Below are 71,678 nucleotides of genomic sequence, written 5' to 3'. Positions count from 1 at the left end.
TTCCTATTATTCCGACGTACGGTGGTATGTTCCAGAAGCCATGTTCAAATCGGTTAAACTGTCTCAACTGCTGACCTTCCAACATTTCGGCTTCAATATCTTGATATGTGCTCTAGAGCTCTTTGCCCTGAACTGAAATTCAGACCTGATAACCCGTGATTCAGTTTATGGTTACAGTGTGCCTGGTCAGGTGGAAAGAAAGCATTGTAACTCCCTGACATTGCTTTGCTTCAGCCTTCTGAGCACCTTATTTGATCTATGAGACAGAGGTATGTATAACAAAGCCATTTGCAAAAGATGAAGATCTCCATCTTTCATAAATCGCTACAGGAAAATGTTGTTCATACGAACAACCAGATTACACAGATTTATTTGTGATTATGGAAATACTCACTTGCCATAACAATATCATTGGCATCCCCAATACCATAGCTCTACTCTCCTGAGCTACGTCTGAGTGTCATAACTGCAGTAACAATACTTATGAATGACAATTCATAGGATTTATGGGGGATTTAAGTGGAAACATTATGTCTATAGTGCCCAATTTTTTAAAAAAGTAAGAAAAACATGCACAAAGGCCAAAGTATATAAATATTTATCCAATTGATTTCTAAATGTTGTTTTGTATTGACTAAGGCAAAATAAAATGTTCATTTCTGCACACTTAGCAACCTGTCACTCTTCCTTTCATAAGTGCACCAAGCAATTTTTCAGCACTTGTTTTAAAAATATCACTGCTTGTGTAACTGGTACTTCGTGTCTGAAATACCAGTTGTGAGGTTTTTGAAAGGGAGCAAAAGGCAGGAGACAAACAGAAAAAAAAAATATTAATCAACTAAACAAACAGCAGCAGGTGGTGAAGTGAAATTCTCACTGAATTACATAAACTTCACCCATGGCCTAAAAGGTGCTTTGTAACAATATGACTACTGTTTGCATTATGCTGTTTTAGCTCCCGGTCTCTCATATTACCTCATTAGGCACACAAGGAGCAGTTCCAGACATATTTCAGACCCAAGGACATTTATTGGATACGTACAAACCTTCCTCGCAGCTTGCTAGCAGCAAGAGTGGCTGGAGCATTTTGTCTGGTGGAATGGAATTCCAATATTGAAGCAAGTTCAGTGCTGCTGCTCAGTCAAACCCGGTAACACACTCAGGAGGTCTCTGTAAAATTAAAAACAACACACAGCTAGCTTTTCTAGCAGTAGACAGTACAATTGATTCGCCCCCAAATGCTGAGACAAAGAAATCTAAATTCTTGTTGGTTATGAATGTGTGTTGTCAGTTGTCATTCACTTGTCACTATAGGCTTAACCTGAAACCAGACAGTGTAAACAGTGCTTTGACATTGATTTTAATGGTTTTCTCATTCAATTTTGTGCCACATTATCTGAAGGTGCAGCCTTTTTAATATTTTATCAGCGTAATTATGCAGGGCCAGTCTTAAGTATTGAGTGTGATGTTTCATTTTATGCCTTGAACCAAATCCAATATGATGATTATTCTACCACAAGAAAATGTAAAAACTGTGAACATTGAGGAAAAAAACAAATATTATTTATTTGCCCTAAATGTGAGGGTTTGTCAGACATACAAATGTCTGATTTCTACTGGCAAACACATTATGATGACACAGACTAAACCCCAAAGTCAAGGTAACAAAGAAACTAGAAATTCTGTCTGTATGCCAAGCTATTTTGTAAACATGGCTCTCTCTTTAACCCTCTGGATGCTGTTGACATATGTAATTGCACTGTTGTGATCAAATCAAATCCAAAACCCAATATTTGCTTTAGTCTAAACACCAACTATTGTAAATATATCATTTTAAAGCCTAAGTGAGTTTTGTGAATTGTAAAAAACCTGTCAGCAGCACAGATTGTCTGAAAATAACTTACCATATCTCTTTGTTTGTGAACATAATAAAACAGCAATCAAAAAGTTCTTGTTAAAATGCCCATCATCTTCTCTGCACACAATATTAGTCGTTTGTATTCTGAAGACTATTGTGAAAAGGTTGAATATTTATAAAAATTACACTTATAACAATCTTAATGTCAAAACATAACAGGGCATGCATTTTAAATCTGTAATAAAAATTACAATAGAAAAACTGCCCAGTGAAAAGCATTGATATTTTGATAAAAGAAGCATTAATCATCTTTTGTTGGAGCTACACTTATGAACATGTGTTCTCACCAAAGGGTCTGTATCTTAGCAACCTGAGAACTTAGGTAAAAGATAATGACAGAATGCTAAGGCCCGTGGACCTACTGGCTGAACACTTATATACATGCTCATTTCAGTTTTCAGGACAATACTACTATTTGAATTACACTCCTCTTGCCATTCAGGCTACACAGTGAAACTTAGATATGCTTTCCTCTAATTAGCGAGGACAGTGCATCGGTATAAACCATAAGTGCAACACATGTTTAAACATCGAGAGAAATTAGGGCCATGGTCGTAATTTTGAGTAGCGCCTCTGATTCTGCATTTGCCAAACCTTGCATGTTCTAAAAGAGACAGTGGGGGATTAAGAGGTTGTAAGGGGGAAAAACAATAGTAAGATGCAACTGGCAAGAGGTTTGCTGGAAGAGAGTGCCATTCTGCTTGTCTCAGTTTGCAGACGCTTACACGAACTGCAGTATTGATTTGAAGACCTCTGCTGATCAAGGTCATGACTCCTCTCACAGACTGAAACACAGATGGATGAAGTTTCCCTGACACACCCTAATTCTGCATTGTCGAATAGAATAATGGATTTAGCATAAAACCAGAGTGCCTGAGATCTGTAAATATAAAACAAGCTTGAGAAGAGGTTAATGTGAGTACTATCATATATGACATAATACTATATCATATCATAAAAAATGATAACGATGAACAATTCCTGTTCCAAAAAAGCAAAAAACAAAGGGAATGTCAGTTCTACAAGGAAAATAAGATCTAGCAGACAGCATTCTGCCTGCAAAATGACATATTTCTATTCCTGGAGTCTTCCTGGAGCTTTGCCATCAGCTATTGACTCTTTCAATAGGATGTTAATATACATCTTCTAAAAACACATATTCTAAATACAAAATGCGGTATATTTAGCTTCACAAATCTTTTGGTGCTTATAGTGTCTCGTTATTTGTCATTATTTTAATTGGATGTGATCACTGCACACAGATCATTCTTATTATGATTATACATTTAATATAGTATTTTTTTATCCTGTGCTGAATAAGGTTGTAGTCCATGCATATTTTAACACATTAAAATCAAAAGTTAAATATGTTGCTATTATTTACTGCTTATTATCAACTTTCATTGGACACTTTGTTTTGCCTGTTGGCCATTGACCGTAACAATTCTGGTATTTAATCTAGAACATATACTTGTCATTACTGTGAGCCTATCCTTCCGAAGAAGTATCTTTTTAAAGGTCAACACACAGAAGTAATCATAGATAGCAGCAGTAACACTACAGTTATGCCCCTGCCCCCTGCTTAAAAAAATATATAAGGCCAGACAGGATTATAAGAGTCGGAGGACTTAGAGGTGCTTTTTCCAGGTGGACAAAATAAAATGATTTGACCCTCCAAAACAATAAAGAGTTAGCATGCCTGTTAGTGTATTGGTAGCAAAGTGAAACACAATGCCTTTTTCAAACCACATTTACAGTACTGTGCCAAGGTCTGGGTACAAAATGTAAGAAAGACACAAAAGCTCTCAAAAAAGTACAGAGAAGGACAACAAGACTGGTTCCAGCTATCAGACATGCAGATTATAATATATAAATGAAGTGGGATTGTCAGTCCTTGAAATGATGTCCTAGTTGTATTGTTTCTGTCTTCCTGTCTGTCAGTGTGGGTGTGTCTTTTGTTTTGGTTTTTTTCTGCATGCATGTGCTTTTGTTTTGTTTTCAGCCCATAGCCCCAACTCCTGTCCCGCCCATCTGCCCTGCTGCCACACCCACCACCTGAAGCCCATCCTGCACACCTGTTTTGATGAGAAAGCATCCTGCACACCTGCTTTCTCATCATCAGTCTATGTATATATACCCCTCTATCTGCTCTGTTTCTCTGCCAGTTTGTCACAGCGTATCAGTCTGTTTCGGTCCCGCCTGTTTCGGTCTGTTACTGTTTTGTTGCTACAGTTATGGATTGACATCAGATAAACACCTGATTTGTCGTCCTGGTCTGCGCCTGGGTCCTTCCACCTGAAAGCCTGACAGGGATACATGATCTATTGCAAGCTGGGTCAGCAGGAGGACGTAAATGATAATTGGTTAAAGGCCTATTTAACAATCATACTAGGAAGTATTTTTCATGTATTAGAGTGTTATTAATGCGCAGAATCATTTACCAAGATTCACTGTGGAAGCGGGCAGTCTTGTGGTATTCAAGACAAAGTTTGACAGTGCCTGACACACTCTAAATTCTTCCGTTCTTTAACAAACATAGCAATTCAGATTTGCATTTGAGTGTCTTGTTTATCTGATTCTGACAGGGTGAAAGTGATTTGCTTTCTAATGAGCCTTTCTTCACATTTGACAAGATCATTATGAGGTTAAAAAGTAAGAGAAGAGGAAAGGGAATTCTTCATAAATCCAAAGATTTAGGCAGATATCGTGTGCAATCAGTGAGTCACTGATTTGCACCAATCACAGCTGTGGATTCAGTCATGAGTTACCACTATGTGACCGCAGTGTCTACATTGTGCCGATGTTTATCAGCGTGATTCAGCCTTTCATTTAAGGTTGTGACAACATCCTGTGTATCTTCCATTCATCTGTAGGTTATGATTTCACTTCCAACCACAATAAGCCTAATGAATGATGTGATCAGGTTGCTCACGAGGACGTTTCCAGTGAAATTAGTTACAGCACACATGTATGCTGGACAGTGTACAGTGTAACAAGTACAAAACGGGCAGCACATGAACTGTGTTCTCCCTCCGGCCGCCGTTACATCTTAAAAAATTCAGACCTTGGCTTTTCTCTTGAGCAGCATGGCTACATTGTGAATTATCAAGGACATTTGCAGACGAAAGTAGTAATATTAATACTAAATACACTGTCAAAAAATTATAAGTAACATTATTTTAGAACTTGTGTTAATCATTTAACTTGAAGTCTGTGGATCTACAGTTCTGGCCATTCCCCTCCATAGTCTTAACCACAGCTATCAGCCTGGATGGATTTCAAAGCCTCAGTGCTCACTAACACTCAAAGGAATTAAACCCATACAGACCTTGCATCTAAAGCAATGCTTGACAGACCACATTGAGGCATCAACTAAGTGTAGCCATCGTATTATGCTGCAGAGAGAAAACCTTTGATTCGCTGAAACAAGCAAGTGATTGACAGTACTTGCTCGCTCCATCCATCATGCGGCTCATGAAGCCTCAGTGTAGCAAGCATCACCGCTTGCATAAGTAGCGTGGTAAATCCGGCTCTTCCTCAGTTTCTCTGAATCGGCCCTGTCCTTCACTGGACAAATTTGACTTACCGGAGGCTTCAGGAGGCACAATAAGTCTGCGCAATTAGTCATAGACAGAAGAGCAATGAACTGCAACACACAAGGGGGGCTAAATAATTTGGGAGCTGCGATAATTACATTTGGAATCAGAGGCGCCCAGTTGCTCCGCTTTTGTGTTGCATTTCAAGTGCATGCATGCATCAGTGAAGCCCTCCGTTGTGGTTCAGGGGAAATACACAACAGCCCGGTTACAGCTTCATTCTCTAGGACTGACACTTAAAGGAAATTCATACTAATGGTGAAGTGTTCTCAGCCGGCTCTTCACCACTGTGTTCTTATTCTGGCAGCATCAGGCTGGAGTGAGCACAAGAACATAGAGTACAACAGCCTTCCCACACATTACCATTTTTCTGGATTGCTCCCTTTGTCACTGACAATCCCGCAGTATCTGATTTAGACACTCTTTTCGCCTATATTCATTTTTATTCTAAAATATATCTAACAAATACATATATGTAAAATATACATATATTTATTTAAATATAAATCCATATAGACTCTCATATGGTGTTTCCTTGCTGTGTCTTTCCAGCATTCAGACATCTTCACCACATCTTCACCACAGAGGGACAGCACCTCTTCAGAGGGTCTAGCAAAGGACATGTTGTGACAGGGGACTTTTACCTCTGTGAACATCATCAGCCTTTTCAAGCAGCTAGACATGCATGATCACAGAGGAGGACATTGAGGGAGGGGTATTTTTATTGTTTGTGTTCAGAAAATAAAAATCAACCAAGACTTTCCAAATCCCTTTATGAGTCAGCAAAGTGCAAGGAAGTTGTTGTGGTGAAGAATGTATATATTCTGAAGGTCCTCGTGTTCCACAGAGTCCGCATCCTGTTTTCAGAACCTGTCGAGCTTCTTCCTTTTCTTCTTATTTTGTTCTCTTTTTTCTTGTTTTGCTTTGTCTGTGGAAAAACCTGGAACCCCCTTGAAGCTGACCCCATCGATTGTTTTATTTCAGTTTGGTCTGAGGTTGTGACCAGTCACAGGTTGTAGGATGACACAGAGCAGCTCACACATAAACAGGTAAACAGAAAGTTAATGACAATGGTAACTCCCCCCTGATTACATTCCCCAAGAACTGTCGACTCCACGACACAAAAGAGTATCAACTGAATCTCTGTTGTGTTTTGTTCATAAAGAATAAATACTTTTCTTCTAAACAACAGTCTTGTTATACTTAATTGAATCTATTAAATATTAATATCCACATATCTAGATATCTAGGTTTACTGTGCCCCTCCATGTCAAGGATAAAGCACTGGTTAGTTAACTGTGTGTGTGTGTGTATATATATATATATATATATATATATATATATATATATATATATATGCAGAATTTATGATTGTTTTTTAGGATCACAAAGCAACATATCCAAAACCAAGAATATTTTGTACCAAAACATGTCTGTTTCTTTTTTTCTTTCTCCTTTATCTCCAGGGCAGTTAATTTTCTGACTATTGTAAAGTGGAGAGAGAGCTAGGTAGAGATCACATAACCAGACACAAGATACTAAAAATTCAAAGTAACGACGATTAAACATCACACACGCACGAAAAAAAAACGTGATAAATGAGGATTAACCGTGTCACGCTTCTGTTTCCTTCCGGATGAAATCTGCTTTCAGTATCCCGTTAATGTTTGCCGGCGATACTCGCCTGCTGCTAAGCCTGTTATTAGTATTCCTCAACGTGTTATGCCTCACTTCAACAATCAGATTCCTTGATGATCAAGTTGAAAATTAGATATATAGTGACTGCGGGTGGCGTGACCAGGCTTGCTTTTTAACTGCTGTAATTATCACAGGTCTCTTCGCCCACCCCATAGCTTTGGTTGACCCAGCAAAGATACTTATCCACATATATGCATACAACTGCATCCTTACAGGGGTGCAGTAATATGTGCCTGTCTCTTACAGTTTGCTCTTCTCCATTGGACGCAAGTTTGAACATAGAAGGGTGAACATCAAATAAATGAGTTTATAGATTGTAAACCAATCCATGTTTTGTGATGCTACGGCCACCATGTTTGTGCACCATTTCTCATGCACTCATGGGGGGCACTGTTTACATATTTATAAGGTGGTCTCATTGTCCCCCCCACCCCCAAACAAGATTCAATGTCTTGTATGAATGCCCCTTTCCCAGCAGTTTGCTCACAACAAATACAAAATTCAAGCTACCGGCAATGGGCTGAAATCAATGGCCATCTATTCTGTGTGTGATGAGAAAGAAAAGGGCTGGAATAATACTCGTTGTTAAGCGCACCTGCTCGTGTTGTAAAAAGCGCTGCTCGAAGTGGCTCAGATATCAGTGAATAACAGCATTCATCTGGGGCATCGGATATGTTTGCAAGAGGGCGAACTCACAATGCAGACCTAGAGAGGAGAAAATGAAATGGGCAAGGACCTGACTGGAAAACACAGTGCTCTTTGCTGAAAAGTTGAGCTGCTCTCTTGCACCGTAGACTAACAAAAAAAAAAGCAATTAACGTTAAATAGTTTTAATTAAAAAGCAAATGTGTCACTGCGTGCCCCTCATTTTATGATTTTAATCAGAAGCCTGTCAGGAGATTACTCGTATTATAACCAGAAAATCCATCCTAAATCACAGCATAAGATGCATTCGAATAATGCAAAAGACGAAGAAAAGAGCAGGTATAAGACTAGATTGCTTATTTCTTTGTTTCATCCTTTTCAAATGGATGGGAAACAAGGGGTTGTTTTGCTACAGAGTTGTATTGGTCAGATCTTTCATGGTATATTTTCATTATTATTCTTTATCAGTTCTCCAAACTGGAAAAAAGTATTTTCGTGAGAATGTTAATAGCCTTCTTAAATCATACTAACACAGGTCAATACACTTAAAAAAAATACTGCACTTAAGTGGGCTGTAACATGTGACAGAATTGTCTTAAAAATTCAGGTAATTATAACTTTTCTGAGGTGGCACCACTAGAACCCCCTTCACCTCACACAGGTTTTCTTTAGAAATCTGTACAGTTTAACAAAAATGAGCAAATAACAGTCATTTACCGTAGAAAATTAGTTATAGCACCATTGCACTGAATAAAAGTGGTTTATTGTTTCAGTCAAAGGCTACTTCTGTTCTTGGTCAATTTTGTCTTTTTGTGTTATGTAATTTGTCTAGATTAATATAACTTCAGTTATATTTCATGTTGTTTTGGTGTATTGGGTAATATTTTATTAAATGTTCTTTTATAAAACTGACAAATCCAATATGAATTCAGTTTCAATGAGCAAGAGATTGGTTTCAGCAAATAAGTTCAGAGAAGAGATCTAAATAAAACAGGGGAAATAGCTGCAAAAAAACACAAATCTATAACAAATGAATGTCAAATCTTTCAATAATTTGCAGCAGTAGTGCCTTCAAGATCAGGTCATTATATTATATAGTATTTGTATCTTAAATCACACAAATTCATGTATCAAGAGACAAGACACGAGTGAGGCACATCTTGCAAAAACATTCTTAACAGTTCTAGAAATTTGCCACGGGTATATCTAATCAGGAACAGACAGTAGACAGGCAGTAACTAGACAAGTAAGGTTTTCAAGGCCAGTTGCTTGACTGTATGAATCAGGCATCATGCTACAACTGCCATATGTCACAGAATACACCATGCTGGGATCTCCATTAGGCAGAGATGCACCAAAAATAACTGCATCTCTGTTTCACTAAACATAAATAGGTAGGATTCTAGAAACACATAGGATTCATCATCCTGAAAGCTTCCTGAGATTAAAGTTTGAGGAAAATGCTTCAGGATTATTCTGGAATGAATTCATATTGACTCTACCTCTGGAGTAGGAGCTTCCAGTTCCAGTGCTGGTGTTAAAGAAGCTTGTAGGTTTCACCCTTCAGTCAGTGGTCAGTTGATGCTGGGTGCAGTTACTACAAGTAGACAAATAACAGATGATACAGAACAAGAACTCACCTGCCCTTTGGCCCTCAGGTGGTATCCTTGCCCATCTCTGCTCTGAAGGATGTGGACATGTTCCTCTGAGAGGGGGATGTGAACACCCAGCTCATCTCATGTACTGGGCATGCTCACTGCACTGACATGCTCGTTCCTGATATAGAGGGGACGCGGTTCCCCATGGAGCATTCAAGACAGAGCAAACTGCCTCTTAGAGCTGACATTTGTAGGTGGTGTTCATCAGAATTGACTGAAGGCAGCTTACAGGTCTCATAAGTGATGGCAGAAGCTCCCGCCTCTCCCGAGATGACACGGCTTAGAGGGATGACACAAAACACCTCAATTCCTTGAACCCAGCAAGGTATCATGCAGCAGTCAGAGTCTAAGCAAATGTAAGTGTAAGTTAGGAGAGCTTGCACAGCCTTCAACACCTACAACAGACAAGATATTGTGTTTGTATGTATACAATATGTTGCACCTTTTTGAACATTTTCAACAATTCAGTCATAACCTATTGTCCCTTCTTAAAAAAACAGTTTACCATATTGGATATATTCAGGCATTCGGTTATGAGCTGACTGGTAATGTACAAAGCAGAATACAATTAAGACATGCACACAGTTCAGCACGGTGACAATGCTGGGTGTTAAACGTGAGAACACGCCATTCTTCAAGGCCATTTTGAAAGGCCAGGCTTTTAAGAGGAATTTAAAGGCTGACAGGTAACATGAGCAGGTAGGGAATTACGCAGTGCAGATGCCACTGAGGCCATACCACAGGCCATATCGCTCTTAGTGCAGAGTGTAGCAGGAGCCAGAGGATTGGGGGTAGAGTAATGAATGAGCGGGCACTGAATGTGAGAGGCAGGGCCTAGAATTCAATTCTGGCCTTTATGGGGAGTCAGTAAAAGTTGAAAAGAACAGGTAATGTGATATTTTTTCGGAGGTGCAGGTGAGGAGTCTGGCAGAAACCGCATTCAGAGCAACATGTACCTGAAAAAGGAGATTGGCTAAAACTCCTGCCAACAGAGCATTGCAGTGTAAATCCTGCCAACAGAGCAAATGTGTAAACTAATTTCTCTGCACCTGAAAGAAAAATGCCCTGATACATATAATGTTGCAATACTATCTGCAATATTGTCTGCATGAATAAGATAATCAAGGCTGAAACTGTTGATAATTTAGCCAAAGAAAAGGATATACTTATCGAATAATAACAAAACTAACACAGGGCCCTGTGGAACACCTTGATATAAGCTGAACCACCGATATAAAGTCCCACAGATTCCGTAGATGATTCCATTTCATTCAATATGTCATAACTGTCTGTACTGAATGCTTCTCTCAGTACCTGGGCCACCATTAGCCATTAGGAAGTTATATTTTTACTTTACAGGAGCAATGGATATCTCACTTTACACAAGAGACATCTGCTGTCCCCAGGCAAACATACAGTATAAACATTCAGAGTGAAAGCTCTCAATACAATGTTTCAATAGAACATGCACAACACCCCCCCCCCCTCCCCCCAACCACACTGATGTGCCTTTTCCAGTTTTAAGATTGTTTAAATTGCTCTAATAAATGAATAACATACCCCCTACAAAGCCCACTGTTGGAAGAATACCTATTCCCATGTTAGAATTAGCGAAAACCACTTCTGTGCTGTACTTATTTTTATCAAATCATTAGAAAAAAATAAGGAGAAAAAAACATCTGTTAATTAATCTTGGCTGGTAGGTTATTGTTCCTGTTTTATCAATTATTTCCATTATTCTGCATACTGTTTTTTGCAACCGTGTAAGTTCTTCTGGCAAGAAATTTTATTGAAAAAAAATGCACCTCATTAATCATATGTTTATTTTTACCTAAATATAAACATGTCATGCCTCAAAAAAAATTTTTAAAATTGGTTTTGACAACTTAATGTGGTGAACCATTTTCTTCATTAGAACCAAAGGCCCTTCCACAGCATATTGAATGTAAACGAACCCCTTTTGGAAGGAACATGCAGTACATCTGTCAACCATGGCAACCTGTGGGAGTTTGTCAAAGTCCAAAGCTCGGTGCGTTTCTAGAATCTTCTTCGCTGCATCGCAGCTCTTCCACCTTGACAGTTTGTCAAGCCCGTGGAGTCCTGTGGGAGCCGGGAACCTCGATCGGGACCCAGGTTCGCCTGAAGTTTCAGGCGCGGCTCTCTTCTCCCGGTGCGGGAAACGGCAGCCGAAACGAGCCCTTTGGGGAGTCACCGGATCCCGCTGCTCAGACTGCGTCTGCCGTTTCCATGGGACCGCCGGAAAGGAGAATCGAGCCATTATGTGGCTGGCACAACAGTCCCACCGCGAGACACAAAGAGAACAGCGCTGGGGTGTCGCTGTTCAGGAAAACAGACATCCCTCTTCAAGCCCACCTTCACTACACTGAGCTATTGCAACAGATTGGTATTAAAAATACTGGACTATTCTGAGTTTATATAATACTGTAATTTAATGAATTCCCTCTGTGGAACAGATTAAACCTTTTTGTTTCAGTTGAGGCCAGAATATTCTTCAGCTGCAGTTTTTGATGTCCCATCTCATTGGAGACTTCAGTAACATATTCCTGCTGCTCCTATCACATTGCTATCACATGGTTGCCTATAGGCACAATCAGAGCTACAGCATTGAGGTTTTCTATTGCTGGTTTGCTTTGTAAGCATCTGTATCACTTGACTGCAGGCTCCTGCACAGTGGATGTCCTTATCTCTGGTAAGTGACGGCAGAGGAGGGAGCTCCCCCAAGCAAGTCTGGGGTGACTCATTCGTGACATCACACCTTGCGTCTGCTTTCTTATCGCTGCCGGCTCTCTCTGATTACTCTGTCACCATCATCAAACTAATTGCACAAAGGCAGCGCAAAGGTCTTCATCTTGCAACCCTGAACATTCATAATGAAAACCACCTACATGGGTTGTGGTAGACACACAGAGACTCCTCTTTCAAAGCACTCTGCAAAACAAAATGTCCAAACGAAAACAACTCTGACAGATTTTTTCCAACCACCCACAACACAGTGCCCTACATATTTATTCATACCCTTGACTAAATAACAATAGACAATATATAGTCCCATAAGCTTATACTGAACTTACAATAAGCAGCAAGCTATTTAAGCAGAAAAAAATTATCAAATATGAACTTTTTTCCTTTTCGGGCACATTATTTGTTCGTATTTATTCAGGAGGTTAGTCAGGAACAAATATGGAGGACATTGTATGTGTGTGTATAAATACCACAATGCCTAGCATCCAGCACATACAGGAAATACAGAAAAAAATCCTTGTTTTATGCCATGAAACCATCATTGTATTATTCATTGGCATCTGTTCAACATGACACAGCCGCTCATTTAAAATCACGGTGAATAGAAATGGATTCAAAAGGTAAGGTATTACAGATAATGAAAAAGTTCAAGCCGACATTGCCCTGCATGCACGATAAGTCTCACTGTTCAGGGTAATGTCAACACGAGCTGTGTCTAGTCTGTTCAACAGGAAATCCTTAGACACTGCAGAGCAACCACTGACTGAAGTATTTCCTTCCTGGTCATTAACCCAAACCTTTCAGTGTCGTTTCTCCAAAAGAGTTACTGAAGGTTGGCCAAACTCTGACAGACTGTTTGCACACAGCTGTACGAGTACAAAAACGATACCTCTGTATTTTTAGATTAATAATATCGTTTCACTATGTTTTGCACAGTGGCCAAATCTTGATTTTGCTAAAGACAGTTTGACCAAGTATATAAATGAACAGAAGGAAAAGCACACCTCTCAATTAATTTGAGCACAATTTAATATCTGGTATAACAGAATGAACTAGTCTTTTTTTAGATTTGTAGTCTTAGTTTCATTTGAGAGGCGCATCGGTGTGCCACAAGAGGAACGTTTTAAGGGAACGTTTCTGATCAAAGTTAACGATCAAAACAACTAAAGCAAATCCCATCAGATGAAAACCTCTTAAAACCACTGACGCAAATGATGTATCGGATGCTCTGATTAAGGAATGTTTACGCTCCACACATAATATGAAAGGGCAACAGAGGGTGAAAGCCTCACTTGCTGCTCACTGACTCGGGATCAGCAAGAAGTAATCTGAGATGCAATATTCTTCTTCTCCAAAAGGTTCAGCTACATTCATTGTATGTTATTGGATAAGACCACTTTGACATAAGACTGTAGGATATGTAAATACCATGACAGATTTTGTCCGAAAGCACTATGATTTTTTAAGATCTCATGAGTGGTATGAAAATGGATATTAACAACTGAAATTACCTGTCTATTTGGAGTAAAAAGGAATATGAATCCTAAAAGGAAAGGTAAATAAAGCTAAATGAAGTTTATTTTTGGCATGGTGATATACTGTATCAGGTAAGGGTTAGAGTTAGGGTCTGAGCATACTGTAAGTTGACAATCAACATCTAACAGTATATGTTTAATAACATTTTTCTGCATTGGTTTCCCTTCTCATAAAATCACTTGGAATGAGCAGAATGAAGCTTTTGTGCTCTAAAATTCTGTCGACTGATTAAAAAGCTGGTCCTCTTCCTCATCTCTAAAAACACCTTGTTTTGAGTGGAGACTGAGTGGGTATGTAGGCTGAGTCTGTGTTCGAAATGGGCCGTGTCAGCTTCCAACAACAACCAAGAGCCCACAGCAGCGGAACAAATCTGTATCATTCCTCCAGGCATAGGCGTGAATAGGTCAGGGTTTCCTCATCTCACCTCTCTGAGGCACCCTGCAATTCTCCAGGTGCTTGCGGTTTGCTTGGGTAATGTCAGTGGAGTAACACCCGGTCTGCAACTGGTGCCCACTTGACTGTGGTGCACTGTGGGACCTGTAGTGCAAAGAAGAGCCATTGGCTGCATTCAGGTGTATCAGACAACTCCATTTGTCTCACATCAGCGCTACTGCAAGAGTGCAGAGGTTGCCATGGTGAGACAAGCCTAATGTGCAACTGGTGTTTGCAAAACAGTGTTGCATGAAGGGGGAAACTGATAAAAAATTAAATAAATATTATACTTTGCTTATTAAATGATCCCAGTCTCATATGTGTCATGTTTCACAATTATGGTATGTCACAATTCTTAGTTCTTCGTGCTTTCTTTTTGTATATGATTAAAAACAACTGCCAACCAGTAAGCAAATAGGGAGGAAAAAAAAAACAAGCAATAACCTCATCCTCGCACTGAAAGGAACCCACTTCACCAAGTCTAAAGGTCCTGGAAGGAGAACAAATGAATTGTTTTTATACGGCACCTTTCACCCCTTTCAGTGATCTCTAAGGCACTTTACAATAAAAGGCAGTAACTCACTTCCACCACCACCAGTGTGTAGCGTTCACCTGGGTGACGCATAACAGCCATTTGGCACTAAAGCGCTCACCACCCATCAGCTGAGGTGGAGGGGCAGGGATTTTTGTTAGCCAATTAAAATGGGTCGTTGATTTGATGCCCAGGATACAGAGGGCTGTCCTGGGATATCGGCCAGGGCACCGTGGAGCCCTCTCAGGTGCGCTGCCTGAGAAATTAAACCGTTCTTGTCTGTCTAAACACAGCTGGTTGGCTCTGGCTATGAAATACAAAGCAGCAGAAAGAAAGCAGGGGCAGAGGAGGTCTGATGGGAAATGCCCGAAACAAATTAACAGATTTTGCTTGGAGGCTCCTGTCCGTGTTAAGGCTATGTGCAAATGCAACTCTCTGAAAGCATTAGAGCACTGCACAGACTTCATTTCTTCTTTATTCAGTTACATTCTAGTCCTGCACCTACAACCAACAAAAAGATGTGTGTGTGTGATTATTATGCTTAATGTCCAAATGAGACTGCACACTGTTAAGCACCTGTTGCCATTGCTAGCATACAAGCAGTAAAACCACAATGCTTATGGATGATAGAGGGATAGCATTTTAACACCACATTCAGTTAAATCATCTTCTGCCTGTCAGGTCACAGATCAATTAATTAAAGGAAACTAGCTGTATCCTAGCATTTAACTGGAGCAATAAGCTGACATATAAAGGAGGCCTCTTTATGATTTTAAGTAGTCATTATCTCTTACTGTGGCAGCTGGAATGACTTGTCTCTATCTGAAGACTGGCTTCCCAGCATCCTTCTGTTTGCCCATTCAGTGAAAGAGACCGAGCCTGGAGCTCCATCATAACATGATATCTACCTGGTCACAGTGCATTTCATTTAACTTGGAGAAAAGGCAAGCTGAAGATGCAGGCTTAAGTTTTTGGATGCCACACCGAATCATATTCACAAACTTAGAGGATACTCATTTCACATCTGGAGTTTCTAGATGAAATCTAACTGAAATGCAGTCTTTACTTAACTTTTTACTCATATAAATATAAAAAATAAATATTACCAAATGTTTTTTTTTTTTTCAGTTCAACAGACTTGTCCCATAGGGAAGACATATCAAAGAAATCAAATCATATCGCTTTTCAACACTGCTATGTATCACTTCTAATCTAGAGCAGTATGCACAGAAAGCAGTGATAGCATGTTCTTTTTATTATTTTTTGAAGGAAGGCAGAGCACATTACCTCTTTCTACTTTCATTTACTTCCACATGATCTCTTCCTACATCCTGTTATATCCATTTTTCACTTCTTGGACAAATAATCAATGAAAGAAGCTATTGAGTAGGTTTATTTACTCCCATATTTAAATCTGTTTTGTTTGCAGGTCAGAAGCAACCAGCATGTAAATATGATTTTAGCCCTAACTGAATAGATATGAATAAGCATTTAATGTAGTAATGCGATATATATACTTATGGCAACTTTTGATTTTAATATTCTACATTAATTAGCCAAACAGTAATTGATTTAATATCATTGTTAGACTAATACACAGATGGAATTTAGACACCATGGTTACAAGGGTTGCCAGAATTGCTGAGGCGGAAAAAAAAAAAAAAAAGATAAATTGTCAGCTATATCTTGATATCTTCTGGATTCGGTGGGATAATGGAATAGTTATTGGCAAATTTCAGCAATTTCATTTCTTTCCACAACCTTGCAGAATGAGAATTTGTATGCTTCCCCTCAAATAAAAAAAATAATAAACAAAACAATCTTCTGAGTAAACCATCAGGTCAGTCTGTCAGTGCAGCGACAAGCAGTTGCTGGAAATATATGTCTTTTCAATTTGCTGTTATGGAACTAAAACTGATTTTTAAGAGCACTGTGTTCTTCGGTACCATACCTTTCTGAAGTACTATGTTCAGGAGGTACTCAAACCCTAGCAACAGATCAGTTTGTCCTCAACAACAACATTCCCTGAGTCATAATTCTGGCAGCTGGTAAGGCACAGGCCTCACTTTGAAAGAAAATATTTTCAAAAGTATTACTTTTAAATACACATTGGTAGTTTAGAGTGGAAATGTTTCTTTGACATCATAATTGATAGGGCTTGGTAGGGTTTATTACCTGTAATTGATGTATCATCATAGAAGAAATCTGACCGAGGCTCAAGTTCAAATGTTGTAGTGGATACTCGATGTGATTACATGTATTCAGTTTCAGAAAACCCTAATACTATCTATTTCACCTCCATTTAAATCAACTTTGTGGTGTTGCAACCGTAGTGAATATGCATCAAAATGTGTCCAGTGTAGGCTATAAACAGTTTGTATTAAAGTTTTACATTCTTGCATTTCGCTGATAAAATACAAGAAATAAGTTGAAACAAATGATTTATTAGTAAGTGTGAGAGAAGCTGTGATGCTAGACAGTACAAAAAAGGAAATTGTGATGTAAAACGTAATAAAGGAGAAAAAAATACTGTAGGCCTGTAGGACACAAAGTACAAGGGTGAGATTTGGTAGTGCTTTACATGAAGTACCAAAAATGGCACCTTTGTACAGTAAATGCTACATAATGCCTTCATAACATAACTATTCCAATCTTTTGTCTGTTATCATAAGGTGCTATGAATATTTATAAATGCTTGCTTACAGCATTATAAGGCCAGTTACCAGCATTACGCATGACGTTCAGCGGTTCATTTAAGCAAAGTACAAAATTGCTTCTGTACAAATACAAACATTTACGCGCATCTGGGGTATGATTTGGTAAGAACGGTCCAGAAAGTTCGTTATTAAACATCACGTTGCACAACACTTCGATTCCATCAGTTGGCAAGGTGTTCGTTTCTGATTTCCTCCACGCAGTTGAGATGGTTCGCTAGCTCGTGGATCACGACAGCCCTTCCAATCTGATCATTTCGCCTCCTTTCCATGATCAAGTCCTCCAGACTCTGAAATTCCAGGACGTGGTTCTTTTTCTCAGACAGTTGTATTTTCAACCTGTAAGGCTGCTTTCCGATTCTTATCTCGCCCCCGATTTTGAACTCGCGCTTTCCAAATTTACACCAAGCGGCAAAACATTCCGAGTTTCTCCAACTCAGCTCCCGCTCTTTCACTCCGACTTGTTCCAGGGCACTCTGCACCACCACGTCAGGGTTCAGCGGTTTTAATTTATACAGATCGTTCACAATCCTACCCCTTCTACCTTGACTGGCATCGGTCAAAAAGCTGTTCTTTACCTCGGCTCTGTGCAGATGAACAACCTGAAAGTCTCCCACGTACACAGCCCAGTGGGGATATTGGCCGGTTGCCACGAACTCCACCAAGTCACCTGGCTTGCACTTATTCAACAGATTCTCGGGAGAATACGTACCCATGTCAACCGCCTTGGAGCTTTTCTCATAAATGCATTCGTCTCGTCTGAACACTGCGCACTCGATCTCGTTGCGCTTGTCGTAGTGCTGCTCCTCCTGGTTTTGGTCCTTGTCTATTCCCCCGTTATCATCGAGCTCGTCATCGTCGGTTGAGAAAATATAAGACACCCCGATGCGTGGACCGTCCTCCTCGGTGTCAAAGCCGTTCGGATCCGCGGTTGGAACTTCCTCGTAACTTAAATGAGTCAATTTTTCAACCTGATTCCCCATGCTTCTTCCCCAGTCGCCTTTTCAAATAAGACGAGAGCAAGGGGACGATACCCCACCTGTTAAAGACAGAAATAACAGAAAATGCAACACGTTGTACCAGGGTAAAACTAATTTCACTGTGCGTCAGGGTTCCAATCCATCTTCACGCACGGGTATTTACATATTTATAAAGTAGCAGGTATATCCAAGGAACACAACAGTCTGTACGCGTTACTGTACAACATAAGTCAGTGTTACAAGTGAAGCGTCGTATCCACTTTTAATAGCCTTCCTGGGTGATGCAGTTTTAGTATGTTCCAACCAGGTGCTATACTCCCAGTATATTTTCAGGAAATAGTTGAAGGTCTAGATAGCTCTTTGAACTCACCCACAATATCACATCGCTGAATCCGAATCGACGAGAGATCAGTAATGAGAAGAAAGGACTCTACTTCTGTCAAATCCTGGCTCCTTGTTTGTGTTACTCCAGGAGTCAGGTATGTTGTGCCTTGTACAATACACGAGCGGTCCTGCTGTGCAATTGCGGATCCCAAGGCAGATCTGAACGCAACTTACCACAGCAACAATTTCACACAGCTTGTCATTTAAAGACGCAGAGCACACTTTATTGCCCCACATGTTCGAGACTGGTCTCGTGGCGATCCTACCCTGTCAGGATGTACTGCACTGTGGAAAAAACATATTAAACATTATCGATTTCATCTGACAGATACCTGTGTCACTTCCACGTACACATTTGTTGCGGTACCACCTGCTAAATTAGATGCAGACAAGGCAAATCTGTATCATACGTCAAATTTGCAGATGTAATTAAACTCCTGGTCCCGTGGCACCATACGTCTATATTTACACGATTCCACTTTACTTATTTCAGAAAGAGATTTTGAGCTTAACTAAATGTAGCTAGCAGTCGCAGCACGTTATCATCCCCATTTCGGCTCTTCAACAGGACTTGTCTTAGGCTAGTAAAGCTTTATTGATAATGATGACTTCAAGTATGTTTTCGTGCTTTCTTCGAATCCACTTGTTTTGATGCCTTTTTGTATTGTAGCCTACCCATATGAAAATTGTTCACAGGTGCTTCATTTAGCATAATACGGTGTATATCTACATCAGTCAGATTTAAATTCAGCGAGTCAAGAGTGGTACTACGAGGAAATAAAACCGAGGGAAAGTATCTAGAAGGACTTCCCAAGCGCTTCGTTAATCAGCCTTTCAAGGGCCATTGGCTTGAGTGCTTGAGACTGTTCAGCTAAACATTTCCCCAGGGCTTCTTCCTCTGGGAACTCAAAATTGATTTCAAGATGCGGATAGACACACACGTTCAATGATACCTGTGAGGTGCCTTTTAATGTGTAGGCCTACATCCTGTAAAGCCCCGTCACTAATTGCGGCAGTGCTCTTTTATTACATAATTTATTTGTTTAGCAGATGCCTGAGCAGATTGCAATGCTCCCATTTTACATTTATACCGCATTTAGCGAAGAAATACAGGTTCCTTTATCCGGGACACAATAGCAGTACCTGCCCCATGCGGGAAATGAACCACTTTATTTTATGGTTGCAAGCCCAACTCTTTAACTACTATGTCAATCTACTATAAATGTAATCAGTTGTTACTGGATATTTTCAAGTCAGGAACAGGTAGTTATTTGATCTATTTTTATATCAGGTGATTGACAAGCGGTGACTAACCAATCAGAGGTCACGAAATATGAACACACATATGAAACGTCTTCCGAGTCATTTGGCATCAAGGCATTTGAACCCCTTTAACTAATTAGACTGTTGTGCGTCTAAATAAAAATAAATAAATAAATAAATGAAGAATAATATAATACTATAAAAATGTAGTCTCAGTACATTTCATTTTCCTGGTTTTGCATCTGCATCTGCGTTCTGATAAGACCTGAGTGCCAAGTAAGAAAAAGCTAACGCTGTCTGCCAGAGTTTCATAACACGTTAAGAGCAACATCCATTGCTCAGCCACCTGTTTGCGTGCTGTGACACCTCAGCCTCCAGCCTCCAGAAAATGCTCGTAATAGAATACACGTAAAAGCTTCAAGAGAGAAGCAGCATATAAATCATTGTGGGTTTCTGAAAGAGGAAACGACTCCTGGGAGAGAAAGCATCCTGGAAATGCATGTTAATCGAAACACCACACATTACATATTTCAATCAGCAAGTAAGAATCTACTGCATGTGAATTGCAAGCAAGCACATACAGCAGGACTGGGTTTGTGGCAGTTCAGCACACCGCGGTCCGTGTTGTATTGAGCTGCACTAGCACGTCTACGTGGCTGTATACAGCGCTCGGCGCTAAGTACATTGCCCAGAGGAGACTGCTTTCGTTTTTAATGACCTTCTGAAACTGTTGGCTCAGGTGTCACTCCGTGCATGCTGCTGCACCTTGGAGATTTGAAACGATCCTCCTGAGTCATGTCCTACCTAGGCATCACAGCTAGCGTCATCGTTCTCATCTGGAACAGGTCTGTATTAGTATCCGTTTCTCCAGTGGCAGCGGCACTCTCAACAATAGTAAAAATCAAAGGGTCATCCTCAGCAATAGCTCTCACGAATTCATCAGGCTCCATGAATGTCAAGCCTAGCCCAGAAAAAGCCAAGTCTGTCATAGATGGCTGCCAGTGATAACATATTGTTCAGGGTACTTTTTGATTCTTACCTATGCCCTTTAGCCACATCAGAATTCAAAGCAACTAATAGTGAGCCCCTCAGGACTTGTCTCTCTCTGTGGATTTCAGCAGTGAAACGCACTTCTCCCAGTATCTCTAGCATGCGTCTCTTTGTTACGCCGGGAAAGTCAACCCATGCAAAGCTGACAGCTAGGGAAGTAAAAAAAAAAGGGGGGGGGCTGAAATGGCCATCTCAAGATATGAGATTTTCTGCTGCAGGCGAGGATATAATGAAGGTCTCAGACTGCTGGAAGGTCCTACAGGACTACGCTTTGGCTGCGATGTGTGCAGGCAAAGGGGTATCAGCAGTCATCAGCTTCGCTATCAGGACACGAGGGGCCACTACCACCAGGACTCCACGGTCCAGTCACAGCAAACTGTCATGCACTCTCGCTCTCTCTCTCTCTCACACACACACACACACACACACACACACACACACACACACACACACACACACACACAGTAGAATCTCAAACTCTAGCCCTGGACACTCATAACGGACCTATTTTCTTTTCTGGGTTACCTTACACCTATTTGCTTGAAACCTCAAGATGAAACACACCTGTTCATCGTATATCAAACCCTCTGTGCCAGTTTCCTTTTGCATAATTACTTGTTCTGTGATAACTCAGGTGAAAGTGTAATGTTTTTTAGCTACATGTGGCTCAAATAGACCAAATATAACTTGAATCCTTTTAAAGACACAGAGTCCCTAAGTAAGGGGAAAAAAAGCTCTTCAGTGTTAGCTCCCAGGAGGGTCAAGCAGTCCTTTCAGTCCTCATTTCAAATTCTATGCATACTTGTGTGCTGCAGTGCAGTCCAAGAGGGCAAGTCAGGCCAAAGAGGGCAGTGCCACCTTGTGTGCTCTGAGCTACATCTGGTCACCCGATGGGGCGATCTTCAATGGACCATCAAAGGACAACACTTCAACAACAAGCCACTGCACCTTCAATCCCACGCTGCACTGGCAGTTAGAGATAATCTGGCTCGTTCCTGGGGATTCGCGTGGCCTGCCTGTGTCTCATCATCCTGACATTCCCCGCAATGGTGCAATGGAGGATCAGCTCAGCAGACAGCCAGTCGCAAATGAGCAGCACGGCTCAAAACTCTCTCAGGGTGAAGAACAAAAAGCAGGGCAGCCTGAATAGGAGGGGACACTCCTCAGCTAACCCACTTATCTATCAACTGACCAATCAGAACGCGAATCACCACAGCGAAGTCTGAATCGCAATTACCACCATGCCCTCCTCAGATGGCAGCGGAACACTCAGCAATCAGGAGAATAAATTCCACTTAACCACTGATATCATTACATCAGAGATGGCCCCCAGACCCCGTGCTGTTGGAAAGGGGAGAGGAAACAAACGGCAAACAAAACAACGCATTTAGTGTTGACCTTGCAGCGGTGCACCACTGTGCAGCCCGTGTAGGAGCCCTTCTGATTTCACACAGCGATCTCCGCGCGCTTCACCACGGAAAAAGTTCCGCAAAGGTAAACAAGGAACCACGACTTCAAAGAACTTTAAACACGGTGCATCACCACTCCTGAACCTGGCTTCTTTCACAGCTCGAGGGAATTATTAACAGGAGCCCTTGAACAGCAAGGTCTCCCAAGTGCTGCCGCAGGGCCGGTTTGTGAGTTCAAGAAAATATGTTGCCTCTGAGTCCGTGAGATTTCAAAACTTTCAGCTGTTGAATTGCAATTCATAATTTTCTGCATATCTAAGGAGCGACAAAAGGGAAGAAAACCCTTGAGAGCGACAGATTACGAGCATCAGGACTGTGTGAGGGCAAAACTAATTCATTTCCGAAATGAAGTGCCTCGTTGTCTGCGTTAGTTCATTTCTCTGCCTGCGTGTTGAATCCCCAAAGCACACGGTAGGCTTGCGGTTCGCAATACAAAGGAATGCCATTAGAATGCATCTCATTCCCGCTTCCCCCCTCCCACCGGGACTGAGGAGGAAGGGAGAGGGGAGGGGCGCAGGTCTCGAGCGGCACCGAAAGGTGAGGCATGGTGCACCCTGCACGCCGACGGCGGATTAGATCCAGAGATTAGGGTGGCCCTGGAAAAAAGCAGAGCGGCAAGGAAAACTGGCCCGCTCCGACACCCAAAACGGCAGCAAATGCAGGCGTGCTATTCAGCCTTGGCCCTGCCGGCGGCGGTTATTGATCAGGCCTCCCGGCTCGCGCCCCCCGTTCCTTCCCCGCAACCTTGGCTCAGGCGGAATTATAGACGGACACCAGTATTCGAACGCCGTGACCCACTTTGGAACTTCGCTGCTCCTGGTGTCGTGACGCGTTCTGTGGTTCTGTGGAGTAATTACTGCAGCTGGAAGAGACAGTGGATCAAGAGTGTCTGGGCCCTGCTGGAGATACAGCAAGGAGCTCACGCAATCCCTGCAGAGCTTCTGGGGGTGGAAAAAAGCACGATTTCAAAACCTTTGGGGGAATTTCTGTGTGTTTATTTATATTCTTTTATACTTTTTACATTAATTTATAATAACACATATCATTTTGGAAAGTGTGAAGAGGAATGTCACCTTTTTTTGTACCCATTTAGTTACAAGAGCATTGTTCACAGTCCCATCAAACAAGCAACAACATAGATTCCTAAAATGCAGGTTGACATTATAAAACTATTGGTAATTAGTTCTCCAACACTGTGATGGATCAATGTAAGGGGGAGGGGTGGTGGGCAGGGCTCAGGGGAAGGACTGGTATTAGGAACTTCTTTTTGGACTGAGGGATGAGGGAGGATGGAGGGGTGGTCAAGGTGGTTTGAAGTTCCAGGGTAATGAGGTGTGAAAGGTGTAACTGTACACACACATACACATTCACGCACGCACACACACACACGCACGCACGCACGCACACGCACACACGCAGAACAGTTTCTAACACTCATCATGCTGCACCAGGACCTCCTGCTTACCATAATAACCGAAAACATGAGAGTCAGAAACGAGAAACACAGCCAGCTCCTTCAAAGGCAAAAAGAGAACTGAGGAAAAAAGCCCGAATCAACTTCAAACCTGTAAATTGCCATCTCTAGACCAGCACTAAACTCTAAAATATGTGTGATAAATATATACAGTATATATATATATATATATATATATATACATATACATATGCTTTGTTGATTCTTATATATATGGTTGCGTCCAGATGTTTTCAGTATGCCAGAATGCTGCAAACACACAATCCCACCTGTTGCTTCACTGTCTCACTAAAGTGAGGCACACATTGCTCTGCATTCCTGGGATACAGGCAATGTGGAGCTGGCAATCTACAGGGCACCTGCTAAAAATATAGAAATAAGGCAACAAACAAGGAGAAAGAAAGGAGGAAAAAATTAAGGAAAAACATATTTTAACAAAGAGACTGGTCTTTGGTGTTCCCACAACTTGAGGAAGTACTGTTGTGTTGAGAGAAATAGTGCATTTGGCTACACCGCTCCACAGCCAACCAAACCGAGCAGACATAAGCCATAGCAAAGAGCGCCACCTACTGTTCGGGGAACGAACTGCTCTTTTTTTGAAATTATGGTGAACTCAAACCACAAGAGAAATAAAAATCAATGTACAGGAAATGCGTTTTCTTCAGCACATAAATACTTCACATGTCAAAGTTTGGAGCACTGTGCTGTACAAATTAAAATGCCATCTACATAGTGTTCACTGGCTGAGTGGATCCACATGCCCTTCAGACCTTCTGCACGGGATCATGCATTTGTTACTTACATGAGACAAAACACAGAGAATTAGAATGCATTAGAATGCATCTCAGTGGGAGATCTGAGAGGCTTCACTAAGCCACAGGCTTGGTCCTTGAAGTCAAATATTTTCCAGGCATAGTCCATGTACACATATTGGTCAGCATTAGACTATTTTTTTTTTTAAACTTTATACAATTTTATGCATAATCTCATTCAACAGAAAGCATTTCAGATTGGAAAGGTTAAAAACCTGATCGCGCTCGTCTCGATAAATGGCGCTGGCGTTACCTTGCGCTTCCTTTCGCGGCCTCCAGGGTCACCATCACCAGCGGTACAGACCTGATATCTGTACACCTCAAAGCAACACCAGGTATTTATGAAAGCGGGCAACCAGAAAGGGGAGGGGCTTGGTGTAACTGGGATTTTTTTTTTTTTTCTTCCAGGGAAGGAGGGCTGGGAGGAGAGGAAGAAGGGGCGGGGCTTTAGGCGGGCTGTTCCTTCTGGAGGGCGGAGATGTGGAGAGGTGGCGGGGCTCGGCCGCTCCACTCGCTCAGGCGGCCATCCTTGAACAGGAGGTTGCGTGCCGGGAGGGGGACGCCCGACTCCGCCGAGGGCTGGCTCAGGGGCCCAGAGACGCCACCCTCCAGGTCAGCAGGCTGGCCGCTCTCCTGCGGACACCGCAAAGACAAGACGGCGTGTCACAAGACAGGGGACAGCATTTCATTCCAGCAATCTAGTCCATCAGACACAAGCAATCCATGGAGAACACCAACAACGCTGTGGCCTCACAAAGACAGAAGGTAATGGAATAACCAGCAAGGTGTTAAAATATGAATACACAGTTCCACTGACTGAACTTAAAGACCAATGCCAACTAACTCTGGTCCAGGTGTGACAAATGCTGACAGACTGAACCTTTAATCACTTTACATGATCAATTATTAGACTAAATGAATATGTTATCTCATTACTATTTTGTGATTTTTACTACCGTATTCTCATTAGCACAGATTTTGGCATTCGATGGAAAGGGTTACCTACGGTGATGGACAGGCGGGCAAATATTCAGAAATGACTCAGGCTTTAAATTATGGCCGAGTCGGCCATTCTTTCTTGGTAAGCACTTATGTCCAGAAGAGCATGAAATAAAACATTTCCTCATAAGTCTTGAAAAATTCATTTTACTTTCTTTGTTGCGATCACACAGAATTTGGGAGTGGGAGAGCAGTATGGTCTTACCTGGAATGACTGCACAAAACTCAGAACTTTCAAGGACAGTTTTCGGCTGGAATGTAAGAGTTTCTGAAGGCTGGAATGGAAAAAAAATCTATTTTACACCACTGTATTTTCTCTCATATTTGTAAGGACGCACAGGAAAATTCAAAGACGGAATGGACCATGAAGAGTTCATCTGTGCGATAATCAGCATGAAAGACGAGAGGCAAACTGGAAAATGCTTACCTGTCCTTGCCGCAGAGCCGATGTGAGGCGATCTTCTGACACACTTTCCGGTTCAAGTCCGAACTGAAGAGGGGCATGCCGAAACACAACTCCAGTGGGACCCACTCTTCCTCCAACGAGGGCACTTTGGGGGATGGGGGTGGGGTTGGCATATAACAATGACATCACTCAGGGCCTCAAACAGGGAGGTCACAGTTACACACCCCTGCCCGCTTACAGAACTGCGATGGACTTCTGCTCTGCCTTCAGTGAATTTCTCTCAGACTTTCATTCTTTTTCTTTCTTCTTTCTTTCTTTCGTATCTCTCAGACTTCACAAAGACTTACATGCCAGCTAGAGCTCATTTCAAATGTTAATTGGTGCCCCTGTCCGTCAGTGTTCCTGGGGGACTGAGTAGGGTGGATAATTTGCATATCTGTAATGGTGAAGGTCTGCGAGCCAATCACATGAGTCATATTTGCTCGAGAAAGGTCCTCTCTGGGACTTGGGAGAAGGTGGGGGGAGGGCCACGCCTACCTTCTGCTCCCGACTTTTTGTTCGCATCACCATTGTTTTCCTCGGTGACAAGCTCGAAGGACTCTGTGCTTCCATTGGCATCGAACCCTCCGCCAAGCTCGGAGTCTCCTGGAAAAGAACAGAGGACATGTCCGGGTCATCCTGTATCTTTCCACCTGACATTGCCAGACAATCAGAACAAAACAAACATTCAAACATTTCCTAACAATCCCTAAAGGAGCAATCAGGACAGTGCGAAATCTGAGCCTGAACAGCCGTCCATGCAGGGCGCAATAGCGCTCAACACTGAACCGTCTGTAATCGCCGTTACACCTCGACGATGTCACATCTTTGTCTGATACTGCAGAAGTACGGTGATTTTGGGGGTTGTTTCAAACTTACCAGCACCCTCAGCTTCCAGACTGGAGCCGCCCCGTTTCAAAGCATAATGACATTGTAATGTAATTATGCCTGTGCTGATCAGCGATTTCTGAAGCTCACTGAATTCCTAACTACGCCACGAGAGGTAATTTACCTTGAGGTGACTCACAGCGGAGAGGACAAGACTGGCATCTCCTCCGCCTCCTATTTAAAGCACCGCTCCACCAAAAAATTACATTTTAACGTTCCTTAACTTCAGAATCTCCATGCACAGCTCTAAAGGCTGACTATACCCGCCCTCAAGCGTCGCACGATTTGTTACAGACACTTTAATTGAAGTTTGTTTTTTTAAACGAACAACAGAACATCAGAGGTTTGTTGAAACGTGCCCCAGAATGTAGGGCAGAGAGTCAACTTTAAGGTATTATCGCCTTCGGTCTTCCCTTTCATGCATCCTAACACTTTAATGACTAAAAAAGGCTGGGGAATGAATTATCATGGCTACTTTACAGACTAAAAATATACCACCATATCATTTTCATGTTCAATCAAATATCTGTAATCATACAGTTGTAGCAACTGGGACAACCCCTGTCCAAGTGAACACTGCCATGTTCTTGAAGACTGTCTATCAGCAAAGGCTAGAAGCCACGACTACCTCAGTTGTGAAACCACTGAGCCAAATGTTTGTGGGAGTAGCTTATACACGTATGTGCGACATGAGTGACATGCAAGTCAATGCTTGCTTGGCTATAGCGTACTCCGTACTTACTCCTCTGAAACCATAATCTAACCTGACCCCCAAAACTAACCCTAACCTAAACCTAAAACTCAAGGTTAAGTGTCCATGTCAATCATGCAAGATAAGCGAGGCCTCTCAGCATTATGAGAATGAGACTTTATGTGAATGAGAATCACCCACAGCCACTGCCCGGTCATCGGTTCTGAATCCATGCACACCCGGTGCCTTACTGTGAGGATAAGTGTGGTTCCTGTGGCGGGCAGGACCCTGTGAGGGTCGGCACTGACCTCTCCCGTCCGAGCACTCGCTGAGCCGCCGGCGGTGCCGGTTGGTGGGGTTCAGCATGGTGATGTAGCCGCACAGGTGCTCCAGGTCCACCTGCTCCCGCAGCGTCCTCAGGGCCTTGTGCACACACATGTTGGAGTAGGAGAACTCTGGGGGAGAGACACGGGTACGTGAAGCGACGCATTTGGGACAGCCGCTGGCTCTCTGCTATAGTGGTTAAGGAGTTTTGGAGTCTTTCAGCCAAAATGCATTACTGTACTGCTGCAGGGTAATTTCCCAGATAAGGTGCTGCTATCGTACCCTTGAACAAGGTGCTTAACGTGAATTGCTTCAGTAAACATACAAACAGTTGTATAAATGGTTAGTATCTAGCAATGCAAGTTGTGCCAGTCGCTCTGGATAAGCGTGCCAGCTAAGGGAATATGTAATGTAATGTAATGTAATGTCATGACCAGTAGCCTGGTAAATGGCATTAATACAGTAAGCCAGTAAAGTGGCGTGTAGCAGAGATGGTATCATTTGATAAGTATGTAGTATCATCTTTGAAATGAGGAGAGTGGAAACTCTTCAGTTACCTCCTTTGAGGTCCTCCTCGTCGAATGGGAAGGGGATGTGAACCGTCTCTCCGTGACCGTGCAGCCCGTGGCCCTGCGGAATGCAATGACACGGTCATGTAAATATCATAGCAGGTCCAGCACTCTGCACATACCGGACCAGTACAGAGCAGCGTTATTCACTCTGTATGATACTACACTCTCTGCGCTGGGTGATGCTAGGTAAACCAGGCTCTGCCTTCTGGTCTCCCAGCACACACACTACATACCATAATTTCAAACACCCCAGGAGAGACTTATCTTCGAGCACCCACCCTGATCCCATCCCAAAAGGTTAAATGACACGAAAATTCACTCATTGACTCTCGCATGCCATGACAGCCCTCGGCTGTTTGCTTGAAGCAAATTGAAACAGCAGCTTTAAACACATTATTCTGCAAATGGAAATGGATGGTTGTAGGTGTTTTATAATGATCTGCTGCATTCCCTGTCATTACATTGCCTCTTTCTGCGCCCTCCTTCAGCATCTAAGGACAATCACCTTTGGAGCTGAAAGCTGGTGATATGCCAAATATTTTCAAGAAAAATGTTGCCCTAATCTAATATTACTCTAATCAAAATCAAATATGTAACCACTTCAAGTACTTGGACTACTGCGCGTATTGTTAAGGGTAAAAGGTGAGGTCTCCATTCGCTGCAAATGAGTCACTTTCCTGGCCGCTCCGACAGACTGCTCTGCCTCCCCTCACCTGTATCAGCACAGCCGAGTGAGTCAGGGCGTCGTTCAGCATCGTCAGCACATTGGACGTTGGCACCACGCCAGGATCGTGACCCCACGAGGTTATGAGCAGCCGGTCATAAACCTAAAAATACATGGGCGGAATTAAATGACATTCACAAGCCCGTACCGCACTCAGCGATCCCGGGCCGACGCCTTTGAAACCGTGAAGCCCCGAGGGGGCTCTGGGCGGCGGGCTGAACTCGCCTGGAAGATGTCCGGAAGCTTCCGGAGGCGGGAGCCCTTGGACAGCAGGAGCGACGGCGGGCCCTGCCCGGTCACATGGTACAGGTAGAGCTTGAACCATATGGAGCTGACTTCTGGGATGGCGGGGCCGATGTGCTGCCAAACAACGTCATTGGACAGTGAGAGACACGGCCACAGTCCATTCGGTTCCAGTCTACCCAGCCAGCACGGCACCACAATGAAACTAACCCCTGAGAGGTGTGTAGGTGTTACTGCTGGCAGAGATACAAACACTGGAAGGAGTGAGGCCGAGGTAACACATTGCATGGAGGGTTGCTGGCAAAGATGGAGGATCACTGTAGGGGAGGGCATTGTCATTTCAGAGCCATATGGCCAGGCCACACGCTGGGTTTTGCTCTCATTTCTTAAACACCAAGATCATTTCAGACGTTACTGAACAACAGACTTGTTGAATATGACTAGATTAATCTCCATTCTTTTGGCAGAAGCGCATTTAATGGCGAAAAAGAGAACATTTCAATCTTCCTTGGTAATATCTGGTAATAAGTGCTGAAGCTAAAAAGAAATCTGACAAAAGTTATAACAAAATATGTCTCGGTGGAACAAAACATTTCATAATAAAGTCGGCTGGAGATGTTACATCGTATTCGATGCATATCAAAGAACTGGATGCTTTGAGATATCGTGGACATGGCTGCGTGTTGTGAATTAAGCTAATGAATCAGTCTGAGTGTGAACTGTGTGTACTGCTATCATCCAGGCCTGCACTCCAATAGCCCATCATTCCCCTGGGCTGGGGGGGGGCTTCAAACACAGGGGAAAAAAAAGACTCACAGAGCCACTTAGAACTACACACTTTCTGCTGCTTCTCCAGATCGCAGATACACAGCGGATTGATTTTTGTTGCCGTTTTTTATACCAGCAGTTAACAGCGTTAAAAGCAGGCGCTGTGATCCCCCCCATCCTCAGAGGTTCAAACACAGAGACCGCAGAGAGCTATAATCGTCTCTCTTTTCAGTGCCCTTTTTTTAAAAGCAGAATTACAGTTCATGAATAATTCACACACACAGTCGTGTTGTGTCCGACTGGTATCAGGTGTGAACACGGGATAAGAGAGACGTTCTGGAAAGCTCTCGAGCGAGCCTCCGTATCCGTGGTGACACGGGGGGAAAAAAAGGCACCCCTGGCGGCGCGCCTGCATTTGCGTCCCATCGACCGAACGGGGCGAGAGCAGGGGCTTTAAACGCCTCTCCCGCCGGAGTCACGCTCGGCGATCGAAGGCAATCCGACACCCGCCGCGCCGCGCGGCGCTGGGAGCGGCCACCTGACCTCCCGAGAGCGCGGCCCGGGGCTCGGGGAGGGCTCGCGCAAAGCCTTACCTGGGGCGTGCAGCTGCTGATTGGCCGGATCTCGTTGCTGAGCGGCGCCATGGAGACGAGCAGCTTGTAGTTCTTGTTGAGCACGCGGCTGCAGGTGGCAGGGTCCAGGCCCAGGAGGCTCTCACAGCGCAGCAGGTCCAGAGGAAGGCCTGGGGACGCATGCATCACACACACACACACACACACACAAATCCATTTTCAGATTACAGACTTATCTTCTTTACAGAAGTAAAAGAGAGCATCAACCCAGTTGTTGCTGGCATCCAAACAACGGCTCAGCTGCAGTTCATCTTAAGGGCAAACCATGACTGATCTCTCTCAGTGGCTTATGGGTATAGGAACACAGAGAGCAGAGCAGATTCCTCACCTATGTTTGGCTGTTGGTCGGGGTCAGAGGTCAGGTCCTTATTGTAGCGCAGAAACAGTATGGTATTCCTGAGGGTCAGTGCATGGTCAAAATACCTCTGAGCTTCCCCTTCTGCAGTGCTCTCCACCTGAAAGGGAGAAACGCAGCCAGCCATGAGGTGGGTCTGTATGCGTGTATATGTGCGTGTGTGTAAGTATTACATTAAACAGCATGACACTGATCACTCTCCCTCACTGCCTCTCTGAAATGAAACCACTGCTAATGGTGAGTGATTTCACTCCCCTCTACTCTTACCTTCTCAAGCTCCATCAAAAAACTGTCCAAAGTTTCATCCGACAGCTTCCCCACTTCAAACATGGTGACCGCATGACTCTTCAAGTTCTGGGAAACAGGACAGTCATTTTCTAACTTTGAGCAAGCAGCAACACATAATTACACGTAGTTATGCCTTATTATAGTCACTTGTATTAATGTTTCTATAAAAAATAACAGAATACAAACCAAACACATTCACACCTGGGCTGGCAAGCAGAACCACTTGGCCTTCTAATGGTGTCACAGCGCTAAGCCTTATTGGTTTACATGTTAATGATGCCAAAGTCTTAACCCTGTTGGTCAATGCATTAATGGTGTCATAGCCATAACCCCATTGGTCAATGCAGTAATGAAGTCACTGTCCTAACCCCATTGGTCAATGCAGTAATGGTGTCACAGTCCTAACCCCATTGGTCAATGCATTAATGGTGTCACAGTCCTAACGCTGCTAGTGTAAGTGTTATTGCCCTTGTCCGTGGTGCCGGCATACTCACGGGCGAGAGATTTCCCATCATGAGGAAGGCGGTGAGCGTGGAGTCGAACAGGAAGGCGATCCTCTTGGTGGGGCCGGCCGGGATGCTCAGGCTGCTCACGCTGGCCGTGTCTGCCCGGCAACAGGGACACACCGGTCACCTGACTGAAACCCACCAATAGCAAGCAGCACAGCACCTGAGGGAGGCGCAGGGGGGTTCTCACCTTGGTCCTCCAGGCTGGTGGTGTCCGTGTCAGTGGCTGAAGACCCCGCCTCCATCACCGGGCTGCCTCCCTCCCAGGACAGCAGCATCTTCTGTGGGTCCATCGTGCTTCTGTCAGAGGGAGAGGGCATAGTCAGCCCCATAGACTGCTATTAACAGTTCATTATTTTATCATATTATATGTGATGTATATATTTTAAACATTAAACATATATTTTAAACATTTAAACATTTTAGTAACTATTAAGTTCATGTTAAAAATCAAATATCCAACGTTAAACTTATTTTAAAGAATTTAAGTCACAGTACAATAAAGCATTTATCCTGTAAGTGGTGTTTTTATCATCCATTAGGTACACAGCCCCCATTGTGCATGGCTCAAAATGCAGTAAAACATGTTTGAATGCCTGGGAGCATGCGGTCACTACCAATAGCTACCTGACCATTAGACAGCAAGCGTTCACCACTAACACCCATTTCACCATTAAGGAGCAAGGGCTCACCACTAACAGCTACTTCGCCATTAGTGATCAGGTGGTGACCTACTTGACCGTGACAAAAATTTCAGTCACCCACTTGACCACTATAGAACATGAGGTCACTGCTAACACCTACTTCAGCCTGTTGACACAGGGAGCGCTCTTCCAAGTTGGGTGTAGCTTGTCTGGGCTGATCACCTGACCCTTCTTCAGGGCGAAGCCCAGGCGGCAGTACATGGAGACAGCGTTCTGGACCGAGCACAGTAGAATTAAAAAATGCAGCACCTCTCCATAGATAATCAAACCATATGTCTACTCCTTCACAACTGAAGGTCACAGCACCACAGAATCCATACCTATGTCCTCTTCATCCACTATGACTGTAAACGCATTACAACCTCCATACGTGTAATACATAATTCCTCACCTGCCTTACACTTGTGCTTGACCCCTAACTCTGACATCACCTCTTGTCTAAATTTTTTCGCAACACCGCGAGTGCTGAGAAGGTCAAAAGCACAGCTTTCATACAAATGAAGCTCAGCGATAGAGCCCTGAAGTGCAAAGTTCATCTCACTTGCTTTGAGGTAAAAAGAAGAGGAAATTGTGAACTCAAAAGGTTGTTCAAGGTAACCAAGTGCCAAAAATTTCACGTCAGGATAAAAAAAAAAAAAAAAGATATTTGCTGTGGGTCAAACCGAAAGAACTGTGCCTGCTAAAGGAGGCCAGCCTTGAGGTGACTCAGTGCCAATCCGGTCGCTCTGACGGTTTGTTGGGGTGTGCAGCCCTGTCACCAAGTCCAGAGAGCCTGAGCCAACGTGGAGCCAGAGAAAGGAGCGGTGAAGCGTGAGAGATGAGCTCTGGGACAGAGGAGTCCTCCCACGACGGTGACGGACACCTAAGGCTTAATCCATATCACGCCCAGGCAGCGCAAAATGTCAGGAACGGGCCAAGCGGAAAAACGGGACCGGCCCCTCAGAGGAAAAGAGCTCCTTCAGGCAACAAACGCAGACCAGAAACGACTCACGTCAGAGACTCGATAAGCTGTTGTGTTCTTCCTAAACAAAATGGGGTGCAGTTCATGAACAGAACCTGATACAAACACCCCACTTTCAGTGTAATAATCTTCATCACTGATTCCATTCGTTACAGCACCAGTGAGGTCTGACACAGCTATTCACATGTTCATCAATGTAGTATTTACCAAAATAATGAGGTATCTGAGAAAACAAGACACAGTCATAGTAATATGGTGTTTTGCTGACTCAGGAACATTGGATTCAAATGTTTAGTCTGACTTTAGCCAGCTACTGACCCATAGTCAAAGATACGTTTTAATTTTCTACTCAACAACACGGAATTTATAACCGCAAAAGAGCAAGATTCACTCGGACTCCTGCCTTCCTTTATAATTGCAGAATCAAGGTACATTACACTCAGGGCAAGGAGAGACAAACTTTGTACTCCGACACCATTCTGAGCCACATCAAACCGTTGCGGGAGTGTGAAATTGCCTCTCCATTTTGTCTGTGGCAATTTAAAAGACCATTTCAAAATCGCTACATGTCACGGTCAGTTAGAACAGCATCATTTTACAGCGGCCACACCGTAGAAAAAGGCAACAATTTCCACCATTGTGATCACATACCTTCACCAGGCCCAAGTCGATCTCGAGTACATTAGCTAGCTGAAATGAGAAGCAGTGACAGAGGGTTGGACACGAGTTTGAGAACGCTGAAAATAACTTTTCGTTGCCAAGGGAAAAAAACACATGAACGAGAATCCTGGAGAACAGGTACAGAACCTACCTCAGACACGTTGGTCTGCTCGTCAATAGATACAAATATTTTATAGAGAAGCGTCTCAAAATAATCTCCTTGGACCCTGTTCATCACAAAGCCTTCCAGAGGTGGGACTGGAAATGGATGAAAACAAAGAGGCTGTTACTGATAATGACGGCCGCTCGGCGGTCTCTGGCTCCTCTCGGCACATTATATGGATTTCTAATCATGCCATTATCCTCCTCAAATCAACTGCCGCGCACAGCCTCCATTACCCCCAATTTCAGTGGCCGAGGAAAAACAGAGAGATGGGGCCCTTTAAAAAACGGCGGGCTCGAACAAACACATTTACCGCGGGCCCCCCCATTTCCAATTTTAGCCTTTAGGTAACGCAACATGGGGAAAAAAATAGCCTGGCACCGTGCGTGTGTGCGCTCACGTAATCCACATAATCTTATGAAAACCCCCAATAAGGGCCGATTATCCTGGGAAGCGCAAAATAGCATTAGCATCAGGTTACACTGGGCGCATTCAACGGGACTCACCTGAGATACAGCTGTCGTCAGATATGGGCACATCTAGGTATATGTAACCCCTGTTGTACAGACCTTTTGGAGGGAAGGAATAGCAAATTTGAGTCCTTTTCCTTTATGCAAATAACCATAACAGCAATTATAATCATCGTAATTATAATCATTTGCCACCCACTCGAATCCAGAGGTGGCTTAGAAATGAGTAAATACGGTATTGTGCTCTCTCACTCAAAGACCTTTGTATCCAAGACAGCAGGATTGACATTGTTATTCTTCAGACAGTCACGCTAGCCTATTATTATGTAAATTCAGTACAAATGGCAGGCAGCAGCTAATGTATCACTCGTCGGTTTGTTTCAGACTATGAGGGCTTCATTCAGCCTGGCGTATGCTTTCATACACACTTGGATAAGAATATGTGCACCAGCCACTATGATATCTGATCGTGCCGTTGAATGCTTCATGTGAAATGGTCCGTTTAAAATTGAGTATGGAGGCGTTTTATGAAGGCATCTGTGTGCTGCAGCATCCCGCACAGGAACTGGCTGAAACACCTGGGCGCTGATGGGTTTGTACCACTTGATCCGTGACCCAGACCACTCAGGTTATCAGTTTGGACCAGTGGCGGTTCAGGCCGCTAGTCAGCTAATGGTCCGAGATACTTCCCAACTGTTCCTGGGACAACCGTGTCAGCACTCTCATGGTACTATGCAGAGATTTGTAACAATCGTTGCTGCGGTACAGGGGAGCACAAACAGCATAGCAAGAGAACTAACGCACCACTACAAAAGTGTGACCGACCACATTGTCTGCGTTCTGAAGCACTGGACCAGACCACCAGCTAGCTAGGTTGCTAAGTACCTCATCTCAATGACTAGCTACCTAGCATGCTAACAATCTCATCTGGACCACTAGGCCAAACGGTGAACCTCATATTATTACCACTGCCTCAGTACTGATGGCTGAGACGCCGATGACACCCCCGTACACTCACTGGAATGGCCCCATGGCCAAGACAGAGTGCACAGAGTCATTTTCAGCGTTTGCTCTTGTAAAACATCATATGACAAGGGACGGTATTTGAGATGATTTATGTGGTAGCATATATGATCACTAAGTGCATGTTATGGTGGCCATATTAACTGGTAACTCTAGCTGAGCACATTTTTTACAATGATTAAATTACATTGCTGCCATTTAGCAGATGCTCTTATCCAGACTGACTTACATAGTTTTGGAGTCTTACATGTTATCCACTTATACAGCTGGATATTTACTGAGGCAATTATGGGTTAAGTACCTTGCCCAAGGGTACAGCAGCAGTGGCCCAGCAGGGAATCAAACTGATAGCCTCTTGGTTACCGCTATGCTGCACTGCCGCCTTAGTATACTTATGCTTTAAGTGAAGTGGCATGTAAATGACAATAAATGACAATAATAATAATTTCACTAATGTATTTCAAGCGCCATTCGTGACTACACGTTCAGAGCCTCGGGGACAATATCATATTACGTTTAAACGCAGTTAACGGGACTCATTTCATTGGGAATCATGCAGGGTGATCAAATTGGACAAAATCCAATCTGAGAATCAATATCTGTCAAATAGGAACTCAGTTTCTGTTTTTTATTCTATTCAAAGTAGCCTAATTACACACAACATTTACACTACACACTGCGACCCAGTTGTTATTGCACCTTTTTTTGCGCACGCAAGCGCTGGACAGAAAATAAGCTTCAGTGCAGCGGCAGGGCTCACGCATCTCGGTAATAAAGGAGACAGCACCCTCAGTTCACCCCCAAAAGTGCATCTCCCATATGGGCCACTTAAGCTCCCATGTCAGAATAGAACATGAGGAACGGGGCAGCACAACTCTTCTGGGAAGCCCTTAAGTGGAGTTTATGCGCGTATCTGGCGTACCTAGCGGCCCCCGAGCGAGTACATAAGAATTACAAATGAAAAAGATAAGCTGCATTCCTTTGACAGGAATACCCAGGGAAAAAAAAAAAAAAAAAAAAAAAACTACAAAGGGAGATACCACAAACTCCAGAGAAGAGAGACGGGGAATGAATCTCCAACCCCTAGAGCTGCAAGCACTATAGTCGGGTACCCACTACTAGTAACATCAAACATGGTAACAGGAACATGCACAACGGCAGTCACAGAATTGAATGCACCTCGATTAACTGCTCACCATATTTTTGCGTGTCAACGGTGTGTCTGTCAAATACTCTGACTAATATTTCAACACTCCTCACTCAGTTTATTCAATTAATAGGAGTTGGCAACCCTCTAGCTTATGTAAAAATCCCAATCTTCAAATATTTTAAATCACCAGCAGTTCTCTCTATTTTGGTTACTACACTGTAGCAAATTTAGATGAAAACAGACTTTAGATAAACGGCACAGCAGGAATTCAGATGTCTGAAAAACACATGCCCTTTACAGCACATGATATATAAGATCCGGTAGGAAACGTATCAGCAAACCGCAGTGTAGCCAAGCTAAATATTCTTGCGCTGAAGAATGTCTCCCCTGGCCTTCTCGTTTCACTGGAGGAGAAGGATGGGAGGTGTTGAACAGGGCCGCCGGATCCGCCCACTCCCTCTCAGCGAGAAAAACACCTTGACCGTGTGACCGGGGACTGCTGACCGCTGATATTTCGGCAGAACAGGCTGCTCTGTACCCCTGCTGAAGGGTTGAGAGAGGACAGCCTTCAGCCCTTGGATATGAATTTCATTTTAACTTCCCATTACTAGAGATAAGCAGCCTCTGTCAGCACCACAGTGCTGTGGTGGAGAACGTGTGAGGAAATGGGGTATGAACGACCAGGCGAAAAAACGCGAACACATGGAAATGCTCCCACAAACCATGATCCCGACTAAAACCGTTACATTTTGAGGATTTAACCTCTGATCAAATTCAGTGTCAGAGGACAACAGACCTAGCACTCTGTTCGGTGGTTCGGGGCTGAAATGGGGTTACGATCGCCACAGAGCAGATACCACCCAGACAAAAATTAACTGTCACACCTCCTGCCATTAGATGTTTGCCGGATCTCTATTGGAGGTACTTGACAAGGAACCATACAACAATTATAGGACATCCATTTCAGATTCCCAATCACAGGCCCCTCTTTGGATTAATACTCGGTGCAGAGAACAGCACTTACCCCCCCCTTCCGTCAATGTTTCTCACAATGGCACTACATTTCAAGGATGGCCCTAATGATTCAGTATCCATGCAACCAATTGCCTGACCCTACCGAATGCACTTCGCTCTGGATAAGAGTGACTGCCAAATGAATAAATGTGAATGTAAATGCAGAACAGTAATAAAGGCATGTAAAATTACTAATAAATGAGAGAGATATTGCCGCTGCTCTGGTTGTGAGGTCCGATACCATTCCTTTAAGCTCAATCCGGTCTGCCTCGCAACAGCAGTGGCAGTCAGTGCACCTGTGCTCCCATGTCACAGGAGCCATTCCATTACATTAAATTGTTTCCCCGTTGAGGCCGATTTGGCGGGACATGAGGGATGGCCCCTGCCGCCGCCACCTTTTTTTTTGGGGGGGGGGGGGGCACAGACGACACTTACTCAGCACCACGTTGTATTCCATCGATCCGGCCAGCTGGGGACCCGCATCGATCATCTTATCAATCGCCTTCTTCTCCGCCGGAGAGCAGATCTGTAAATCAGGGACGCCGGAGCTGCGCTCAGAGACAGTGAAAAACGCACTTCCGCGGGGGGATCGATCCCAGGGGCCGCCCTCCCCCCCCCAACACGAGCGCTACACAGACCGGAGCCGCTTAGTAACGGCCATCACGGGAACCGTATCGGGCTTTGTCTTGTTCATCAAAGAAAGCAGAGCCTGACCAGTTAATTAACATAGCCCTCTGAGTGATTGCTATGGGAGAAAAAGGCGATAAATAAAAGGTAGTGACAAAGAGGGACCAAACTAGCTGTAAGTACTTGTAGTCACAAGGATCTTATTTTGCTTCATCTAATATATCAAAGAAGGCAATACCTAGCCTGTTAATTAACACATCCTTTTGACTAATCACTCTCAGAGGAAAACAGAACTACTAAAATGCAGGAACAAAAGGCCCTGGCAAAGAAGAAGAAGGACTGAGCGGCCTCAGAGGCCACAGAGGGGAAGAAAATGATTTTTGGCAAAAAGAGCCTCAGAGACAGGTGGGACGGGGTGTCAAAAGGAGGTCACTCACTCTGATGTCGTCCTCGGTGATGTACCCCGTCTGTGCCACCCACCACGGCTCCACCGAAATCTCCACCGGCTTGGCTGGCAGCAGGTCCCGCGCCGTTTTCCTGCGAAAGAATTTCTGACAGGACAGCAGGCGCTCAGGAGCGGGTACCAAAACACAGCCGAAGTGCCCGGTGCTGACTCATTTACGCATGCAAAGCTCTAGCCCTGCGTTTCCCCAACAACATCCTTTACAGTTGCCTAGAAAGCCTGCGTGTCCATACTCTTGCACCAATGGAAACCGTGCCATGGGACACAACCAATGTTACTCTTTACTTAAATGAAAACAGAGTATGGGAATTGAGTTCTTACAGGGCCTTGGTCCAAACATGGATTATTTTTGGAAGTGATTTTTCAAATAATTACAAAAATAACACTGACATTTTCAGGGTGGTTTCAGGGTGGAAAACCTGGTCAAAATTTATATTTCCATACATTCAATGCTTAAAATAAAAACTGAGGAATTTCTTACTTTGGATGACCTGCACTGGTTCATCAGGTCAATGTACTGGTTCCTCCCGATTCCAAGGAGCCTGAGACCTACAAAATAATTTTGTGATCGTTAGGTGCTGCGCCCTGCGCCCAGCACAGCTGAACACTGACAACAGCAACAGTGCCATGTGTTCGAGACAGCCTCAGTTCCAAATGGAACAGAACAGATTCTCTTACTGTGCCCTCTGAAATCTGCATCTGGATTGCGACACATTTACCAATTGGTTTCCGTTTCCCTTTCATCAGTGCGGTGGCAGTGCCATTAGCTCCCCCCCCCCCACAGCGGCGGCGCAGAGAGCTTTGGTACAGCTGCCAGCTCTCTGAGTCACACACACACAGACCCCGCTCTCAAAGCAGTGACTCATCCGGCCCCCGCGGCCCCCCAGCCCGTCACTCCCTCACACCGCCACCAGGGGGCCGTCTGGAGCCCCGCGACAGAACGCATTAATGCGAGACGGAACAGAGGCTGCTCAGGGCTGGCCGGTCCGGCGGAGCGGATGTACCAGAGGCCGCCCACCTCTCCCGCTCTGCGGCTGTGCGGTCTCTCTGGCAACGTCTGCCGGGCAACAGGAGCGCCCTTTTCCCAGACAGAACGTTAAATGATTTGCACAGCGGACGCACAAGTGTGCGTGCCAACCTGCAGCGTTTACATTTTGTCCCCGAAAGCAGTGGAACAAATACATAGAAGAACTTAAGATTCAACACCTCAAGTCTAGCTCCCCAGCAACTACACTAGGGTCAGCTACAGCCAGGACCCATAATTCCCGTCGGTTCCTACGCCGCCATCTCTAAGCCACTGAGGGGGAACCTCCACGGTGGCTTTCACATTAGCCCGAATGAAGAGACTAAAATACACCCAAGTGGGTACAGTTTGTTCAGATTATTTCTGTCAGCCCATAATTCCCTTCAGTTCCCACACGACCATCTCTTATCTACTGAGGGGGAACCTCCACGGTGCCTTTCAAATAAGGCCGAAGGAAGGGCCTAAAATACCCCAGACAGGGCACAGTGTGTTCAGATTATTCCTGTCGGCCCTGCACTTTTATTTACAGCCTGGTAGACGAGCGGTGGCACGAGACTAGAGGTCCCGTCACAGGTCTGTCCCATGTCCCGGGGGAGGGGAAACACTCACAGTCTGCGGCGGTGAAGTTGGGGAGGGAGTCGTAACTCTTCTCGCTGTTCATGATGTCCTGGAACAGAAGAGAGGGGAAGACACTACCAATCAGCATCTCCTGTGTCTGATCCACACAAACAGCAGCTATTACTCCAATAGATAAGGAACTCCAGTGAACCACAGGAGCAAACACTACAGCATGGGGCGAGATTGATTAGTGTACTGAGGGATGCGAAAAGTACTTAACACTGTCACTCAAGTTAAAGGACTGTTACTCGGGGAGAAAAGCTCTTCCACTTCAATAAATGTGTAATGTTTTGCCTGAAAAACTAATTTAAAAAGCTAGAAAGCATATCTAAAGTTTTACCCTCAGGACACTCTTGCTCTCTTCTAACTCAAAATAACAAATTCTGCATTTGTATTCAAGTTTTCTGATGCTAAGGTGGTTAATGATGTGAAAATAAACTACTCTTTACTCAATAGCTGACAATTGTGCTACCCTGTAAAATATTATATCGTTAAAGAAAAAAACACAGGTACAGTAAAAAATCTGTCATGGAATGAATTTCCTGGATTGTTCTCATTAATGGGGCTGCAATTATTATTTGAATTCTTTATTCAGTGATTCACTTCATGATTTTTAAGTCAAAATAGTTAAATTTTAAAGTTAAAACAGTGACCAATGCATTGTGACCTGCCTCAGTCTTCAACATTCTCTTCTCTTAAATTAATTCAAGTTGAATTTGTATATGCATACATATTACACACACACAATTTTGAACAGCATAAATGTCTAAAAAATCATTACACTGTGGCTATTCTCCAGACCATAGTGATCAATGAAAAAAATAATACAGACCTTGTCAACGTCCTTGTCATCTCACACACACTAAATATTGACGATATCAAAAGAGGAGTGCACCTTTTTTGCACATTGTTCTGAGTTCATAATGAATAATGAAAATACAGTGAATTATCCAGTCCTTTACAATAAACATTACACGTGGTGGTAAGCCACTTCTAACAGGCAAGCAAAGGAAGAACTACCTGAAAAAAATGAGGCCGTATGTTTGCAATTTGTGCACACATCCAGAGCTTGTCCAATCTTAGTGCTGCAGTGTTTACACCAATATTATTGCACTTTTAAAGCCAGATTGCAATCGCAATCCTTAATAAGTTCAAAAGAAATGACTCAAGAGAAATAATGCGTGCTGAACTAATTACTTTCTGCAAAGCTTCTTACTGTTATGGAAATGCTGTTCAAATAAAATTTTAATGGCTGAACCATTTACTACGGGGAAGTTATTACTTCTCCATTTTTGTCATCATTATCAGTTTCTGCAATTGAATAATTACTTCAGTGTAGCTGTAGCGGTAAAAAGACATTTCCAAATTTCACTTAATGTCTCTGACGTTACGAATGTCCATTTGATGCGCTCTTTATTAAATCTCACAGGGAGGCCTGTAACGGCAGCACACGTCCAGCGTCATCATAAAACAATCGATTCTGCAGTGCGATAAATTCACTTGATAAGCCACTCTCCCTTTCATGTCCTGCATGCATCAATTACTCAAAGCACAACATAAACCGCAAAAAGGAACAAGCGGCCAATTACGGCTTACTGACTCATCTTGCACATTCATGCAGAGAGACAGGCGTTTCACACCACAAATTGTCTTTAGTCACAGATGTTCAGTCGCCAAGAGAAGGAAGCCCGACTAGACCCAAGACCGACGTCTGATAGACCCAAAGGCTGGTATGTAATGCATGTAATGTAATGTAATGGTAGCTCTGCTGGTAGCAGGGTTTAGTGAAGGAGTGGGAGACAGAAACAATTAAAGGGTAAGTTCTGTCCAACACAGATATCAGCACAAGAGGGAAGCTGGAGACCAAAACACTCCTCACCCCAGAATATTCTCTACATTACATTACATTCCATTATTGACATTTAGCAGATGCTCTTTTCCAGAGTGACTTAGACGGGTTACAATTTGTTTACACCATTTTTACATCCATTTATACAGCTGGATAGTTGCGGAGGCAATTATGAGTTAAGTACCTTGCCCAAGGTTACAGCAGCAGTGCCCCAGTGAGGAATCGAACAAACAACCTTTTGGTTATGAGCCCTGTTCCTTACAACTATGCTACACTACCACCCCCCTCTCTACCCCTGAAGAGTGTGAGAATTGCTGGCGCCACAGTTCCGTCAAAGCCAGGATGCAATATTGCCTCGAGAAAGCACTGACTGAGGAACATTTCCCCTGCAATGTGTCACCGAATGATATAAAGTAATACTCCCTTTAAAGTGAGTATGCTCTGGCACTAAAGGATACATCTGTCAAACCCACGACGACTGGTCTGCTCCTATGTGGAGGTCCTCTCTGTAAGCACAGATGAAGCGGCAGGGCTGGCGTGTTACGTGCTCGGACAACCCAACGCCCACCATCTCAGGGCCGAACACTGCAACACTGGCCACGTCAGAATGCGGCTACGACCCGCAGAGAAACGGCTGAACAGATGCTATTAAATGTTGTCAGCGACACCGAAAATTGGGCCAACAGGAAACGAGCTGATTGTGATTTGTTTAAAAAAAATGTATATCTCCGTGTTGATGGGCCTCGCTCCTGCTCAGATGCAATTTACCTGCTGCCAGGAGACTCAGTGTCACGGCAATGATGGCTAAATTTCCTGCCTCTGAGGATATTATGGCAACTCTGACAGAGCCAGTAATGCAATTCCTGCCAAACCAGAACGGCACTTTTTTTTTGTAACCTCTGCATTGTTCTCTCCCAAACAGCACAGGACCGCCACCTGCGCTCTGCTACTGTAGCCGAGTGCTGGCTACTCTTAACCAGTTAGTACAGGTCATTAGGCATAAACACCTGACAAGTATGTTTTTTTTTTTTTTTTTTTTTTTTTACACAGCACGACTGGGGTAACCTTTAGCACACGGGCACCTCACAGTCCACCAACCATCACAGTGATTCATCGTGCCATCTGTGTAGATGACAAAGGGCAATTTCAGCAGGGATCTGCACTCTCTGAAACAGTAAATGCATGAACTGTGCTTTCCATGGTCTGCGTCTGTACTTTGTGAGTAACCTCCTTCGCGCTTCTGCAGCTTAACATGTCGCTGTTCCACCAAAACGTGGACTCTGGTTTGACAAGGAAAAGGAGTGGCCTTACAATCAAAGCTTCCTGTCCTGAGACAATGTTGGATATGCTGCAACACTAATAATAATAATGGAGATTGTATGCTCACGAGTTAGCTACCATCTCAAAATGAACCCGTGAAACGGGACCCATGCACCATGCTATTTAGCTTCAATCGACTACAAGTCTTGTGCAAATCATATCTGACATCCATCACTCTACAGTCAGCCACAATTCATTAGTTATATTACTTTCTGTTTATTCTGAGTCTGACTTCGGCGGCGCTGCTCTTCCACTCAGTTAAAAAAGTCATGCAGAGCCTATGTTTGACTTCATACGTCTGAAGGTAAAACATAATAAAATATCTGAGTATTTAAAGCGCTTCAGTGCTGTGAGTTTAGAACAGCAGAGTTCACACTGTTCACATTCGCACTGTTCACAGCAGAGCTCCTGCTGCCATGATAACGGAGCTATGGGATATCCAATTTGGCCCAGATGATGGTTAATCAAGTAATGTTTTTGCTCTGGAAAACTAGGAGAGGGGACGCCGTGCCAATGAGCTTCCAGAGTGCGTGCACACTCAGAATGAACAGCCCAAAAGAGTACGGTTAGGGACACAGTCCAGCTCAGCACTCACAAGAAATGAAACCAAAGCAAAACGGAGAAACCTGTTTTGGCATGTACCACTTGTGCTCTCCAACAGCGCCACATCACACAGGGTCACAGCCCTTTACAGATACAGCGCCCCCTACAGCTCGGAGGCCGGCAGTGCAAGCAGCTTTCCTGTCTGAGGTGGAAGAGGTGGGGGTGTACCTCCATAATGCCGATGTAGTAGGAGAAAGGGGTGACGCGCAGGCCCTTGACCATGATGTCGGACAGGTGGTAGGGGTACAGCATGAGGTGCTCCCGGCTGTACTTCAGCAGTTCCTCATAGTATTTGCGCTCGTCCTTCTTTACATGCCTCACTGCGGACAAATAGAAGGAGGGGCGAGGGTGCGTCACACAGAGTTGAGGAGTTGGGAGTTGGGAGTTTTTTCCTTTTCCATTCCCAGCTCAGCCAACTGATTTTGCCCACATGAATGCAATGTCTGCACAAATGAATACTATGACTATGCCTACAATAAATTTTAATGACTGAGCCAGGTGTTTTTGGTCCTTGGAATGAAGTAGCTATATATACATGTGTGCAAATATACATATATATGTATTTAAAATATATACAGGTCCTTGGAAAACACAAAACTATCAATTATGTCTACATCAACAATTAATCATACTATAACACTGAACTCACGTGGGCTTGTAACCTGTCTTATCTCTCCTTAGATAATACCATTGTCATGTATGCTATGAATACATTGTTTAAATGTGAACATTTATGGATGCTACCACTACCCATATATACAAACAGAAACACAGCACATTATCGAACTGCATTATTGTCAAAGGGCTTAAAGTCCTCCACTCCTGAGTCAGTGCTCAATGACAGTGATCAATCCTACTACCCTCCAGGCTAAACAAAATTATTCTTTAAGCCATTGGCAAACTGGAGGCCCTGACATTTTCCAGGAAATGAGACAACAACTTTGCCTTAAGGCTGCAAACATGCACAGTCTGGGGACTTTTTTGAAGACAAAAACATGAATATATATACAAAAATAATTCTACTGTTTTAATAATTCTACTAAACCAGCATCCAATCAAGTTCAAATGGTTTTCCAGCAAAGTTGTTATTTCTAATTGGCCTTAATAATCCTAATACTGCACCTACACAGGCTCTTATGAAATAATTCCTCCTATGCTACTGTATTTTCTGTGTTATTTTCTGCACTGTTATAAATAATTTTCATTCTTTTCTATTCAAAAACAGGCAATGCGCCATTAACTTGCCAAATATGTGCGCTCTGCGTTAAAATTCTTTATGCAGCCCCAAATTGCTCTTCAAAATAAGTGTAATTTTTGTTATGTAATATATATGGCCACATTACAAAAAAATGTTCATTACAAAACGGACACCACATAATAATAGTGGTTCGAATGATAATCTTAAAATATTTATTAGAAATGTGATTTTTTTAATGAAAACAAGTTCTTTGGGGAAAATCGGTTGCAGTATGTGCTGCAGCACGGTTCCACACAATATAGGTGGTCAAAAGACTGTTTACTGGTTTTGAGAGCATATTCTCTCTGTAGAAATTGTTGTTGCGGTGCGCATCAGCCATTAACCATTTCAACGACTGGAAGTGACAAACCGGTGCAGCCAACTTACCTAGGTTATTGCGGAATCGCAGCTGATTCCGGATACTGTACAGTAGGACATGTTTCTCATATTCGCGCTGTGAGTTTCCAAGACTCTGAGAAATGATAAAAACGGAAAGGCAAGGATAAGAAAATGAAAATATGTGCGCTTCATTATTTTTGGCAATCCGTGTCAAACCTTACCGTTTTAACTAGTTATCACTAGCCAGCTAAAAACAAACTACACCCGCTTATAAATAGCTTGCTCGCTGGTTAAATATTTACCACAAGCCAGCGAGCGTCAGAGCTGTGTCGGATCTCAGGAAATGATGAGATTTGGAATAATGCGGTAGATACACCTATCATCCTGATATTGGTACTAGCTATACAGCAAGCTGGCTACGAATAGTTTGTAGTGCAGCTAGCTAGCTAGGCAGCAGCCAATATTAGCCACTTTGCTTACCAGCTAACTAATTAACTGATTACTAGCTAGCTAATTCTTCTCGACACGAAGCATGGCTAGCCAGTTAGCATGCAACCTATACTAGCATCAGTTTTGCGGGCTAGCAATAACCCACGAGAGCACCGTCGTGGAAAATTATATTACACGATAATATGGACCACTGCAATGGAATTCGGTTTTGCAGCTTTCGGATGAATGACATGGCTAACGTTAGCTATGTTAATCACTTCAACTGATTGCAGCTAACAAGGTACAGACACAGATGGCTCAGTGCAAACAGCTGTCCGAAATGTTACACAATCGCTGGAGCAGTATTGTCGAGGGACACAAACACATTTAACCTCTGGCTGATCGGTCACATACTGTACCTGTTTGACATTTGCTGGCAGTTTATTCCACGGGTAATTCTGTCTTATGTGAAATTCCACGTCTGTATTCATAGCTAGCAAGCTACTCTCGGTAACCACGGATCGGTGAAGAGTAACCACGGGCTTACGGGTATGTCCACGACGACTATACCCCCCGGAACGTTAAACGGTCGGAAAATAACTTAAAAAGTTCGAAATTTGTCCCGTCCGAAGATGTTTTCCCCCTTTCCTAAAAATGTCCACTTCCTTATTGCATTTTCAAGCAACCCGTTCGTCACGCTGTTATTTTCGTCACTTCCGTTAGAGGCGTAACCAATGGTTTATCCTTGAATTGGAAAATGGATCAGGAGGGTACATTGAATGCAGAATCCAAAGTCCCTGTGTTCTGCTTGTGACATGATAATTGTGTCGATACTTGGTGCAGAGGAGTACATTTCCTATTCACGATGCACCAATTGTTTAGTTAATCTCGTTCAGATTAATTCCATAATGTCTGAAATGTATGGACTTAATGAACTGGTTTAGAAACCTCCTTGGGCTTATTTATTTGCTCGTTGGGTGGCCCATATCCATGGCAACCCACAATTCACAATTTTACACCTTGCAGATTTGTTCCTTAAAATAACTGTATTATTTATTTATTTATTACACTAGAGCTGATAAGATGAATTATCTTGCTCCAAATATTAACTGCATCTCAGCACTAGTATGACGCCCAAGACAGAATATTTGATAAAGTTTAAATTCCCTCTGCCTATCCCCATATTCAGCTAAATTAGGGTAACTCCTTTCCCCCAATGACCATATCTCCCCTATTATCTGCCCATGTGAAAGTGCACGTGTATGTGTGTGATTTAGTCTGCAAGCAGGGTTGCTATTCTATTCTTCCCTTAAACAGAACACAGAATCATGTTGAGTCAGTGGGTGTTGAATGTTTTGCAAGGAATCTTGGCTCCTAATTTATTTGCTATTTAGCCATCACTGCAAACAAAGTAACCTTGCAGTTTTTGGAGCAATGAGGAGACAACTGTTTGCAGCAGGCTGTTTTGCCAGGTGCTAAGAAAACAACACCAGATAATGCAAGAGCAATCATCTTCCAGTATGTTCTCCCAAATAAGATGACTAGCAGGGAAATTCAGGTCTGTTCTTTATAGGGCTCATTCAGGATTCTCTGATTATCATGTATATATAAATATTAGTGGTGGTTGCATTTTATGTTGCATGTAAACAGTTTATTTGGAAAATGACCATAACCAGAGGAAGGACTATTGGCTGGAATACAGTGTGCATGTAAATGCAATGAGACATCAGCAAGGATCATCTGTCTACCTATTATAAATCAAACAGGATGACTTCAAATAATGGATTGTTTAATGAGTAGCTTTAATTTAATAGAATATATCACATATTTCAGATTTCTTGAATGTGATGAACTGGTCCTGTCTTTTTGAGGGGGGGGGGGGGGGGGGGGGGGCTAACTGGGGGTTTGCACAGTGGTTTAGTTGGGGTTCTAAGGTTGCAGGATCAATTCCCAGCTGGGCTGTGCCATTGTGCCTTTGGGTAAGGTGTTTTGCCCAGATTGCTTTAGTAACTATCCAGCTGTATAAACAGATAACATGCAAATGTGCAGGCTTCTCTGTATTAGGACATCTTTTAAGAATATACATAATGTAATGTGTCCTGATAAATGAAATGCGCATCACATGAGCAGAAGGAAAAAATATTTTAGGGAAAATATTTAAATTCATCTGAAGAGAACAAAAGAAAGAATTTCTTATCAGTGCTGTGCAATGTTAAACGGGATGTGTTTTGTTGCAAGGTAGATTGAAATAAGTTTTGAAGGCATATAGAGTGTTACAGCTTTTAATAACTGCACTAAGATTATTTTGGAGTAGTGTAGTGGGTTTTAATATTTCATTAGGGATTGGCCAAGGGATGTTCTGACATGGTTTACAAGTTGAAAATGAGGCAGACAAAATGTCTGGAAAGCCCTCAGGAAGCATTTTTGATGTCATAACATGGAATTTATTTTTTATTTAGATATTGCTGTATTAAAAATTGAGTTTATGGCATTTAATTTAAATACTGCCTGCCACCAGTCCCCAAAATGCACTGTGAAGCTGGTCGCACCCCTTGTAACTCTTAGCACAAGGACACTACATTAATACAATTAATATTACATTAAAATCTACACGCAAATTAGCTTAGTGTGCTAAGAGTAGACTACATCAAAGCTTAGACTTAGTTACTAAGAATGGTTTTGAATAATAAGTAACAACATGCAAAATTGATTTCCAACAATGTGTGGAGAGAAGGAGAAGTAGGGCAATACATTCTGGGGTTTTGGAAGGTTTTGGCAGAGGTCAGAGTAGGTGATGAAACCACACAAGCATTTCAAATTAGTTTGTACTCTCACATGCTAAAACAAATGAAGAGTTTTTAAATATGGAAACATGCTGTAATAAAGATAAGGTACAAGTTGTTACGTTTTAAGTTACCCTCCAAATCTTCATAGGAAGTGGAATTAACACAGATCTGTGTTAGTGAGTTGCGGTGAATCACATGTCTCTAAGCCTTCAGAGAAGGAGAAACTGATGGTAACTGAAGGGACCTTCGGTGTGGCATCCCATAAACCAGCTCAGGCTCGCATCAGATTGGCCTCCCTCACTGGAGGTGGCAACCATGTGCCTAAATGCTGGTTTGACTGGATATGTAAACAGAATTAATGATAAGGTAGCGTTGAGAACAATTCTACAATGGAAACCCAGCTATACTCCGTGTTTGCTCATTGATTGTATTTTTTGTTGTTGTTAATAGTTCACACATTTCTGACTAAGTTTTTCGTGAGCACTTTTCATTTTACTGATTTGTGAGCATGTCAGTGAACACACTGTAATGAAATGGTAGGAAACAACCTTAATAATAATCACTGGCGAAACTATAGGACCAGAGCGTCTCGTAGGACACATCATTTTCCAATGCAGGTGAAAGCTATGGCACCAACTGATGATGACTTTTTGGTTCGCCCTGATTTATGGATCATAGCCATTGAAAAGTATCTGCTCAGTTTTTGTTCAAATTTACTCCTGAAATGTGAAACATCCGTGATAGCCAATATAAATCTGCTGCAAATTATGTACGGATAATTTTAGAATATAAAATCAAAATAGGAATTGCACCTTATGCAGCTGATAACCTGAATTTTTTTTGCATTTATAATTCAGAGGAATTTTGCATCAGAGACATGGGGGAGTCAGCTATTTCCAATATTCACCTCATCATTACCACAGGTCTTGTTTGTTGTGAAGTATAAAAAACATTTATGAGAATGTTTTAATATTTGATGACAATCTGTTACAGACAGAGGTGTGGTGGGTGCACCCCGCAGGATAGAGCCTGCATTACTAATGAAGCAAGTACAATCAACTTCTTGTGTAATACTTGCCACCACCAGGTGGCCATACAGAGAACAGCGCGGATGTCAAGCAACCTCCAATGGATCTGAGCATTCAAAGCTAAAAGCAACTATCAAAATCGATCCCCCTCTCCTCAGCACATCTCCCAGAGAACTGAGGAATCAAGTTCATCCCTCTAATGAGCAAACACCTGATGGTGGTCTGGATGGCCCCTGATCTGCCGACTGTTACCAACACCTGCAGGGATGGGAGCTCTCCCTGGTTATCCATGATGTCCATGGTGCTGCATAATCTCCAGCTGCTGCCAAAAAGGAGGTGACTGGGACAAGGCTCAATCCTTCACTGTACCACAGTGTATTTACTTTAAATAAAATAGCTTGATCCCCATTTTTTATAATCTGTGAAATTTGAGGAAATGGAGTATATCATGGCATAACATGTCTTTGTTGTTTCTACAATGATTAATTCATCCATTCATTATTAATAGAAAATGTACGTTTTGCAAAATGTTACATTCTGTAACTGTATGGCACTAAAAATTGCAATTCATAGTGTGTGTGTGTGTGTGTGTGTGTGTGAGTGTGTGCGTATGAGCACAAGCACACACACACACACACAGACTATAAATCACAATTTTGAGTGCCATCAAGAGATTCTGGAAAGCAGAAAAGAGTGAGCCATCTTTTTGGAAACAATCTGAATGATTATACACAAAACCTTGGGGATTCTAAGGTTTAATCTCTCTGGCAATGCATGAAATTGCATTAAAATGAAATGGTGTCTTAGTAAGAAAACACTGTGCAATGCAGTTTTACTGGTATTCAGTAGGAACTAGCATTAATTGCCTTTCAGGTTTCTACCCTGAACAGTATGGTTACTGAATCACCACATAGGTTGTATTAGACTGCAGTGATTCTGCAGTGATTTGCTGAGGCTCTGTTTTTGACTACACAAGATCGAACAGACCATCCAAATGAAATCCAAACAACACCAAAAAACTATACAAAACTGGAATAACACTATATTTTATTTCCCTAGCACAAAAACACTGCCCGCAATTACAAGTGTGTGCAGAGATGTATGAGGTGCCACTCATTCAACTCAACACTCCAACTTCATTTTAGATATATAACTTAAATAAATAAATGACTTAAAATTAAAATCTACTTGAAACTGAATGTCCCTGTTATTTGGTTGGGAGCTTACTTGGATCTTGGGAAGTTATCCCATAAGCCTCCAGTTTGAGTCAGTTCTTTGCACCTGACCTGGTTGGTCCCCATTAGGTTATACACAAGGTCTGACTGCTAGGGGGGCCAGCTGTAAATGTGTCTGCCACTTGGACACAACAATTGATTTAGCGCAGCAGTCAAGAAACTGCTCTGGGTGATGAGGGGGTCCCGACCCCTCATCTACTCTCAGGCAGTGGAGTTATGCACAGCAGTTGGACAGCTGCCTGCACTGGCCCACGATGCACCTCTCCGCACACCTCCCGAGGCAAACCAAGGTAACCAAGCCTGAGGGCTCAGCTGTTCCGCCCACTCACCCCAGCCATCAGCGGCGCGCTATATTTACCAGCTTCCTGGGTTACAGAAGCCAGTCAGAGGGGCATTGCGCAGCTCCCAAGCACCATGCTGGATATTTGAAAATAACAGTAAAGCTGAGCCTGACTGTCAGTCCAAGCCACCGTAAACAGAGAGGGGGGACTCAGACATCGTGCGTGGAGAGAGTCCCTCTCCCATCTTGAAATAAAAGGAACAGGTCACACGTGACGCTGCTGGGGACATTTGGGGAGGACGGTGGTGGTGGGGGGGGGGGGGGGTTATATTTTTAGACCCGGATTGTACACAGCCGCCTCATGGCCATACCCGGGACCCTCGCAACAAACATTGTGGCGTGTCTCTCTCTAAGTGCTAGCCACCTCCATCACCAGTAGCAGCAGTTCAGAACTAGGGAAGAGAAAAACATGTAAAAGTTTCTGCCAGAATTTTGCCCTGTTGAAGCCGACTGACCAGCATCCTTGGATGCGACAGATTGAGACAAGGTAAGGAGACACTCTACTAGGATGGTGTCGTGGCTGAGCGTCAGAGGTTAGGTAGAGGTATATAAATAAACATGAACTTCAGTTTGTAGCTGGCTGTTCTTACTGCTTCAGTACTACATATGAATATTTAATTATTGTCTTGGATTATTTGCCACTTTAATTTTGACAGTCAATTTGGCCAAAGTCTTAATGTGGATCACAGGACAAACCTGTGGACAAAAGTTAAAACTTTGGTGCTTTTTGCCTACAGATGAGCTGTTATCTAAAGTGACCTCTGGCAATGTATAACTGTTAGAACAGATGTGTTGATTAATACTCTGCGTTTATCTGCAGTGGTGTTATTTGAAGAATTAACTCTAATAAACACTTCAATTGATATCATGAATTCATAAAATCCATCACTAGCAGTGCTATGTCTTCCTTCTGTTGCTCATTTAGTTTTTATTTTGTGACTGGCTTAAATGTTTTTCAAATTGAAACTTTTTAAGAAAATCATTTTCAAATTCTTAGACATTTTAAATGGTGCGGTAGTCTAACTGTGCTCCTGTTTTACAGAGAAATGGATAACCTACTCCACAATGTATTGTATACATTATTATGACCATCATAGGGTACATAATTATTATCAATTGCTGTTACTTAGTTACATAATAGTAAAGGTGGCTTTGTTGTGAGCCACTCTGAAATTAAATCAGTAGCTGTCTCTGGGGTGATTAGACAGAGCCAGCTTAGTGTCGATAATAGCCCTGTGAAATGTCCGTTTTTAAACGCTGGGACTGTCAAGGACAAACTCTTAGAGGAGAGTGTAACAGCTGGGATATGATATAACTGGCATGATAAAGTTAGCTTTGATGAGGACACAATGTCAAATGCTGTGCAAATGCATTAACATGATTTAAGAGAGACAGAACGGACAGCACTGTGCCAGTGGCCCTACATCAAGGACAGTCTCACAGTTGTGTGGGACAAAGCCGATTTAGGGGAGAGGTTGTCTGAGGGTTTAGCTACGATCCCTCTGTAATGTGAACCTACCTTTTGATTTTGACTAAACAAATCAGAGAAATATCTGTCCGGCTGCACAACCACAAGTGAACTTGACCCAAAAAAGGACCCTGACTGTGTAATGTTATCAAGATATCAACAGCACAAATGAGGTAAAACATTTCAAAGCTCGCATAACTCCCTGTTTCATTTCTCCACAGAAATGGCCAGTGCATCGCGTGAGGTCTACCACTTCAAGGACGAAGAGCTCTCATCCCACCTCCTTTCGCAGCTGAACTTCTTGAGACAGGACCGCATCCTGACCGACGTGCTCCTGTGCTCCGACGGCCAGGAGATCCCCTGCCACAGGAACGTCCTGGTGTCCAGCAGCCCCTACTTCAGGGCCATGTTCTGTAACAACTTCAAGGAGAGTAGCCAGACCAGGATCGACCTGAAGGGGATCACCTCCGGCATCCTCAGCGGTATCGTGGACTATGTCTACACGGGGGCGATCACCATCACCATGGAGCTGGTGCTGCCGCTGATGCAGACCGCCTCCATGCTGCAGTACTCCCGCCTCTTCGAGGCCTGCTCCACTTTCCTGCAGGAGCAGCTGAACCCGGACAACTGCCTGAGCATGATCCGGCTCTCCGAGATCCTGCACTGCGCCAGCCTGCGGGAGAAGGCCCGGGAGATGGCCGTGCGGAGCTTCTCCGACGTGGCCGCCTCCGAGGACTTCCGGGAGCTCTCACTGCCCGAGCTCATGTGCTACCTGGAGGACGACCGGCTGTGCGCCGAGGAAGAGCAGGTCTTCGAGACCCTCCTGGCCTGGATCCACCACGACCCCTTCTCGCGGCGCGGCGCCATCCACGACCTCTTCAAGCGGGTGCGCCTCCGCTACATCCACCCCACCTACCTCTTCCAGTTCATCGCCAACGACCCGCTCATCCAGTCCTCCACGCTCTGCACCGAGATCATTGAGTCGGTCCGCCGGCTCATGTTCTCCGTCAGCGCCAAGTGCACGCAGGAGCTGAAGCCCCTGTGGGTGACACCGCGCCGCTATACCTGCCGCGAGACGCTGGTGGTGGTGGGCGGCCGCAAGAACAACGAGCAGACATCGCGCGAGGCGCTGCTCTACGACGAGCGTACCCAGCGCTGGCAGTGGCTGGCCAAGCTGCCACTCCGGCTCTACAAGGCCTCCTACGTCAGCATCCACAGCATCCTCTACGTGGTCGGTGGGCTCACCATGACCGCCGGGGACAATGTGGTCAGCGCCACTGTCTACACACTCTCCCTCAAAACCAACCAGTGGAGGACAGCCGAGCCCATGCTGGAGCCCCGCTACGCCCACCAGTGTGTCTCCTACTTGCACTTTATTTTTGCCCTCGGCGGTATTGGGGCAGATAAGCAGATCTCAGACACAGTGGAGAGGTACAACAGCATGTTTAACCTGTGGGAGCCCATGGCCCCCATGCCCACGGCTGTCCTACACCCGGCTGTTGCTGCCAACGACCAAAGGATCTATGTGTTCGGGGGTGAGGACGCCATGCAGAATCCCGTCCGGTTGATACAGGTATAGACCTAGAGGAATAAACAAGCCTACCGCCTGTTCTGGGTTGGTGATGCCATTGGGCCATTCCTAGATGCCGTCTCTCTTGGGTCTCCCCAGGTCTATCACATCTCTCGGAATCTGTGGTCCAGGCTGGAGACCAGAACAGTGAAGAATGTGTGCGCACCCGCTGCTGTCATTGAAGACAAAATCTACATCATTGGAGGTGAGCTGTAGGTGAATAGGAAGTGCTTCCCAAACAATTTCTTCTACCAGATTCTGTCTGAACAGCAGTGGCAAATTACCACTGCTATTCTGTCTGACCGTATCTGAATCTAAAAGAATGATGCCCAATACTCTCAAAGTAGTAGCAGAAGGCCCCACTCCCAAACACCATCCATTTACCCATTACCACTATGCCTTGGAAAATTAGGTACAGCTGATACACAAGCACTGCTCAGATAAGCTTGTGTCTCTAAATATTCAAACATTAAGGCAAAAATATGATCATGAATTAACAAGCAACGTCTTTGTTTTTTCCGAAGGATACACAAGAAGAATGATCGCCTACGACACCAAAGCAAACAAGTTTGTGAAATGCGAGAACATGAGGGAGAGACGAATGCACCATTCTGCCACGGTCATCGACAACAAGCTGTACGTGACAGGGGGCCGCTACCTCAATGGCCATGATGCCATCGAGGACTCGGACTGCTTCGAATGCTACGACCCAAAGACGGACGTATGGACCTCCAAGGGGACGCTTCCCTATAAGCTGTTCGACCACGGGTCCCTCCCTCTGATCTGCGTCTCGAACAAGCCCAACCCTCCTTGAACATCCTCTCCGCTCCCTGGGCGCCTGCCCGCGTGTTGCTGCTTGTGTTATGCGGTCACGCTGCTGTGAGTTGCACGGTCATAACCCAGGAGCCGTTCTGATTGGTCGGATGCTCTTCATGGGTACATCAAGGAATGTGCTTGACTACACGGTAGCACCTGCAGTCTTAAATCAAAAGAGATTTTAGCAGGCAAGCTGAGGTATCAGATTGACCTCCAGGGTGTACCGAAGACCTACAGTACAGTAAATTCAGACTTATATAATATACAGCTGTTCGGTCATAAGTCTGAAACATTTTTACTGACAGATGCCCCCCCCCTCCCTGCCAAAAAGAAGCTGAGTCACCCCTGTGGCATTGCTGATGCATAATTAAAGATAGCATACTGTAAAGCCCTTGCTGTACCATTTTCAAAATAAATGCAGCAAGATTATTCAATATTGTCCTTCGAAATGCCTCCAACCTGCACACTGTCAGATAGAAAGGTCACTGACAGGATGGTAGAGGCATTCGTCTTCTACAGTATTTGGACAAGTAACTGGCCCCCTCTGTTGAAATGCATTCCGCTCAAGCTGACATTCTTGTAATACCACACTTGCTAAGTACCTTTTTGTCAGCAATCAAAATTTTGTTTTTTTTTTCTGCCTGTACATTCAGCACAACAAAATTATCAGTGTCAATAAAACTGTGTTTTATTGGCTACATTCATTTCATTGTTGAGAATTTATATTGAAAAACAAATGACAAAATTATGCCTGTTAGATTCTGTTTGATATGCCGCTGCCAAGGCTATTATGCTTTTTCAGATATAATTGTTCCTCTTTATCCCAGCACAACTCAGACAAACTGTCTAAGTGATTACGACAACAGTACAGGGGAAGTCATGCATTTAGCCATTTTGGCTCTCCAGAACACCGAACAATGCATCCGAACAAGAAACCACAGTGAAAACAATTAATCTATCATTTGAGAAAGTCTAGGGTCTCCCACAGAATTTCTGTGTTCGGGAAATGATGTTACAATGGCACAGCATGGATTGCACAATGTTTGTTTGTACTAGATGTTCAGAAATTCGGAAAACATTCAGTCGCATGTAGTTCTGCCATTTTGTGGGATTTTTTTTTTCTGTCAGGCCTTATCTTTCAGCCTCGTGCAAGGTCTGTCGGTGTACCCCTGCTGTTATCTACTGAAAATGATGAGCACTTAAGAAAGCTAGGGCATCCAAAATTATTCTAGGTCTTCCATGAAAACCATTATCAATATGTTCCTTTTTTAGACCTGTCAGCACACAGCTGGTTTACTGCAAGTTACTACCGTGGCAAATGAGTCCATACATAATACTCACTGACTATCACAAAAATACATCTGTAACTGCTGGAAGTTGTGGCTCATATGTATTTATGGGAGTTCTGGATAAACTATTTAAGGATGAAAATATCCACGTTGGTGAATAGCTGACAAAAAATATGGACAACTAAACTCAAAGGTGGGCACTAAAACCAGCTACTGTCATCACTGTAGCTCTTCTCCCTGTAAGGTTCAGACTTTTTCAACTCTTTCAACTGTCTTGACTGTCCATGTGGGAAGTAGGAGCTGTCTGTCACATGACAGGGCTAAACTAGTTTTGTGTGGTTCTATGCTCTGCAGTGCAGTTCCCTTCCTCACAAATGACTCTGAAAAACTGACTTGAATGCTCCCCACTGTAAATTAAACTCCTTTTCTCATTTCTTCTAATTTTTACCTTATCATCTTTATTTATTCATGTTTATATTGAATCTGTGCGTTTTGTAATTATTTGTAAAATGTCTTATTTGTACATTTGAAAAATAATAAAGTGGTAGAAATTAACACATAAGCTCTGATTCTTTTCATGTCCTGGGTTATTTATCTAAGTGATGATTGTGACTGATTAGCTTTTAGTGTTATTCTACTGAACATGAACTGGGAAGGCAGAGAACTCTTATAATTATCCTGAACTTCATTTTGATTGTTTTGTACAATTAACAAGTATGCTGACTGAAATAAGGGTTGCCAATTAGCATCTGATTTTACTTTTTGCTTAATTGCTTCAAATGTTGTAACTCTGCCTTCGTGTGCCTCACATGAAGTCATTTCAGTTTTAATTAAAAAAGAAATTAATTTTGAGCTGAAATTCCAACTCGAGTCTATTTCATTACAATCTTTTTTTTTCAGAAGTAGCTTGATCTGTACACTATATTTAAAATGATTTTTAAATGATCTGAAGTGCGCAAAAATGAAGCTATTGCATTTGATGCAATTAAGTAAAAAGAATCAGATGTTGGTAGCGGAACAGCATTGCCCGTCGAGGTTTCATCAAAGGCAAAGCAGCCAGTAATATTAAGTTGAGTTTTCTGTTGTGTGTGGACTTCCTCCATTGAGTTTTGCAACACTCAAATGCCAGCAGACACAAAGAAAGGAAGGCAGACAGTACATCTGCATCTTAATGGCATGTTCTGTCTGACTGAGCACTACACCACCACTCTGGAGTCCAGCCTGCCCAGACAGGCCAGAAGCAACTAAAATATAGTGAATGAGGGCAGCCTAATCAACCAGAGCTTTAAGCTGTGAAAACTACATTCCAATTTAGTGTCTTGGTCAAATGAAGCTAAGGTGAAAATGGGTAAACTGCACTGACACGATATTGCAATGACCATTTCATGGATTGTTTCATAACTGAGTTATTATGTGTTTTTGGTTAAATGCAGAGGTGGACACCCCGGCATCAGAAAGTAAAAGTCCTGCCACGTATTTGTTCCACCCATGCAATACACCAGCTGAATTTAATTAGCACAACTCTTCAGCCAGGTAGAGGAGCTAATTAGTGAAATCACCTTGTTTAGTGAATGGCTAGAATGAATACATGATAGGACTTTTATTTTCTGAAGCCGGGGTTTTCCATCTCTGGTTAAATGCAATTTTCATAATATTGCACTCTTTAATGTTCAGATACACTAGGCAAGGAAAGAAGTAAACAACTGGTTTTCTCTGTTCCCTCAGCAGCAGTCCAACAGCCCCTAACCAAATCCCCCCCCCCCCCCCCCCCCCCCCACCCCCTCCCCTTCACCAACATTGCAGTGTTTTTAATGAGTCATGCTATCAAGCACATTTAGGGATCTTCACTGACTAAATGAAACCCAGACAACATGCGTGGCTGGACAGTTAAGTGTTTATAAATCAGTATGAAAATATTTTTGTGGTGCAGCTTCATTTTTTGTGTTTCAGGGACTTTTACCACATGACCCAGGCTAGTGTACAGCACACTAAAAGCTTTTTTTTAAGTTATCCTACTGTATGTGCCTAAAATATATCGAGTGGACAGCGGGCCATTCTGCACATGTGAAGCAGTAAACAAGTTTTCTGTACCTGGCATTAGTCTGGTACAGTGGATCTAATGGCATTTTCAAATATCAATAAACAGTGTTTGATCTTAACCACAGCCATCAAACTAATTGCAAGTCTGCATGTGATTGTTTCGATGAAAGGACATTAGAGGGTGAACTCTCCATACATGGTATAATTTTAAATGTATGAATACATCTTTGAAAAGAAAAAATAGGCAGGCTCTGCTTGGCACTCATTTTTGTGCTTGTTTAGACAGTTTGCTACAGGACTTAATAATTTGTGGTTCTTTCTCAGACAGCAATGCCAGTCTGTCAAGAAGACTTTGATAGAATTGTGATGGTGATATGATACATTTATTTAGAGAATAATTCTGTCAGGGAAAGTGTGATAGAATTGTGATAGCGATATCATAGAATTATTCAGAGAATAATTCTTTCAGGGACAATATGATAGAATTGTGATGGTGGTATGATAGAATTAGTCAGAGAAGTATACACTCCAAGTGTATCTGAAAAGAAATGACAAACATTCAAGTAAAAACGATTAATCGCTCAAGCCTTTTTTTGAAAATGCCCCGAATGTTGTTTGTGGGAATGTCTTTGTTACCCAAATTACAAGTGACCAGTCTGTTGATTTGTAACTGCAGCAGGCCTGATAGCATCTTGGCACATTCTTATTTGACACAAATCTGGTTGTCATGCTCTCAAAGAATTTATGGGGCACAAGGCCCCAAGTCATTTTCTTACTCCAGCATACAACTGCAGGGAGTCTCTGACAGAGACAAATGTTTAGAGACAAATGTCATCTCTTATGGCGACTGACAGTCAACAGCAGGGAGAGAGATGTGCGTCCACACAACAAAGATGCATTTTTAGTAACTGCAGATGTATGTGTCTTTTAATTTGCCTTGTCCTCCTGCTTCTTACCAATTACACTTCCTTTCCTCTTCCTGCAGTTTGTTTGGTTTGCACTTTTCATGTTGTCATGTGTTTAGAATTTCAGACACACACACACACACACCCTAAATGATATTGAGGGATACCATACTCTGTGCCAAACTCCGAGCATAGTTTAGGGAAAGGATATTTTAGGAGAGGCTGGACAAACATCACATGCTATTCAAATGAGAGCAATGTAGAGTTTTATGGTGGAGGAATGGACTGATCCCTTGATAATGGCATGGATGTGGGACGCTGGGCTTTGGTCACTTGTTCACACTGCAAAGTAGAATAAACAAACACACACCTGCCCTCCCTAAAAAATGGACCCACTTCCAGTTCCAGCTTCACAGGTGGGGCACTGCTGCTGTACCCTTCAGCAAGGTACCTAATCCAAATTACTCAAGCAAGTATCCAGCTGTATAAATGGATGCCATGTAAAGATTGCAAACTATGTTAGGGGCCCAGGATAAGGGCATCCACTAAGCTAACAATGCACTGTAATGTAACTTATCATTTGTAATCAGGATTTTAAATACTGCTTATATTGGAATGAGAGGCTGTGACATGATTAGGATTAATATTACGTAATGCCACTGCTTTGTCTTAGAGATACAGGAAGTTCCTACACATCCACCTCACAAGCAGTGGGTCTTATAGAATAAGCTTTATTAAAGTCTTCCTGAGAGGAAGTGGTGCTCTAACAATCTAAAAATCTATGGGAACCATGGCAGCATCCAAAATCAACCACTCGCTCCCTTTGGAGAACGAACACTTGGCAAAATGTTTAACTGACATGACAGGGCACTGACTTGGCTCGTCACTGCGGCTGGTTTGGAAGCACAGGCAAAGATTTTTGCAAGGGCTTTTGCATGAAATGGTACTGTCATGCGTGTGGGAGTAAACAGACCTCAACTCTGTGTGTGCCACAGGAGGAAAGCTGGAGCCTGACCCTGCAGCAATATATAATCCATTCAGACCCATGCTGAATTAACTTTCACCTCGAGTTTCATACAAAACAGTCTCCTACCTTGAGGGTATATAGCTCTGTTTTCCTTTTGTATAGAATACTTCCTTCAATGCAATGCAAAAATGTATGAGCAATTGAGCATGTATTACTGAAGTTTTCGCTCCTCAATCCACCGCTGTCTGCACTGTATAGCATCATTTGTCTCTCCCTTAACACACAGAGAGCTGGGATGTAAGCACAGAAATTCTTTTATAAATGTACATAAATCAATCAATTTTTATTTGTTACAGTGCATTCTTACAATCAAAATTGTCACAAACCATTGAACATACAGCAGAAAATTGGGGGAAAAAATTACTCCCTGACCCTGGGAAAAGGCAATCAGGAGACTCATGGAAAATAATGGCAGATATAAGAAAATGTACATAAATGTACACTCTGCCAAACGGCTTGTAAACACTTCATTTAACGGGCTCAATCAATGCAAGCAAGTCCTTAAGGCCCTGGGGTGGAGTGTACCAAGCAGGGATAAGCCTGGTGTTTGCTCGATATCCAGAATAAGACAGAGAGAGATGGTAACATTTTTGATGTTGTTTGAAGGTACACCGAGAAGAAGTTTCAATCAGGTCATTGGGTCATTGTAACTATGCACTTAGGTGATAGGTGAAAATCAAATTGAATCTATGCATTTCCTGTACCGGGCGAGACACAAAGTTACATTTTCTCCTTGCTGTCTATTCAGACTGCAGAGATTCTATAGTTTTTCTTTCTAATGATTTTTAACAGGGGCATTACCTAGTCCAGTCCAGAGATGTGGGACACTTCTGACAAAGGCATCCATGTCGACCTTCATTCTGAAGGCAAGTTAATGGTGAAAAAGGTGCGAAACATAGTCCATACATGTTTGGCCATTTCCATCTTTTCATCAACTGTCATTTGATATTATTAAGAATGTGGAATGCGTCTTACTGCCCTTGAATTCCACACTGACCATGAGAACAAGAGGTAATTGAATATTATTTGTACAGCTGGCCAAAGGAATGCCAACATCAACAAAACAAGCTTGTGCCTGTCTGGTACTGAGCTGGAACATTAAGCTGTGTTGTGTTGTATGCAGTATCAGATCAACAGTGCAGGCTCCAGTTTGACTGAAACCATAACAGCTTCCAGAGAAGGGCCTCCAGGCTACTCACGTCACCGTTTCCCACATGTTCAATGAATCACATGCGGCCCAGTCATGAAAGATGTGAAAAATATTCGATCACGGTTTTGCCGTGTCTCGCTATCTTCGAAGGTGCTGGAGTGCCATGTGGCCCGTTCCTCTATTTCCCTTCTGACTGCGCTCTGACAGCCATGCTCTTTGGCCTTTTAATATCACAGGGGAAGCTTTGTGGGGGGTCCCGAGCCGGCGGGAGGCACATGCCGCGGGGCTCCGGTTACCTCGCATCCGGCAAGGGCACTGTGTGACAGACAGACACGGCAATGCACGGCAGCTCTGGTCCGCCCAATCACACCACAGGCCTCTCAGCTGTGCGTGAGACATAGACTAGGGGAAAGGAAGCATGCAGCAGGCTAATGTGCCCATGTAGCTGCACTGCACCCAGCAAGCCTTGCAAAAGCTGATGAATATCATTCCATTTCCCTGTGATTTGCAATTTAACTGATTCATTTATAGAGATTATTTTACCCGTAGCCTCTGTTCACTGCATAGGCTATATTTTATCTATTCATATCATTGATGTAACATTGTAGAAATATTGTAAGAATACTAAACTATGTTAGCAGGGATGGTGTATATTGCAAAGAAGTGACTCTGGTAAAGTGATGTGCCTTGCTTCAGATGAGTAGCCCTGTATTTACCATCTATATGACTTAAATGAAAAGTTCTGACTTTCAGCTATTAGCTGATCCTAAGAGTGAAAAACCTCTCACCCACACCAGTTCTAATGATACTACAGGGAGTGATTTAAAAAACACAGTGGATCATTTAAAATCTACTTACAGTAAAGGCAACCACAGTACACTACTGCTTTTCCGATGATGTAAGCAAAAAAGCTGCCATTAGGAAAAAGTTGAAGAAAGAAAAAAGGCAGTAGGTATTTTGTGATTTAACAATAGGTTTGAGAAGGAATATGGTGTATGATCAAAATTACCACGTATCTGGATTAAAACTGGCTAGATTATAACGTTTTTCTCCAATTATGTCAGTGAAAGTTTACCTTTAATTTACTCGTTTGTCCATTACTCCTCAGCAGTGCTATTAAAAAAGTATCTAGGAAAACGATTAATTCCGATCCATTGCTCCTGTTGGTCAGTTTGCGTTCCAGTCATGACACAGTTCATACAAATATCAAGGGTAAATGTCCTGTTTGCACAAATTTTTGTATCACTGCGCATTGACAAATTTATTGTAATTGTTCCACATCATTAAGGGATAAATTACCGAGGATGAAAACGTTAACTAGTGCTTTCGAGAAGTACTACTCGTTGCAAACCAGCAATTGAACTCTTACTATGAAATATGTGTCTTAAAACAGCTTGTTACCTAGTCCCTTAACTGGGTAGATAGCGAATCCAGCAGCGCAGTTTAGATAGGAATGTTACTATAGCAACAGTATCGTAACATGTTAGGTGCTGCACTCATCGGCAGTTTCGTATAATTAGGGTGACCATACGTCCCCTTTTTCTAAAAATGCGTCCCAAAAAGAGGACATGTCCGGGAAAAAGAGGACGTATGGTCACCCTAGCGTCGCCGCCACAAATTGTTAAATTGGGTCTCTTTCTAAGTTTATCTACGTAAACTGCAAATCTTAAATTCAGCCTGGATTGGTTTTATAAATCCGACGCGGTACTGAAATCCGAACGAATATTGCCACAACGAGGGGTTTGAGATGAATAGGCTACAGGAAAGAAAAACTTTCTCTGGGGGTAGGCTATGATTCCATGATAATATCATATTGTGAACTCCAGATTTTTCAACGTATCATGAGCTGAATATGCTGTATCTTCTCATGCCTAATAAACAATGGCGGCTGTGATTAAGTCTTTCAACAAACTTCCTGCAGGCATAGCCTATAAAATGTGGAACTCTGGTCTAGAGACTAGAGTGCATAGCCTCGGCAAGGAAACGGCGAGATTATCCAGTTTACAATAGGAAAAACGTTTCTGTTATTCTATCACAGCAACCTCCAGTTTTATGGCAATAATACATATCATTTTTCCTACGCACCCTATGTTCTCCGGCAGAGGCTGAATAAATAAAACTAAAATCATTAGTTATATAACATATGTATTTACCTTAAGTTAGAAAGATAAAGTAATAAAGCACTTGACTTTTGGAAAGAATGACTTAAGTTTGAATTGGTTTAAATTAGAGTTTATCATGTCAAGGTGTCAAGGTCAAATGTCAAGGTGATGTGTAGGTAGGCTATTTGCCAAACACAGTTAGGTAAGAATTCCTCTGGTAAAACTGTGCGTCCAAGAAAAAGAAGATAAATAAAGCCACGTGTTGGAGAAGGTTTTCCAAAGTGGGCGGGTCTAGAAACATTTCCGCAAACTTGACTCGTTGCTATAAATATAGCTGAGAGTTTGACTTGTCTGGATAACCTTAGCAACACTGTCGTTGGGGAAAGAAACGAAACGTTAACGTGCAAATTGCATTTTGTCACGGAGTCGCTAATTTATTTATTCATATGTAGCCTATATAAATATTTTTTGCGGTGTTCTACCAAATATTCGAAGATGCCTTTTCTAGGACAGGACTGGAGATCGCCCGGGCAAAGCTGGGTGAAAACTGAGGAAGGCTGGAAAAAACACTCAGACTCCGAAAATAACATTGTTGCCGAATTGAAGAGGTCAGTGAACGTGTCAGTTTTTTTCATTGAAGCGGTAACTGTAGCTAGTTAAAGGCGCGTTGACGGTCTTAACTATTTCTGAAGTATATCATTCGCAGACTTTTCCACGATTTACTTTATGCACTTATGTACATGAAAAAATCAGTGCAGCTAAAAATGAAACATAATCGTACAATGTAGCCACGGGTTTGTCTGTGCCTCTCTGTTTTACCACAGTCCACGTGAATGCAATGAGAACAAAATCATAAAAGCAGAATAACTGCAAATATAAATCTGCTTAACAGTTCTTGCCTGCAAGTTAGGGTTACCCCTCAAGTTTCAGATCGTTAGATGTATTAAAGATATTGTGCACTGCAGGCGGTTTTGCAAATAATAATATCTAAAAATATATGGCACTGGCAACAATGATAGGATTTATACGTATGTTAATTTGCAGGCTTTAAGAATTGTCTCCAGAGAGAAGAGATTTCCTGTGTTTTATGTTTGAGGAGGTTGTGAGTACAACATACCCTCAAATCGCTGCATTTCTAGAGCAATTTACATTTTTGGATACAGTCATTATTGTTGGGATTTAGGGTTCTAATGAAACATTCCCGCATGGGTCTTTAAAATACCATTGTGCAATGAACAGCGCCAGCAATGATAGGATTAACAGGCGTCTGTTACGTAAAGCTCCACGGCTTGTCTCCAGAGAGAAAAATAAAACACCCCGCGGGTATCTTGTGGTCAAGACTGCCCAATCAGCCCTCTGCAGGGCCTCGGTCCAGGAAGTGTCTTCTCCACCTGAGCCCCTTACCACGTGAATTAATCACTGCCTTGACTGAACATACTTAACCCCAGGCCCCAAGTTTAATATTATTAATTGCACAAAGAAAGCTGGAAAATATGCTAGAGGGCAGCCATCCATGATCATGCGTGTGCAAAGCTTCTCATTGTTTGAGTCACAGCATCAGTTTTTATTTTGTGAACATGTTTCATTATTCCAACAAGAGGACTTAGGCAAAGAAACATCAATGATTAATATGGTTTTGGTGTTATGGTCATCAGGAATGTGGCCTATTGGGAGAAGTGTATCCATAGCTTGGCGTACAATTAGCAAGTAATGTAACTAATGTTCTTATGGCCTCTTCCAGCTGCTGTAGAGATGATCGGTTTCACAAGGGCAACCTGTGTCGTGTCGTGGGCCATGACATGGCTGCAAAGAAGCACAACAAAGACATCACGAACAACAGCAAGATCGCATGTATGTATTGAAATGGGTGCATAAATGTACAACAAACAACTGCAAACAGTGAGTGTAAAAATTCCTTCCTGAATTTTAATTGCAGATTTCTACAGTGACAAGTGGATACATGTCCACAAAGGTAGCACTAGAGAGGTATGATGTCTCTGTCAACTCGTCATGTCTAAATTGGAGAAATGCACCGGTTCTGGAGTAAACCAGAGGCTAAACTGTACTGTATCCCTCTGACTCCCATAGCGCCATGGTTATTGTACGCTGGGAGAGGCATTCAATCGCCTGGACTTCTCCAGCGCCATCATGGATATCAGACGATTCAACTATATAGTGAAGGTGAGTCTCCTACCTGCCACAGAGGAACAGATGACCTCTCACAAAAGGAATTCAATCACCAACGAGCAGTGCAAAGAAACAAAGGGATAAATTTATGCCACTGGGCGTGAAGGCCTTTCACCCCACAGTAAACCAGAGGTGTTTAGATGTCTCCCTCTCCCACGCTGCTCAGGAGGGATGGGTTCCCTTCCGCCCTTGTATCTTTAGATAAATGTCACATGTGTATCATGGCCATAGCCCCTGGAGTTTAGCATTGCTCAAAGTGCAAAACCCGCTGGTTAACTCTGCAGCATTGTCTGAGGGTCTTAGCAGAGCCATATCCTTCGGCATACAGGGAATTTACATTCACTTTCATGAATCACTGTGATGCCATCCTTTTGTAAAAAAAATCATAATAACATGTAAATCGAAAAGATAATAAAAAGAGTTTGTTGCCATGGCAGGTCAGTCTGACTCAGGTGACGCAAGCTGTGGGCGTGCAGAGTTTGTCTGGTTGCAGGGATTGACGGGTACCGGCAGAAGACTTCAGAGGCCATGCGGCCATTGTGAAGGTCGTTTTGAAAGAGTGAGGACAGGCTAGCACTTGTGCCGGAGGCTCCCTGGAAGGCGGGGCCCGGGTGGCATGCATGCAGTGAGATGACACCCCAGCTTATGACAAGGGACCAGATGAATCAGAGTGATTCATGGCCTCGGCCAGCAGCGGACCGATCATCCTCTGGCTTCATATCATTGTTCTCTCGTGGTCCTGGGGCCTGTTGCTAGGCGGGGGGTGCTCTCTGTCTAATGTCGAGCATGGAGCTTGCATTGTGCCCAGGGTTACACTGATCAGACAACAGCACCAGCTCTCCAATGACAGATATTTCTGGAGACACATGCAGTGGAAGTCCTGCCTTATAACGCAGCACGGCGGAAAAAGAGGAGCGCTGTTGGGATCCTCACTGCAACGGTGACAAACTGCTCTGTGAGTGTGAGCTGAAAACAGAAGCAAGCCGTGCTGGCCAACATCGCACCGAGATACATAAGGTGCTGTTTCGCTGGGGTGCGGGCAATGGCCGCGTATTTGGCTCAGGGCTTGAGGAGCAGGTCCGGTGACAGGCAGCGTTCCTCCACGATGTCAGCTGGCCGGGGGGAGCGGCCAGTGGCTCAAGCGTGGTATTCCAGGGCTGCTTGCCTCGCAGTGCAGTGTGAGCACAAAGTCACCTCCCAGGGCCCTGTGGCTGGTTACACAACAGCTTCACCTGCTCTGTGTGCGCTCACACAGATGTGTACGCAGTGCTTAAGCAGTGTGCACAAATTTAAAGGATCTTTTACTGCACCAGGAACCCCAGCTCTTCTGTGGTAAACATGAGCCTGAGCCGCCTCTCTGTGATTACTAAAGTTTAAAGGTCTCCAGTCTCCCAACCAAAGCTTTGCACTGGGGTTCACACTCTGAGAGACTTGTGTTTTGAAGTAAGCCCCTCTGTCCACAGAGATGCATGACTACATATGAACGTGGGAGGGGTGCTGCCAGCTTCACATTTGATGTCCATCTTCTTCTGTAGATTTTGGAGCTGGTCGCCAAATCCCAGCTGACCTCACTGAGCGGAGTGGCCCAGAAGAACTACATGAATATTCTGGAGAAAGTGGTGCAGAAAGGTAAGGGGTCAGGCGGTCATTCTTGGTCATCCTCCAGGGTGAAATAGTGACCAGCTCTGTAGGGAGAGGACAGGAACCCTCTGGACTGGGTTCTGGATTCACTCCCAGTTGGGCCAGCTCAGATGTCAAACATAAATTGTCCAAGGGAAAACCAGGCCTGGGAGATACCACAAAGACTATAAATATCTCCTGTCTATGTTGAAATGTCTGTACTGTCTCATGGAATTGAATCCGGCCTGGTGATGGCAGAAACATCTGTGTGTCATCTCTTTGTGCTTTAACAATAAAAATAAATCAAATGAGATTCTTAAATATTTTTGATTTTTTTTGTTTTTTCAAAATCATAATTATATAGAATTTTGACCACAATTAAAGTACTCATTCTTCTTAGAGGTTAACAGCCTGAGTTCAGAAACAAAGTAACAGGAGGTAACACACTGGCTCTGGTCTGAATCGTGGCAGTGACCTGGTCCCTGTTCTCTGTCCCAGTGCTGGAGGACCAGCAGAACATGCGGACGGTCCGGGAGCTGCTGCAGACCCTGCAGCTGTCCGTCAGCAGCCTGGTGCAGGACATGGGGAAGTCCGTCCTGGTGGGCAACATCAACACCTGGGTGCAGCGCACTGAGACCATCCGGCGCTGGCAGCAGCAGCTCCACTGTCTCCAGATCAGCCGGGTGAGAGGCGCGCCGGGAGAGGGGGCTCTGATTGGGCGCAGTGCTGGAGGGGCGGAGCGCTGTAATGCACAGCAAGTGCTGATAACGTCAGTGGAGTTGCCATGCGTGATGTAACCTATTTGTCTGGTGTGGAAGTCCTAGCACAGAATCTTCGCTTGCCATTTCCCCCCTGCCGGTATTAGTATCGGCATGGATGTAAAAATACCTAAATGGAAACTTTCTGAGTGGTTTTAGTTTGATGCCAAACCAAGCATCAGGGGAAAGATTGCTGGTACCAGGCTTTGGATGCTTGACCTGTAGACTTTGTGTGAAGAGTCTCACTGTGTTGTTTGTGTCCACAGCCAGCAACGGAGGGGACGAAGCTGACGGACCTGCCGGCGGGCCTGCAGCTCAACATCATGCAGCGGCTGTCGGACGGGCAGGACCTGGTGAGCCTGGGGGAGGCGTGTCCGGATCTCCGGGCGCTCACAGAGGACCGGCTCCTGTGGAAAAAGCTGTGCCAGTACCACTTCACAGAGAGACAGGTACCGGCCTGGACCGGCAAGGGCAGGGTCAGAGAGAGAGCTGAACACACAGACAGTAGCACATACCCACTCACACATGTATTGAACCATAACTGATTTAATGAGCTTTTTACAGTATCACAATGTTAACCAATATTTTACTCATGGACAATATACCTACAAAATACCTATACCTACAACATATGTATACATACAATATACCTACAAAATACCTAATCCCCCAAAATACCTACAACATACCTATACCTATAATATACCTACAACATATCTATGCCTACAATGTACCTACAAAATACCTAAACCTACAACATACCTATAACATGCTTATACCTACAATATAACTACAATATCCCTAAACCTATAATTTATCTACAACCTACCTATACCTATAATTTACCTACAACATGTTCATACCTACAATACACCTACAAAATACCTATACTTATAATATACCTATAGTTACAACATACCTACAATGTACTTATCGCTACAATATACCTAAAAAAGATCGATACGTAAAATATATTTACAACATACCTGTACCTACAATATACTTAGCATTACTTCATTACACATCCAGCTATGTAAATGGATTAAATGTAAAATGCTATTTGGTCTAGATAAAGGCAGTTGATAGTGATAGTCAGTGTCAGGAATGCAGTAAAATTTGCAGAGGTATTTAAGGTGATGCTTGGTCCTACATGTGCCTGTATGTGTCGCGGATTCCCACCTCTGCAGATCCGTAAGCGCCTGGTGCTGTCGGACAGGGGACACCTGGAGTGGAAGAGGACGTTCTTCGAGCTGCGCAGGTGCTACCCCGGAAAGGAGCAATACAGCGACACGCTGCACCTCTGCTCCCACTGCCTCATCCTCTTCTGGAAGGTAGGGGGCGTTCGCGCCGCCCGCTCTGAGTCAGCTGACTCCCGCCCCGGGGGGGGGGGGGAGGTGTGGCTGGGGGCTCCATCTCTCCGGTGGTCCGCGTCAGGGAGCAGAAACCCCTAATTCGATAATCGCTGCACTTTGAGATCAAAACGTGCTGAGGCGAAGGAATTCGGAATGTCAGATTCGATTTGCCGCGGCACAGATAAGCCGGAACAGCTGGAAAAATAGCACTTATTCAGCCAGCTTGATAAGCAGCTCGTGACATTTATGGAATTATAAAATATCTCATTATTCCAAAATACTGTGGGGGTATTGTCCTCATACACATCATGCACAGACTTTACAATGAGGTGCATGTGCAATGGAGAATCTTGCAGTAAAGAATAACGTCATCAGCGAGTAATCTTACTGATACAAATTGCAGTTCAGTCTTATGGCATTTAAAGTCCTGATGTTTCGGTAACTTCAAAGTTACCGAAACAGTTAACATCTCTGTGTCTGTCTCACTGTCTCTGTTACCCTGTCTCCCAGCAGGACACAAACCATCCCTGCACAGCAGTTAGCTCTGAGAGCTGCTGCATGTCCATCTCTCCCCAGGATTTCCTCAACCTCTTTAAATACTGAAGCACACGGAGGCACAGTGTCCTGCATCAATGTAGCGCCGATCGCCCGGTGGATCCCAGGAAGGGTCGATCTCACGGAGGGACAGAGGGGCGAGGGGAGGCGAGCGACGGGACTGGAGACGTCCCACAGAGAACTCTAATTTCGCACTTAAAATGGCTGCCACAGGAAAAAACCTGTCCTTCCATTGTACTGTAATTTCACAGATAATGATGGGCAGCTTTGATTCAATCTGCTTTGCTGAGAGCACGTTCCCAGATGCGGCAAATTCTCTGCTGGGTCACGCAGTTTTAGACTGTTTGTAGTGTCAGACAAAAGTCAGCAAAGAAAACAGAATGTGTTTGTTCAGAGGTAGAAAAACATGCGAAGTGTGGATGAAATATGAAATATTA

General features: G+C 43.4%; 4 protein-coding genes across 7 annotated transcripts; 2 read left to right on the top strand and 2 right to left on the bottom strand.

Annotated features, from left to right (window-relative positions):
- Positions 1-17,238: 17,238 nt before the first annotated feature.
- On the bottom strand, positions 17,239-18,994 carry lratd2a (LRAT domain containing 2a). The gene is made up of 2 exons (XM_036515972.1): positions 18,843-18,994; positions 17,239-18,531 (listed from the first exon to the last, which is right to left on the bottom strand). The coding sequence occupies exon 2, from the start codon at positions 18,473-18,475 to the stop codon at positions 17,657-17,659; it is 819 nt and encodes a 272-aa protein (XP_036371865.1). The 5' UTR covers positions 18,476-18,531; positions 18,843-18,994; the 3' UTR covers positions 17,239-17,656.
- Positions 18,995-23,595: 4,601 nt separating this feature from the next.
- fam91a1 (family with sequence similarity 91 member A1) lies at positions 23,596-47,694 on the bottom strand. The gene is made up of 24 exons (XM_036515677.1): positions 47,433-47,694; positions 46,633-46,717; positions 45,177-45,328; positions 41,228-41,285; positions 40,076-40,143; positions 39,569-39,682; positions 38,940-39,030; positions 35,354-35,416; positions 34,836-34,942; positions 34,676-34,714; positions 33,164-33,276; positions 32,550-32,659; positions 32,348-32,457; positions 31,833-31,919; positions 31,539-31,665; positions 31,172-31,320; positions 29,793-29,927; positions 29,557-29,670; positions 28,829-28,901; positions 28,256-28,402; positions 26,867-26,974; positions 26,351-26,474; positions 26,129-26,198; positions 23,596-25,557 (listed from the first exon to the last, which is right to left on the bottom strand). The coding sequence occupies exons 1-24, from the start codon at positions 47,502-47,504 to the stop codon at positions 25,372-25,374; spliced, it is 2,502 nt and encodes an 833-aa protein (XP_036371570.1). The 5' UTR covers positions 47,505-47,694; the 3' UTR covers positions 23,596-25,371.
- Positions 47,695-52,701: 5,007 nt separating this feature from the next.
- klhl38a (kelch-like family member 38a) lies at positions 52,702-56,279 on the top strand. Its single transcript, XM_036516039.1, has 4 exons — positions 52,702-52,889; positions 54,092-55,443; positions 55,540-55,645; positions 55,965-56,279. The coding sequence occupies exons 2-4, from the start codon at positions 54,094-54,096 to the stop codon at positions 56,252-56,254; spliced, it is 1,746 nt and encodes a 581-aa protein (XP_036371932.1). The 5' UTR covers positions 52,702-52,889; positions 54,092-54,093; the 3' UTR covers positions 56,255-56,279.
- An 8,926-nt stretch (positions 56,280-65,205) lies between these two features.
- On the top strand, positions 65,206-71,441 carry LOC118768778 (F-box only protein 32-like). 4 transcript variants are annotated; one of them, XM_036515693.1, is made up of 10 exons: positions 65,206-65,360; positions 66,109-66,149; positions 66,520-66,620; positions 66,706-66,755; positions 66,858-66,950; positions 68,492-68,585; positions 69,075-69,259; positions 69,601-69,783; positions 70,522-70,665; positions 71,200-71,441. In XM_036515693.1, exons 1-10 carry the CDS (start codon positions 65,265-65,267, stop codon positions 71,287-71,289), a joined length of 1,077 nt encoding a protein of 358 aa, XP_036371586.1. In that variant the 5' UTR covers positions 65,206-65,264; the 3' UTR covers positions 71,290-71,441. The 4 variants fall into 4 exon arrangements, with proteins under 4 accessions (XP_036371586.1, XP_036371585.1, XP_036371584.1 ...); XM_036515692.1 differs by lacking the exon at positions 66,109-66,149 and having other exon boundaries at positions 65,206-65,377; positions 66,511-66,620; XM_036515691.1 differs by lacking the exon at positions 66,109-66,149 and having other exon boundaries at positions 65,206-65,377; positions 66,478-66,620.
- Positions 71,442-71,678: the final 237 nt, after the last annotated feature.

The sequence above is a fragment of the Megalops cyprinoides genome, chromosome 21 (genome assembly GCF_013368585.1).
Source record: "Megalops cyprinoides isolate fMegCyp1 chromosome 21, fMegCyp1.pri, whole genome shotgun sequence".
Lineage (NCBI taxonomy): Eukaryota > Metazoa > Chordata > Actinopteri > Elopiformes > Megalopidae > Megalops > Megalops cyprinoides.
The sequence above is the reverse complement of the archived record's forward strand: the minus strand, read 5'-3'. Positions and strand labels throughout refer to the sequence as shown.

Coding starts and splice junctions, on each gene's coding strand:
- lratd2a (XM_036515972.1), bottom strand. CDS start 18,475: ATGGGGAATCAGGTTGAAAAATTGACTCATTTAAGTTACGAGGAAGTT.
- klhl38a (XM_036516039.1), top strand. CDS start 54,094: ATGGCCAGTGCATCGCGTGAGGTCTACCACTTCAAGGACGAAGAGCTC. Junction 55,444..55,539: donor ATCCCGTCCGGTTGATACAG/GTATAGACCTAG, acceptor GGGTCTCCCCAG/GTCTATCACATCTCTCGGAA. Junction 55,646..55,964: donor CAAAATCTACATCATTGGAG/GTGAGCTGTAGG, acceptor TTTTTTCCGAAG/GATACACAAGAAGAATGATC.
- LOC118768778 (XM_036515691.1), top strand. CDS start 65,265: ATGCCTTTTCTAGGACAGGACTGGAGATCGCCCGGGCAAAGCTGGGTG. Junction 68,586..69,074: donor GGAGAAAGTGGTGCAGAAAG/GTAAGGGGTCAG, acceptor TCTCTGTCCCAG/TGCTGGAGGACCAGCAGAAC. Junction 69,260..69,600: donor ACTGTCTCCAGATCAGCCGG/GTGAGAGGCGCG, acceptor TTGTGTCCACAG/CCAGCAACGGAGGGGACGAA.
- fam91a1 (XM_036515677.1), bottom strand. CDS start 47,504: ATGAATACAGACGTGGAATTTCACATAAGACAGAATTACCCGTGGAAT. Junction 35,417..38,939: donor GGAATACAACGTGGTGCTGA/GTAAGTGTCGTC, acceptor TCCCTCCAAAAG/GTCTGTACAACAGGGGTTAC. Junction 28,902..29,556: donor ACTCGGCTGTGCTGATACAG/GTGAGGGGAGGC, acceptor TGCATTCCGCAG/GGCCACGGGCTGCACGGTCA.